We start from the raw sequence: 62,543 nt of genomic DNA, 5'->3' as shown, positions 1-62,543 counted from the left end.
TCTCTTGCCCCCAGGCTACTTCTGTTTCAGAGTTGGGCTTGTTCACCCAGGGTCGGAGTTGGAGAAGCCAAACTCCTGAAGGGGAACTGCCTAAAAAGTAGAGCTCTGTTTGCTCCAGGAATGTTGCCTCTATCAGGCTTACAAATGTAATTTTTATATTAGGTCGTGGTCTTTGACTGGGTTTATATGCCAATGAGGCATTTCTGGTTTACCAAATTTATACAAATCTTGCCTTAATTGATAATCACAGATGCTGTAATTTAAGACCTCCAGCTATAGAGCTTTCATATTAACTGCTGATCTATTACTGTAAATTGTCTGAAATAACCAACTCCTGGGAGCAGAGCAGAGAGGGAGGAAGTACCTCCGAGAGCGACTCTCTCCCGGCCCCAGAATCAGCCCAGCTTCCACATCATTTTCCATGAGAAATGATTTATCGAAGACATGGCCATAAACAACACAACTTGCTCACAAATACACACAGACGCACGCAAACACACACGCGCGCGCACACACACACACACACACACACACACACAAACGGCTGGCATGCCGGCTGAGAAGCTGACACCCATATTGCTATAAATCAAGAAAAAGGTTGGAGGAGAGGGAGAGAGGGAGCAAGGGAGAGAGAGAGAGAGAGAGAAAGAGAGAGAGAGAGATTCCTAAAATCTCTATGCAATGCCTCAATGGGTATAAACACACAGAGCACCGTGTGAAGAGAAATGGCAGGAAATGAAGATGGCTATTTGTCACATTTTACGACAATAACATTAATAACAAACAATAAATTTACATGGACATATAAGACGCGGTAGGTAGTGAGAAATCCCTTCTACTTACAATACCCCAGCCCGCGATGTGGCTCCGGCTGCGGGGCTGTTTTATTGCTGCCTCCCTTTCTCTCTCTCTCTCTTTCTTTCTCTCTCTCTCTCTCTCTCTCTCTCTCTCTCTCTCTCTCTCCCTCTCTCTCCCCCTCTCTTTTTTTTTCTCGGGGTACAGGCTTGTTTTTCAAAGGACAGTTGAATTGCACGTCAGAAACAGGGAGACCGATCCTGCGATTTTCCTGACGAATACATATCTATTCTGCAACCTCGGCATTAATTATTTAATGAATCACGTGACCAGGAGGGGGAAGGGGGTCTTTCGATTTCAGGCTCAAAGGACCACTATGACCTTCCCCTTCAGGAGGAGAAATTTTCCTGCAAAATAGGTTTCCCCCCAACCCACCAATGGAATAGGAGTGAGGTCTCTCTCCCACACGCACATCTATACCTACTCTATCTACAGCTCTCTACATCCCCCCTACACTTACCCACAGCCCACCTCTCCTCTCTCCCTTCTTCTCCTGCTACTGCTTAGTTCGTTGAGGTGCAGAAATAGTCTGCAGGGGCGCCAGGGGTGGGGGTGGGGTGGGCACAAAGCCCTTCTCCAAGCCCCTATTTTTTTCAGCTTCCAATTCTTCTCTCGGTATCCTTTAGGATTAAGATTCCCCTCTAACTTCAGTCTGCCCTTTCCAGAGCTATTTATAAGTGAAATGTGCTCCCCTCTTCCTAAATAATCAACAAGATTTCTAAATGGACCAGCTTAAAAAGAAACATTTCATAAGTCCTTGTTACATATGTATCAAGAGTGGGACTCCTGGCTTTAATTCTCTTTTTGATCTTTTGTGGTACCTTTGAAAGGGCAGGAAAGAGACTAGGTAAAGAGATGACTCTGGAGCTTCCAGAGTTGAGAATAACCGCAAGGGGGATGATTTTCCCTTGTGTTGTTGCTACCACAGTGCACCAAATTCTACTCACTATTTGAAAATAGGCTTTAGAGACAAAGACCCAGGACTTAGGTTTCTACACAAAAGAAGTGGACAAGAAGCCTCTCCATATATAATGTTGAACCCTGTCTCAGTACCCCCCAACACAACAGTGAAGACAGCTGGAGATCTGAACAAGACAGGAAAGAAGGGGAAGGAAGGCTTTGAAGTTTCCTGGCAGCCCCAGGTCCCTATTTCCCAGGTGTGAGTACCCTGTGTTTCCAATCAGCAGACAATGGAGACTGAAAAATGAAGGAAGGCCTGGTGGGGGTTTAGGTGAATGTTAAAGGGTTAAACATGGGGCTGGGAGAAATCCATCCCCTAGGACTAGGGAGAGAGGTATACAGACTCTTTTGCCTCAAATATAAACAAAATCAAAATTCTCCCAAACTTCACAAGTTACAACCAGAATCCGAGCACAGGGTGGGTGTGAGTGTGAAGAGAAGCAGAAAAGGCATTCCTAAGGAGCCCTGAACTGCACATTCCCAGCCTTATCTAGCTTCAGCAGCTCTGGGGTTGCAGCGCGGCAACCAGGGCGAGCAGGGTGGGCAGGGAATGGGAAGAACAAGCTCTAGGGTAGGGGAGCATGGGGCTGAGGGGCCTACACTGGATTGTTTGGAGGAGTCTGAACCAAAGGCAACTTGTTGTAGGAGAAAGTACAGGACCTTGTTGGTGTAATGAACCCCAAAGAAACTGCCACCCGGGTTCTGACATCGGAGGTTCCAGCTGTAGCGGCAGGGGGAGGGGGGGAGGGGGGCTCTGGAAAGACACTGGAATCCTGAGCAACCCCATGGGGTGGGGCGCCAGCAGGGCCCAGACTCTGTAGGGGGGGTGGTCAGCTTTGATTGTCCAGATACAAAACAGACTGGTATTGAATTCGCCAGTGGTCGGCCCTGCTCCTGGTTCCTGCAAGGGCAACTCCCTGAAAAGCCTGGACTACAAACCCAATAAAAGTGGTTCCCCAAATACAAACACTAAAGTCTAAAATTATATATATATATATATAGTGGGAGAGGGGGAAGAGAGAGAATACAAATGTGCCCGAGCATGGGAAGATAGCATTTTTTGACACTGAGAAATTATTTTTAAAGACAAGAAAAAGAACAGCAAAATAACACAGACACGAAGGCAGGCGGGGCAGGTTCTATTAAAATGCCCAAACTCTGTTCAGATCCTGGGAATGTCCACGTTCAAATAAACAAGCGCCCGAGCGCGAGCTGAGCGCTTTCTTGCTGCCGATAAAGCGAACGTTTAGACTGTGAGAAAGGCGAGATTGATTTACGAATCTGAACGCGCCGGTTTTATGGCTGATCACAAATCCGTCAGCGCTCAACTCACGCTGGGAAACTTCCCAACTCCGTTTTTTAACCAGACCCCCTCCCCAGCAGCTGCTTCTCAGGGAGACCCACCACTGGCGCTGTGGCCACCTCAGAGGGCTCTGGCAAGACCGGGCTGACCCTCTGCACAGGCTGGCAAGTAGGTAGGAGAATGAGTGGGGGCGTCCCAGGGAACTGGGAAAAGAGGTCAAAAGATTAGGAGACCTCACTCTGGGTGGCCTCTAAAATTGTAGAAAGTGAACCCAGGCTGCTCTCAGCTCTAAAAAGGCCGAATGAGGGAAAGGGGAAATTTTGCAGTTTGGACCTGGGGGCTGAAACCCTTTAGCAACGGTTTTCCCCTGCCTTTTCATTTTGGTGAACCCCTAACCCTCACAGAGCAGAGAACAGTTTGTAAAGTCCTAGTCCGAGGTTTCTTTGTCACTTAGGCCTATAGTGAGCCCACAATTGGTTATGTCCTCTTATGGGTAATAAGTACAAATCTCTGAGCCCCCAAATATTTTCAGTCCAGGAGTGACCCATCTTGCCTTTCTGCTCACCCTTTCCTTCCTGAGGCTTCCAGTCTCTCCATTTTTGCTGCCCAGGCACAACAAAGAGAATATCAACCACTCTAGTTATTTCTTGCCTGAGACAACAGTCCCTCAAGTTACAAGAAATAATTTACAAAATGGAAACCAACATCCCAAACACATCCCAGCAAGGTTCTCTCTCTCCTTTCTTAACCCAAAGAGCATTTCTTTTTCCCAGCCAGAATCAAGCTCAGTAAGTACCCCCTTCCACTCTCTCTCCTTTTCTTCCTCCCTCCCTCCCTGAGAGAATGACTTTAAAAGTAAAGCAAAGATACAGCAAATAGAATACAGATTTGGAAAGGCTCTATGTTCCAGGTTCACCTATTAACAAATCTTCCACCACCTTTTAAAATTAAGTTTCTGCAGACTCTGGTTAATATAGCAGGCTGGCCTTGGAAAGTGGTCAAAGTGGGTGGGAAAGGGATCCTGCATAGCTGCAGTGGGATTGACAATTAGGGGTAAAGGGTAAAAATGAGTAAAGATATAACTTCCTAAGCAAAAGAACCTCAACTTCAGAAAATGGGTTGAGAGGTTGTGGATTTGGATGTCAACCAGAAGGGGGGGGCAATGTGTGTGGTGGGAGCCTTCTCTTTCTCCTTATTACCCAAAGGCTTATTCCTCTGCACTTTGGAGCACCAGGGTTTGAGTCTGTCCAAACTCTCATACTGTATCCCTTTGTGTTTCTTCCCTCAGCTCCCTCCAAATGAAGTTGGAAAGGAGGAATGAACTGGACATGAGAAGGAGGTTGGATCCTAGTTTAGGGAAGGGGCTGTGTATAGACCAGTACCCTAATCCTCACCACTGCACTCTTGGAATGACATTTTTATTCCTTCTCTCTTTAATGGACAGCAATAGAAAAATAATCCAGGAATTCCAAGGTAGCAAAGAAGGTTTTGGGGCTAGAGGGGAATGGAGAAGATGGGTTATATGACAGCTCAAGTACCACTCTCTGTGGAGGTGTGACTTTCCCTCCTGGGCAGGAGGCAAGAGCCAACACAATGTCCAGTCTCAGAGAGGTCAAGGGGCTTCCGAGGTCATTTTGTGGTTCTAATACTGAGCTAATCGCCTAGAAAACGTGGCCTCTCCATGAACTCTCTCTCTCCTGCCAGCCTCCCGCCTCCAAACCCTAAGTGAGGCCTCAGGGAAAAAGGGCCAGAACATTCAGGTCTGATGCAAAGCCCACTGATTCTCTCAGCCTGAGAAGTAGAGTCCCAGAGGAGAGAACAGAGCCCCCAAACCGAAAGAGCAAAAGGAAATCAAATTGAACACTGAGCCTCCAAGGAAGAAGACCAGAGGAACAAAGCAGAAGAGGAATATTTCTGTCAGTGCATCTCACCTGTGAACTGAGCAATTTCTGACTCCAGAGAAAAGCACAGATTTGTCTAAAATCCCAAACTAGACACAAGAAGAAAACCAAGCACATCCACCTACACTAGCCCCAGGGCTGGGACATTCCACCCAAGAACTGGATTCCATTTTTCCAGGAGGCAGCAGTGACATCTTCGCTGGTAAACAGGCATGTAGAACAACAAGCCTCCAGTATAGACAGAATCCCAGGAATAGACTGCCACATGTGTACTTCGCTAGACACACAGGCACACATGCAGTCCTCCCCATGTCTGCCTGCATTTTCAGAAACCAGAAAAGCACTTCTGAGCCGCCTCAAACAATCTCCTTCCCTGTAGTTTTTCAGGGGCCCTGACATGTCTGCCAGCAAACACTCTCCAGGTGTCCAGCACACACCACACATCCACCCCTGCAAGCATCAGTCATCATAAAAGGCAGCAAACCTGCCCAAAGTGACCACCATAAAAATCCCCAGAAGATAGTTGAAAAAGAAAAAGGAGGCGAGAGAATATTTCTTCATTTGCTTGTGAAACGAGCTCATAAAACGATCAAAATACACCAGACCAGGCCGGGGCTTTGTTACCTTTGCGACTCTCGCCTCCTCTCGCATGAGCTTCGCTGGTCCCATTCATGCCGAACGGTTTCTTCCAAACAGAGAAAAAAGTTTTCAACTTTATGGTTCCAAATTTTTTCCCCCTTGCAGATCCGGGAGAGATGGCTAACACTTTTTTCCCCCAACAGCCGGTCTGCGGAGATTTGCTGTTGAATAATAACAAAGGAGAGAGGATACGTATTTAAAGAAAAGAAGTGATTAATGGTTTTCTGTATAATTCTCACATTTTTCTTAGCTCTTGTCTACACAGAATGGCTGTGAACTTTAAGCTCCATAGAAATCTTTTTTTAAAAAATTCTATTCATACCTTCCAAGGAGAAGCTTTGATTTGGTTCTTTAGAGACATTCCTGGGGGGGGCGTAGGCATTTTTAACAACTATTTTCCCCCTCAACTATGGGCCTCCCCATCCTCTTGTGGCTACAACATCACACCGCGGTGGACCGAAACAAAGCTGGCTCCCTCATACTCCTCCAGGTCCCGGGCGATTTTTTATAAATCTCCTGGCTGCATTTAAACCAGCAATTCACCGCCCTTTCCCTTTCCCAAACTGGGTACACTGGCCCTGTCCGTTCCCGGCCCTACCCATTCTCCAACTACCCGAGCTGCAAGGAATGCAAAATAAATAACAATAAAACATATGGGTGGGGTTGGCGTTTTTTATTATTATTATTATTTTCTGAAAGGAGATGGGACAAAAAAAAAAAACGACTTTTAACTGCATATACTCTTGGTGCGTAGCCCTGAGCCTTTGGGAGGCAGAGTGGCTGTACCCTGGACCATCTTCGAACCAGAGACTATAAGATTGGAGACCCAGACCTTAGAACTTATCGACGGTACTGCACAAAAGTGGCTCAAGACTGACAGAGCTTTCTGAGGATCACCTGCACCCCTTCCCCTTCCCCCACTCCATTCTAGGGGTGACTGGGACCTAAGAGACGGAAAGCTATTTGGTCCCCAGTCATACTTTCGATACTTTCTATGAGAAAGAAAATGAAAATTAATACAGGAGCAGGGCTTCACAAAAGAGGCCATTTGTCTTCTTGATTATCTATTTGCTTGTCAGAGTTTGAGCTATGGCACCAGCTAGCTCCTTTGTAATATAAAAATACTCTGAAAACCTGCAAACACCCAGAAACATCTGTGCAAAAAATTAGACTCATTAAAGCCTTAAACACCTCAGAGGAAAGTGATACCTTCTTATGTGGGGGAAAGAGGCCGGCCTCTTGGAATCCTCTCTCTCGGAACTTTAATAACCAAAGAGCTGTCTGTCTAGAAGGAGACAGCTTAACCGCATTTTATTTGCTTATGACAAATAAATCATGATATGAAAGGCTTTGCCATACTTAAGCCTCTTGTGTCCTACAATGAAACATTTTCCCCCATTAGGGACTGGAATCAGCCCTCTCAGTCCTTCCGATCCATTTTTGGACTGGAGGAAAAAACATTTAAAGCCCCAAACAAAACACACCCACCCCAAAAGGGTAACAAACCAACTACTGCAACTTGGGATCCTCTGAGACAAAAATTCCCATTGGACTCCTTGGAAAAAAGATTTCAACCACATACAACAGGAGGCCAAACCCACGAGGGTGCTTAACATATACACTGGGTGGCATTTGTCCATATCTTTACATTGAGGTTCCAACAAAAACACGATGTGATGGTCACAAGAAACCGAACATTTATTTCTATTGTCACTCTGTACAGGACACAAATTTTCACGCCAACGAAAGGTTCTAGACTCAGGCAGCCCCAAAGGTAGGAAGGTGCCTGCTTTGGAATGTCAGAAAGAGAACAGGAGAGAAGGACACACATGACATAAAATAATAATAATAATAATAATAATAATAATAATAATAATAAACAATGCAACAATGATAAACTATGGAAGAGGGCTCTGCAACATCATCCTTTCAGAGTGGGAGGGCCACAACATTTTATTTCCTAGTTTCACATTCATTTTCAGTCTAAGAGAGGGCCTCTGCTGTACAACTCAGGATTGGCCAGAGAGTCCTGCCCAGCTCCCAGAACTCAACTGGCCCCTCACCCTGCCAGGCATGGCAGGGTCTTCTAGTGGAAGGCCCTCCCAGGTGTCCGGGTCACTCTTTTTTTCCCCCCTTGGACTCAATTTCCCTGCCCGCTCCTGTGTTGTCAAGGCAGGTCCCTCCCCCACGTGTCCCCTTCCTTCTGTTCCCTTCATCCCATGGTGGAAGGGGATGAGCAGTCATTGTCCCCCAGAACCGGCACTGAGAGAGAGGGAGGTTGTGTATGTGTTTGTTACCGTAGCCAAAACACTGTGCTAACTGGCAGTCACAGGGTGCTTTCGCTGGGTGTCAGGAGTGGGGGACAAAGAAATAAAATCCAGGCTGTCTTCCAGCAGCGGCAGCAGCAGAGGCGGCGGCAGCCGAGCCGGGCCTCATTTGTTAGCCGAGTGTCGAGGTAATGGTCGCTACCGAGGCCCGTCCTCTCCTCGGCAGAGTAAACAAGACAGATGGGCCTGGGCCTGGCGTGATTAAAGATGAAACGTGGATCCATCTTCGCCAAAGCTGAAATGAGGAGCTTCAGCCTCCTCCTATTTCTCTGTCTGTCTTTTTCTTTTCTTACTTCTTCTTTCTCTTTTCTTTTTCTTTCTTTCTTTCTTTTTTAAGGAATAAAGCAAGAGACTTGAACCTTGCTTCTGGGGGGGGGGGCCTCTCACCAGGCTCCCTATTGTCATATTTATAAATAAAGCTCCCCTACCCCTCCTTCTTTGCTTTTATTCACATATAGCTAAAGTGGGGGGAGGGCAGGTGGGATTTTCCAGGCCCAGGCCCAAGGGAGGGGGGTCCTCACGCACCCCCCAGTCTCCCCCCCCCTTGCACTCTCTGCCCACCCTCGACCCCCACCCCAGGTTCGCAGCTCCAGTTTAGGGAGGCACTAGAGCGCAGGAGGGCCTCCGTTGGGTCGGCCAAGGGGCCCTCCGGCTGCTGCTGCTGCTGCGGTGCTACCCGAGCGGATCTTAGTATTGGGCAACTTGTGATCTTTTTTCCACTTCATGCGCCGGTTCTGGAACCAGATCTTGATCTGGCGTTCCGACAGGCAGAGAGCGTGGGCGATCTCCACCCTCCGGCGCCTTGTCAGGTAGCGGTTGTAGTGAAATTCTTTCTCTAACTCCAAGACCTGCTGGCGAGTGTAGGCGGTCCGAGAGCGTTTGGGCTCCCCACCGGCGTAATTGGGGTTTACTGGACACACACAGAGAGAGGGAAAAAGAGAAAGTTTTATTGCCCCCGAAAGGGAGGAGGGAGAGCCCTTTCTTCCTACTTACAGTGTCTCCTTCCCTCTCTCCTTCCCAGACACCTCCCTACCTCCTAGAGGGGAAAAGCCCCAGAGGGAAGAAGTGGAGCTCAGGAAGAGAAAGATCTTAAAATGTGGAAGGTTGTGCTGTCCCGGTTGTTGTTGTTTGGGTATCTAGTGGGGGGCAATGAGGAATCTTTGTAAGGTTTTAGTCGCTCCTCTCTCCCCCTAGGCCTGGGGCCCCGGTAGGAGAATAAGGGGTGAAAGAGGGAGGGGAGTTGCCCTAAAACTTTCTCTGTTTAGTTCCCACCCTCCCTGCTCAGATTCCAAGCAGTGCCTGCCCCCAGTAAAAACTTTTCCCTACTTCTCCAGCCAAGGAGGCCGACTGGAATAAAGGAAAAAATAAATACTGGGAGTTGACTCAACTCCGCTTAAATACGGATTACTACCTCCTCCTCCTTCTCCTCCCCCACATCCCACACCCCTCCCCAATTCCAACTTCACTGAGAATGCATCTCCCTGGCGAAAAAGTCGCTGGTGAGAATGGGGAAGAGGATGGGGAACCGACTTCAAAGGCGCAAGGCCCACCAGGCCATAAAAATTTATGGGGGATGTAATTATGTGGCTCTGAAAACAGGCGACCGTAAATCTCTGGCAATGGCGAGTTTATAGCGGGGACAATTGGCTTCCCCCAGCTCCCTCCCCCCATGCCGCCGAGGTCCCTTCGGTGTAAAGCGCCAGGGGTGGGAGGGGAAGGGGTGCCCACGCACTCACCCGTGCTCACGTGAACTTTGCGCATCCAGGGATAGACGACGGGCTCTTTGCACGCGGAGTGGGACGGGCTGGGATGCAGGGGGTTCTGGGCGCAGGGAGGCGGCGGGGGGCTGTTGCTGACCGCCTCACAGCGTTGGCCAGGCTCTGGGAGGAGGGCCCCGGCGGGTGGCTGCACAGGAGCCCGAGGGGACAGCCCCGGTGGTGGCGGGGGCGGCGGGGGTGGTGGCGGTGGCGGAGGCGGCGGGGGCCCGGGGTCCCGGCAGGCCGCGTAGCGCTGCACGGTGCACGCCGCGCGCCGCCCGAAGCCCGCCTCCGGCTGGAAGCTGCTCTCTCGCCTCTGGCCGCCGGCGTAGTACCCCGGCGAGTGGTCGCTGGGTAGGTAATCGCTCTGTGAATATTCCTCGCACGGAGGGAACTTGGGGTCGACATAGTTTGAGTTGATCAAAAAAGAACTCATAGCCATTAATTTCTGGGAATTGCCCACAAAATATACTAAAATTTATTCCGACCCCTGACTCGTTTTCCTGTTTCCGAAAGCCCTCCTACTTACTGTCAAGTGAACAAAGTTAGGGGCCCACGTGATCCTCCGAGCCAATGGCCACCCCGCCTGCGATTCCCGGATAAGGAAATCTGCTCACCCGGACCCTACTCCAGCCAAAGAGGTTTATTTCCCCTTCTTCTCTTTCCCCTCCCCACCTACCCACCCAACACTAGGATTTACATAGGGCTCCTGTGGGGCGACCCCCTCCTCTCCTTGCTCTCTCCGACATCAGAGGGACTGAGAGCCAAGGAGAGAGCGCGCGAGAGCTAGCAGGTTGCGACTGGAAGGCCTGTTGTTGCACTGGACAGAGAACAATCCCTGGATCCCCTCAGAAGTTGGGGTTCCTGATGTCGCCCCTCCTATTCTTCCTTACCTCTGTCCAGCATTCTCTGCTTTCCATAGGGCCCCATCTCCTCCCCAGGACGACCCCCTGCACCCTGCATCTGTGTGGGAATGGAGTAACGGGCGGACTGGGGGCTCCGCCTCCAAAGGGGAACCCACTGGGGGCGAGGGGCACTGAGCTTGGGGCATTTCTCTTCTGCCAGATGGGGAGGGGTATGGGGTGAGAGAGGAGGCGTGGGGAGTTGGAGGGCGGGTGCACAGAGTGACTTGTCAGAGATGAATGGAACCTAGGGCGGATCGATAGGAAATTCATGCACTAATTCGGGGAGACCTCGCCTTCCAAATCGCATTTAGCTGCGCTATTAGCCTGGCGGTGTCAGTCCGTCTGTCCGCATTCTCCCATCTACTCCTTTTGCCTCACAGGGCCCAACCTCAGAAAAACGACTTGGTTTCCTACACTAAAGATGAACGCTGGAGTAAAAAATCTGCAACTTTGGAAAGCAAATTGAATAGCAATTTGCCAATTCCAGAATCAACCGAGCAATACAAACCGTGGCGCCAGAGACGTTCTAATTGCCGCTAAAGCCGCAGCCTCCGCGGCGAATAGAAATCTCACACCCTAGTAGTACTGGGGATAGAAACCCTAGCGGTTGGATAACGCCCCCCCCTACACACACACATATACACAACACCACCCTTAGTAATCGCATATTTCCAGGGCATCTTGTTCTGAACCCTAACGGAAAGGCAACCTCAGCATCCGTTTGAAAAGCGAATTTCCTTTGCCTTGGCATTGTATGCAAGAATCTTTTTTTTTTTTTTTTTTAGAATTTCCAATAAAGCTTCTCTGAGCCTAGAATGGAAAATGGGTGGGCTTGACACCAGAGGATAAATTTTAAAACATCGCCAACATTCATTAACTTCTTTAGACTAGTGGAAAAGGACCACAGCTCCCAAGGTCAGGCATGATGTTCAGGTAGAAGATTCCTCCATTTATAACCAGTGGTGGAGGGGAAAGAAAGACGAAGAAACAAAAAGGAAGGAGTCTTCTTATGGTCAGTCAGTGGATTGTCCTCATTTAGAAAAATGTTTTATTTTTTTTTCTTCTGGAAAAAAATGAGCGGAGTGTTTATGTCAACTACATATTCCCCTAGATACGAATTTGTGACCACAAAATTCCTTACACAAATTCGGATCTACAGGGTATATACAGAAGACAGACAGATCTTCTTGGCCCAGAAATTTTCCGGTTCTCCTACTTTCCGCACGTTCTTCCTTTGAGGTGTGGTTTGAGTGCTTTCATTTTATTTCGTTTTGTTCTAGTTTTGAGCTCTGGGAGCAGAAAAAGGCATGGCAGTACCATTCTTGGGATTACAAGGTTTTCAACTCTCCTCTTCTATTAGAGAGAAATAGAAGCAGCCGGTCAGCAAGGGGACGCGAACCTCGCGGTCGACTCGCAACTCTCAGTGGCGGCGCATGAATTATGAGATGTAAACATTAGCTAAGCACAAAAGGAGAAAGGGTCATCCTGAGGCTGCCTGAAGTCAGAATCAGGCCCTTCTGGGTGCAGTCGCGCCCCTCTCCGCCCCTCCCCCTAGGACTTTTATTTTTTAAAGGAAAAAACAAAACCCCAATCGGCTCCTCCAGTGCCCCTCACGGTCTTTAGGATGTGATCAAACGAATATCTAGATATTTTCCAAAGCGCCTCTCAGTAAAGGGAGGAGGGAGAGGCGGCTGGGTGTGAAGAGGGTGTAATAAAAGTCCTTTTGGAAAAATTCAATGGTAAAGAGAGGGAAACAGCTGTAAAGAAAAATGCTGGGAGACCAAGCAGATGGGGTCCTGGATATTTAATGATGGGCAATTCTGTTTACAACCTGAGAAAAAGATCAAAGGCGTTTCATTTCCGAATGAAGGGCAATGAGGAACCATAAAAGATGCAGCCAGATGATGTGCCTGCCCCTCCTAGTCCCCACAAACCTCCTGGGGGCCAGAAAAAGAGGATAATCCCCTAGAGATATGGAGAAGAACCACAGTCCCTAACTCCCTAGCCCCAGGTGGATTTCCTATGTCTAAGCCAATGTACTTACTTGCCCAGCCACCTGCTTGGATAACTGGCTGTGAGGCCAAAATGTGGATCTGGGGTTTCTGAACCAACTTCCTGAGGCTTCTAATAACTGCTAAATTTACTAAACTGGGAGACTGGAGACTGTGCTGGAAGGAACGGGGCTTAGACTATGAAAGCTGTGGCCAGGTGAGGAATGCTGTGCCCAGAAGAAGCCTCCTCCCTTCAGAATCCTACCTATTTCCCTAGCTTTGAAAGATACTTGTAGCCCTCCTGAACAAGTCTAACACTATGAATTTCATTACCAACAAATCAATTCTCTAACCACCACACTCCAGAGGTGTCTGCCCACCCCCAGTCCTGGGATCCTAGCAGGTAGATGGAAATGGAACTCTCAACTTCAGACAACTAGGTCTAAAGACCCTCATTTTTTTTTTTATCCCAAATCTAGTCATTGACCCAGTTGGCCTTGGTTTTTAATTGCTAACACCAACATTCTCCTGGCTAGACCAGGCCCATACATAATTGAAGCAAAACAATTACATTGTACTTGCTATTTTTTTTGCCATGAGAAGGCCCAACATGGGTAATTTCAGACCCCATCTAGGCACCGGAGGAGACTGGAGACTTGCCCTGGGCCCATTGAGAGCCCCTGGTAGGATCCCCACCAGCTCTTTACCATCAAACAAGGACCTTTTTAAATAATCTCAAATGCCACTTAAGGGTTCCACGACCCATTCCAACCTGCCAGGACCCTCTCCCGTCCCGTACCTACTGTCCTTTTCTCGCTGGATCTCTTAGAACCCGTTAGCGTTTTGAAAGTTTTCGAAACCCGTTGGCTGGCCGCCGGGCCTCTCTGCTTCTCTATACTTCACAAGGAATGAGGCCCAGGTGCCCACAGCACCTCAAGAGAGTGGGATGGGAGGCAGAGTCACCTCGGGGCTGGGTATGGTTGGTCTTGGGGCCAGAGTTCAGAGATTTTCTTCTCTGCGCTCTGGGAGCCACCACCTGCGCATCCCAACAAGGCACCGCATACACACCCCTCCCCGCCCCCACCATCACTCCAGCCGGGTGCAGCCACCAGGGGTGGAGGACAGGGTTTATCGGCGAATCCCAGAATGGGTTTCACCAGAGCTGGAGACTGCCTTTCTCCTCTTCACCCGGAAGAATACCAACAGCAATGTGCATAGTAAAAATAAGAACAGCAAGGGACTCGCGCGCGTTCAGAGCAACCTCTCCTGCGCTCCGCGGTCGTTTGGAGGCTTCCCCGTCGCCTTCTCCTGGCAGCCACAGGTTGCTAGCGTGACCTCTCGCTGCCCAGCCCCCCTCCGCCGTGTCAGGCGTGCCCAGGCTGTGAGGAATCATCTACCTTTTGTTGACACGGAGAAAGGGACGCAGGAAGGAGGGAAACCGAAGGGCCAAGCAGAAGCGAGTCCCCAGGCAGTCTGCACCAGCTTCCACGCAGAGGAGAGGAAGGCCCAGAGGGTGAGCCGGCAAGAGTACTCACCAGGCCGCTCCCCGCGCCCTCCCTGCGGACCCGTGAATCCGCTGAGAAACAGCTGAGCTCTCTCTGGTCCACTATTGTGTGTCCGGAAAACCGAACCTCGGCTGCGGGCAGAGGAGCCACCAGCCCCCTCCGAGGCCGGAACAAGACTTTTTTTTTTTTTTTGGTGTGTTTTTGTTTTGAAGCTCAAGTTTTCGTATTAATCTCATACTTTGGCAGTCTTTGTTAAACAGTGAGGCGCGTCATGAGGCTCTCGAACATTTTAATAATTTTTAGACGCCGTGACCTGCGGTTCACCCCTCTACCGGCCTCCCCAACGAGCAGGCAGTTACTATAATATGCTCCGCAGTTCGCTCGGTCATATTGTATTTTGCTCAGGTCATTACTTGGGAGAAAAATGACAGAGCAGGAATTTGATTCAGCTCATCCTCTCCAGCTCGACTTTTCGCCAGAACCTCCTCTTCCCCTCACCCAACCCCCACCCCCAAAAAAGTCCCATTCGGGTAGGATTCAGGCGGGCCGCCCCTGCTTTGATTTTCCATCATTCCTATATTTTTGGCAGATCTGATTCCCTGGGCAAAGAGTGAAGGAATGAGATTCCGTGGGGATTCCTTTTGAGGTCTGAGTACAAGGTTGGTATGGAGAGAACTGAAAGTTCAGCATTGGGTATCTGGACCCCAAAGCAGGCCTGAGCTAGAAAGGCCCCTTTCCCTCAGCCTTTCCCCTAAATGCATGCACTGGCAGAGCCTGTATCCCCACCCCATTATACACTCCATTGGCTTCATTTACTCTCCCATGTGCCAAAGATACACCAATTATTGTAAAAACTTTGGAAGCTTATGTCCCCAGAAATGACTCTTCCACCTCTTTCAGTGGAGAGTTTGATCCACAGCCTAACACATTTGAAAAAAAAAAAAAAAAAAAGACAGAAAGAACTCAGAGATAGGGACTGGACTACACTAGTCAAAGCCCAGACTTGGGGACTTCGCTTTCAGAGGCTTAAGTTGTTCTTTAAGAACAAAACAACATCTTTCCACCCCAAAATATTTTTTGAATGAAACATTTCTCATCTATAAGCAACTCCTTTGCCTACCCCCACCATCACCACAAGGAGGTTCAGGAGCATATCAGCAAGGTTTTTAAATAGCCAGAAATTTTCGCGATTTGTTTCTCCATAGTTAAGATCTGGTGGAATGCCTACAACACATTTTTTACTTTCTCTAGGTAGGTCAGGTGACTCCTCTTCCACCCAGTTTAGGGTTCAGGCCTAGGGAGAGTCTGAAAAGGTAGTATTCCCCTAGTACAGAGGGAAGAAAGGAAAGTTGCTTCCCAAGGTGCCCAGCTTGGTCTGAAATGATAGAGGTCACTCTTTCCTCATCCTGAGGGCCCTCCAGCACAGGATCTTATCTTACTGGAGTCTATTCCAGAGATCCCTAAGTTCATTAGCATTCTATCTTGGAGGAAAAAGAGATTGAGGGGGAAAAGAAAGAGATGGATTCTTCAGTTCAGGCTTTGACTTCTTCCTCTTCAGGACCCAGGAATTCCTCCCTGGCCTGTCATTCCAGAGAAACTTGTTTGAGAACTAAGTATAAATAGGGACCTACAGGAGCTGGTTTAGTTTAAAAACAATGAGGTCAAATCAATTTAAATTTTGATAGTAAACTTTTTCTCCATTGGCCATATTTCAAAGGGCATCTTTACAAAAACTCTCAGGTTATCTACATTCTGGAAGGGCAGTGCACCTCTTATATTAAATACTTGGAAGAGACTATGATGACATCTCATAATACAACAGTCATTTAAAGACCGAAAATAAGCATATGCCCTGGTGTTATAATTACAGTCTCTCTAAGCATTTTACTTATGAGCTAAGCTTAATGCATGAATTCAAGGTTCATTTCAGGTCACCTGTCTCAACTCCAGTTAAAAAAGATCTCTGTGAGGCCATTCAGTATTTTTCCTTTGCATTTCACCTCCCTCCTCCTAATAGGAAGAGAGGGAGCCAGAATGAACATCCAAATGGAGATTTGGGAGAGTGAAAGAACTAACAAACTAACCACCTTTCAATATTCTAGTTCTTAAGCCTAGGAATTGTAGTTTAGAAAGCCTCTAGTGCTTGTCCGTGGTCTTGAACTCCAGCTGCCTGGACTCAGCCTGGGGGTTTGGTAGTTCTTTAAAACAAGCCAAGAGAAGGGAGGTGGGGTGGAAGAGCCAGCAATTTGGCCCATTTAGGGCAAGTGGGGTGGGGTCGATTTAGTGAGAATCACCTTCGAAGCTTTCTTTGGCCCTGCTGAACGTCCTGCAAGGACGTGTGGGTAATTGGATTTTTAAAATGTATGCGGCTGGGTAAGTTTTAATTACATTTTATATGGTGACTCAAAGGTTATCTTTGGGAGAGAAAACTGCACAGAGGATTCGCCACGCCCCTAGACGCTCTCTTTTGTGCAGCCCCCCACTACCACCGTGAAGTTTTTAACTGAACGGTTTTTTTTTTTCCTTCTCAGTTTCTCCTTCCCCAGATACCTGCCTCTCTTCTGCCCATGTCTGCTCCCGCCCCCAGTTCTCACAACCCATACGCCTGCCTTCCTTACCTCCAGCATCCCTTGCTCCCTCTTTTCTCTTCACACACACCGCCCCCTCCCCCCTTTCCCACCCCGCCCCCACCGCTAGACGCCTCAGCCTCCTGGCTCACGCATGCTGTAAACTTTTGACCCTCCAACTTTGCGACCCCTCGGGCAATAACACTGGCCTCACAGCCCAGAGTCTCGTTCTGCTACGCAGACTGCAGAAACCCAGGCGCAAAAAACGCTTTCCTTGCCCCTCCCGCTTCGCCACCTTGCCCCCACCCTCACCCCCGCCACCCGCCATCACCGCTTAAGGGCCTTACTAAGACCTGGGAATAGGAGTCTTTGATTATTAAATAATTACTTGGGGGAAAAAAAAAAACGCTGATCCTGCTGCCTGCAATCTCACTGGTCATTTCAGTTAGGACTCCTGGAAGAACTTTGACCATCCACCCTTCTTCATTCTTGTCCCCCAGAGTGGGACCAAGGTTGCTAGGCGAGGTGTCTATGAGGAGCCACAGAATGGGTGGGCTGACTCGGAGAAGGGTATTTCTGGGGTGAAGAATGAAAGGAGTCTGGGGTAGGGTTTCCTTGGGAGCGGAGAGGACCACTATGCTTTTAGGACTGATGGGAGACCTGTGTCCCAATAATATCAAGCCCGGGGAGGCCTGGGGCCACCTTGCACGGCCGCTCGCTGGCAGCTCGTAGGCCCCAGCCTGGCTGTGAACTTGGTCTAAGGCGGACTCTACTGGCAGCTCCGGGATGTTACAGCCTCTGCCTTTCGGCCAGTGTGAAAGACCCTGCGCGCTTTCGGTTTCCCTTCCGCCCAAATAGCACCTCCTAGGCCCCCAACTGTGGGGAGGAAGGATTTCATTTCTCCTTCCTTTGGGGGCTCTTGGGAGTCAGAAAACAAAAAAAGAGAACGAGCACAAATTAAAGAGCTAGAGAGAGAGAGAGAGAGAGAGAGAGAGAGAGAGAGAGGAGAAAGAACACAAGAAAAAGAGTAGACATCCGGACATAGGGATTAATCCCCTTAGTGCTTCCAAATCCCCAACAAGGAGACTCCCCCCTCCCACGCTGTCACTTTCTCTGCACCTGCCCTCTCCGTACCTCTTATAAGGTTAACTGCCCACCCCTCCATGGGGTTAGCTCATGGTTAGGCCATCGGGCCTGGGGCCTGCGGTACTTTCTCCCCCCTAGACGGATTCATCTCTACCCCACCGGTCCCGGAGGTCAAGGCTCCTGGCAACCAAAGCCAGCGCAGCCCAGGCAGCAGCAGCTTGGGCTCAGCCCAGTCCACAAGGAGAGCAAAGCCAGGGCGCGGCCCCGCGGCCTGGGAGCGATTCCAGGGAGAGGAAATTGCAGGATGCTGCACCTTCCTCTTCCAGAGGAAATTTAGGAAGAGAAGAGACAGGGCGGGAGATGCCTAAACCATAGAGAAAAGAAAAAAAGAGGGAAAGAGAGAACGATTAAAACTTGAAAAGGAGATACTCTAAGGTATCCTACAGGTTCCTGAATTGTTCGAAATCCTAACCTCTCCACTGCCCTAAATACCCCGACTCTTTGAAACCCGCAACTTGGATTTCAGTGAATTCGCCAACAGAACGGAGGAAAGATTCGCCAAAACCTGTCGGCATGCCCTGCCCGGCCTGCTGCTGTAGAGGTGGCGGAGGTGGCAGCGGTGTGGCCGGCAGTGCATAATGTATGTGGCAGCGACTCTGAGCCCCAAGTAGGCCAGCGCTGCGGCCCCCAGTCTGCTGACCTCTGCGTGATCCCGGACTCTATGAATTATTGATGAGATATGAGCGTTGATTTCCCCTTTCAGGATGCAAAATCCATTATATTGTTAAAATGGCGATTTAATCGTTGAGAATAGCTTTGGTGTGGGTTTTTCCCCCAACTCATTTGCGCCTCCTTCCTTTTCATTTAACTCTCTTAATTAAATCCTTTAACAGATTTTAATCACTTTTTGGAGGGAGGGGTAGGAGGAAGGGGAAGGCCATTACATTATTACTACCAAACAACAACAAACAGGACCCTAAAACAAGGCAAAATAAAACAAACCCGAAACCCATCAAAGGCTTCTACCTTTGAAAAGTTGAAAGGAAGGTGGGGAGGAGACGTTTAACTCCTCTTTAAAGGTTGCTTTGGGAACTTCCATCAGAGACAGCAAGAAGACGACCAAAACACAGACCTCTGGCAGGCAAGAGAGGGTGAGGGCCGGCCAGAACCGACCTGGGAGGTATCTAATTCCACCCCAGGAGTCCAGACTCAATTGTCATTCTTCCCCTTTCTGAGAAGTCCAGAGACCTCAATCTTGGGGATCTTGGGAAGGACCACAGGATTCTTGTGAGGGTGACTCTCCAATCTGAGTCTTAGAGGCACTTAGGGAGAAATGTCTATTCTCCTTAAGGGGCCCCCATTTCTCCCCTCCCCCTCCCCAAACAGCTCAGTTTCCAGGCCGTGTCTGGGCTAATTAATATGGATGTATAACAGCGCTGCAGTAATCAATAAATCCCCGCTCTGAGCAGATCCCATCCTCAAAATTCGATTACCCTGAGAAACTCCAAAATAGGGTGAGGGACCAATGAGCTCCCTTCTAAAAGAGGGAGCTTGTTCTTGTTAGCCCTGTCTTCCAAGGTCAGCCAGGGAAGCCCATATAGAGAAAAAGGTACTGAGGAAAAGTCCTGGAAAGGGACTAAGTGTGGGGGATTGTGCTGAGTAGTCTATCTTCCCCTTTGCTCTGAATCCTTGGCTTCCGCCCTAACATCCAGATTCCAAGGATAAAGGAACCAGGCAGAGAAAAGAGCTTCCTCTTTGGTCTCCTGCGTCCTGCCCTTCCAGCCCTCAGTAAATAACTTCTCACAGCCAGGGAAGGGTTAAGTGTCCCTACCACAGTTATGGAGAGGAAGCCAATGAAATATGGGCACTTGGAACTCCAGGCCCGGCTGGCTTTCCTGTTTACACTTCTTTATACTTCCTCCCACCCTGTGGCCTCAGAGAAACATAACAAAATAAAACAAACAACCAAATAAAACAAAAAATCAAATTGTCCACTGAGTGGTGGCCAGGCTAGACGCAGAGCAAAAGGGAAACTGCAGCCTTAGTCTCTGGCTGCCACCTCCTGGGGCTTTCTCCAGGGTAAGGATTTGGTCAGAGGGTGCCAGCTTATAGCCCAGAAGGTTAAGGCCTGGACTGGCAGGGGAGAAAAAAAGTAGTGGGAGAGGAAGGAAAAGAGAGATATGGAGAGAGAGGAGCAGTGTTTCCTAATAGGGACTCTTGGGGAAAAGTGGGAAGAGAGGACTCAGGTCTGGGGCAGGGAGAGTTCTTTGCCCCCACCCACCTCCCCAACTCTCATTCCCTCTCTCAGTTTGTCCCTGTTGGGGTTCAGGGAGAATTGTTGCCCAGGCAGCCCACAGTGGGGAAGAGGAAAGGCCAGTCAGGGCTTCTTCTCCAGGATTCACTTAAATCCAGAGGAGACCCTCCAATGGTTTGGCTTCTGAGGCCTAAGTGGGCTCCCCCTTTTAGGGCTGCTCTTTGCTATTCAGAAAATCTGCCCAGCTATGTCCCTGGGCTGCTAGCATCATTCATTCTTTATCAGAGTTTACAGAACTGATATGTGATGGGGGGGGAATATTTAGGGGCTTGTCTGGGGCTTCAGGTTACTAACGAAGTATCCAGGACAGAGAAGCCAGAGTAAGGCCAGGGGCTCAGTAAGAATGGGGCTCCCCTGGATGCCCCATATTGGACTCGGCCGCCGTTACACTCTTCCCCTGCACCTCTATTTATCTCTTGCCTTGTATAGAGTGAAAACCTGTGGAGGCCATACCTCCAAAATATTTTCATATTTTAAATGGTGCTGACCAATATCACCAAGGGACACACATTATTCTTGGGGAAATGTTTCTTTAAATCAGGGTGAGGACCCCAAGCCCTCTATACTCTAACTCTGCTCTAAAAGCCTGTTAAGGGTCTCTTGTAAGTGAGGCATGGGTAGAGAATGGCAGGTCAGAAAACAGAACGGCTTCAGAAAAGAGAAGACAGGACAGTCCCACTGCCCCTTAATGAAAAACAGAAAATCTTGTAACCCTTTTTTATCCCAAATGTCAGGAGCCCCTCAAGATGCCACATTTCCAATCCCAGGCACTATCTACCAGGGAGTTGGTGAGCTGAATCAAGAGATGGTGGGACAGAGAAAGCAAGAGGGAGAGTGGTTGGCCCCAGTGATCTTAAATTGTGGGGAGGTGTCAATTTGGTACAGAAGAGGTCTCTGGATTTTAGAATAAGAGTAACTTTTCTTTAGAAAAGGGTCAGATCTTGAAGTTCCTTTGGTTTATGGGGCCACAAAACAAAGAGGCCTTTGAGGGTATAATAGAGAGAGAGGAGGAAAAAGAGGAGAGAGAAAAGAGCACCTTCCCAATCTCCTTTCCCAGCTCCTGGGTCTTTTTGCTGCTTCCCCACAGTTGGGGGTCTGTGTTCCTGAGGTGTTATTTGTGGAGGGCTTGCCAGGGATCTACTTAAACACCTAATTCCTCCAGGCTAGGGCAGAAGCTCCTTTGCTCTCCACCTCCTGGTCAGGAATTAGGTTTGGTATTGAGGAGATTACCCTCTCTGTCCGCTCCCCATTCTGACCTCAAGATCCTTCTTAGAACCTAGAAGAAGAGATCAGTTGGAGCCAATGGGCTCAATTTTGGTGCAATAGCTATGTATTTCCCATTCCGCATAAGCCTGATGAGGTCATAGAGAAAGAGAAGTTCTCTTTTGTGGGACTTACAGATCCAAAAGCCAGAGAGTACTCCAGGGCAAAGCAGCCCACAGCAGCTTCCTTCCTTAGTGCTTTTTCTCAGCTCAGATGTATTCAGATAAAAGTGACCAGCAGTGAGCCCCCCACATACCTCTGACAAATGAAACTCACAGTTTTTTTCCCCTGGGGGTATGAAGATAATCTGAAGATAGCCAGTAGTGAAATGCCCCCCAAAACAGGCCCTTCTTCCAGCAATGCACACCCTCCCTTCTTGCTCCCCAAATTTCCAAGGGAACAGAAGGAACATGGGTCTCCTGCAACCCTCTTTGCCCCAAAGAATCCGACACTTCAGCAAACATAAACCAGGCAGCACTGAAAGCTTTTGGAACTGAGTGCCCCCACCTCAGGCACCCAATATCTCAGATCTGGGTGTATAAAAACAAGCTAAATTTTCCCTATATCACTCCACAGCCCTGCTGGAAGCAAGATTTCCTTCCCCTAGTCCCAGATCCCAAAATTGCAAGGGAAGAAAGCGAAAGCTGGAAGCGACTTACTGCGGGAATGCTGGGCCTGGGCTGCCGCCACCGCCTCCTGGGCTGGTCAGGCTGCTCTAGGCTGAGAGAGCGCTCACCTACCTCTGCCCCCTTCCCCACCACAGCGAGCAGTTAAAGTGTCACTTAACATTCTGGAGAATGTGAAATATACCGCGCGGTGTCAACTCCCCAAAACCATAAAACTAACTTTATGGACCTCACGTGACTTTCTCGAGCCAGTGAGGGGTATCTGTCTGACTTCTCGGCGATTTTTACGATCTAACTTCGAGATAAAACCCCTATCCATTTGACATCTAAATGTCATAGCGACTTTTGGGATAGTTTGCCATCGGCAAAGGGGGACAAATTCAAGGGGTGAAGGGGAACAAGGGCCCAGTACAGCCTCCAGGACCCTCTGCTGCCTCCTCACCAGCCCCCCTCCCCCCAGGTCCTGTAAGAAGTTGGGCCCAGCTGGAAGGGAATTGACCGGGTAAGTGTCCAGACTTGACTGTTGGGCTCAGGGTGGAAGCTGACTTGGATGGAAGAAGACTGGGCCCTGGCTGGAGGGAGAACCAGAGGTTCTTTCAGGAAGGACCCCAACTCCTAACCTGACCAAAGGGGGAAGATCATCTGGGCCTCTGGAGAAAAGTAGCCCCTGAAAAGTGTAGAAAAGGCTGAGGGTAAAAGGACATCTTTGAAACTGAGCTGATGATTTTTTTTTCTTTAGTGGGTGGCAAAACTGAATTGGGATTTGGAACAGGGGACATGGCAGCTGGGCAGGCCTCTATAATTTCCAAAAGGCCAGGAGCCTCCTGCTCAGCACTTAGGCCTACATTACTTTCCCTGGAGAGTTTTTCAGAGGTTTTTCTGGCCAGCTGGTGGAAGGCCAAGATGGAGCCCATCTCGGCCCCACCTGAGGTTTCTGGCCCTCTTAGTCCTCCAGTACTGAAGGCCTGCTTGGCCCAACCAGCATTGACCAAGCCAGGAACTTAGGTGATTAAGAAAGCCTGCTGGTAAGCATCCTATTTGCCCTTCCCTAAACCCTAGATTTATTGAGAATGATCCTAAGGTATGCCAGGTGATGGGAGAGGCAGACCCCCTGGAGAAAAGACAAGTGGAAGGGCAATGGAGTAGGGGAAACATTTATTTGACTTCAAGGAAAGCTACAAACAAATACCAAAAGCAAACCACTGAGACAGGCCTGGCAAAGACAGATTTCACACATAGCACAGCATCCACTCACTCACTACAAATGGCCTTGGAAGCGAAATGGATAGGGAGGAAGAGATGGGTCTGACCCAGACTATCCCCATATTTACAAGCTTTGGGTCCTCTAGCTAGACCCACAGAGAAATACACAAGACATTTTACACTGAGTATTATTTGTTTCCGCACACTCCCAGACCAGGCCTTGTGGGGCCTACCAGGCAGAAGGAACTTAAAATCTCACTATTTTCCTTCCCTCTTCTCAACATCATCCTGTGGTACTCCCTGGCCCCTTCTCAGCCCAGGACCAAGTCACTGGGAGACATGGGCCCTGGGAGTGAGGAAGGAGGAGAAGGAGGAGGGGGGTGAAAATAGACACAGTCATGGACTCCATCTCAGAGGCCAGCTCAGCTGGGCCTGGGGATGTGGCACCCCACCTCAATTGCTGCCTCTTAGCAAAGTTTCCAGCTGAAACTAAAAAATACAGCTATCATTCTTTTATAAATAAGTTAGAACACAGGTGGGAAGGGGAAAGTTCACATTAAACATGCGAATTTCTTTTTTTTTTCCCCCTGGGGGAAGGAGCGCAACCACAGACACGAACATTCAGAAACACTGGCGGATTTGGGGCGAGCAGAGGGGAGTGGGGAGCATGGAGGGAAAATAATAAGGATTATTATTATTATTATTAACAATAATAACAAGATAACAAGTCCAGGAGAGAGGGAGCCACGGGAAGACATAAGACCGAACGAAAAATTGTAACACAAGGCCAGGGTGAGGCAGGCTCATGGGAACCGGTCCCCAGCGGTCAGCGGCAGCGCAGGGAGGATCAGAGGGGTCGGGGCTGGGGGTGGCCCGGGCTGTGGGGCTGCCCAGAGCTCCTCCGTGCGGGTTCAGGGCTGGAAGGCGCTGCCGGCTGTAGCCAGGCTCATACTTTTCAGTTTGTTGTCTTTCTTCCACTTCATGCGCCGGTTCTGGAACCAGATCTTGATCTGGCGCTCAGACAGGCAGAGCGCGTGGGCGATCTCGATACGCCGCCGCCGGGTCAGGTAGCGGTTGAAGTGGAACTCCTTCTCCAGCTCCAGGGTCTGGTAGCGGGTATATGCGGTCCGGGCCCTTTTCCCGTCCGGCCCGGTCATATCTGGAGTAGAGAGAGTAGAGCCACAAGGCAACAGTTATTCTGGTTACAGGAGGGGGCACTGGGTGGGAGGGGGCGGGGAGCAGGACCCGGGCATCCCCAGCACCCAGCTCACGCAGCTCCAATCCTCCCCACTCCAGATGCCCGCGTCCAGGCTCGATTTCTGCGCCTGTTTCTCCTTCAGCTCCTACTTTTGCTGGCAGCGAATGCGCCCGGCTTTGTCTCTTGTCCCTCCCAGTGACTCACCCTTCGCTGGGCTCAGGCGGCCGTTTGCCCCGGGAGGGAGGAGAGCGGCTGCACTTTTGCCCTAGAAAGCTCCTTTTACTGCTCACCCCTCCTTTGCCAGCGATAGTCTCGAATTTTCGGGGGGTAAGCAGGACCCTTCCCCACATATTACATAAACCCCAACCTTCAGAGTAAAGCTGGCTACTGGCTGGATGAATAAAACCTAACACAAACCTGGGAACAAATTATTTAAAATACCCCCCCCTCCCAGCAAAAGACCCTGTTTGGCTCTGTCCACGGAGCTGTGAGAATCCTCTTAGGGACTTCTTCCCCTTTAGAAAAATAAATCTATATTTGAGGAAAAGCCTTCCTCAAGCTCTCCTCCTCCCCCCTCCCAAACGCAGAGAAGGAAAGCCGAGAAGACAAAAAAAGAGAGACAGAATTACCATGGCTGATGTGAAGCTTCCTCATCCAGGGGAATATCTGAGGAGTCTGCCCCTCGGGCGCGGCTGTGGAGGTGGCCATGGGTTCTGGCTGCGCCCGAGCTAGGCTCGGGCTGCTTAGCTGGCTCGCGGCTTCCTCAGGCTCCGAGGACGCGCTGGCCTCGTCTATTTCGGTGAAATTGGCGCTGGAGCTGGCGGGGGTCGCTTGGTCGGAGGGGGACGAAGCAGAGGGCTTGGCGCCGTGGCTATCACCGTTGGTGCAAGGAAGGGACTCGGGCGAGGACAGGGAGCAGCTCGACGCCGCTTGCCTGAAGCGGGGCTCCTGAGAGGGCGCAGGGAAGGCGCGGGAGCTCTCGCCCACCGCCCCAAAGTGGCTGGAGGAGGCCGAGGAGCGGTTGACGCTGAGGTCCATCCCATTGTAATTGTAGCCGTAAGAGCCGGTGTGCATGGCAGCGGGATCCCTGTAAGAGCCGCTCAGAGAGCTGCCACTGCCATAATTTAGCAACTGATAGTCCGGGCCATTTGGATAACGCCCCGAGAAGGAGTTTACAAAGTACGAGCTCATTTGGGTGATTTTGGAGGGCTTGATTTGTGGATCGTGGTCGTTATAACCCTGTGCTTCACGATTTATGATGTATTAATGAATTATAGCGATGCACTGTACTTCGTTTTGCTATGTATGCGGCCAAATATGGGGGGGTGCTGAAAGGGGGATGGGGGGGCGTTAGGGAATCACGTGCTTTTGTTGACCAGTCGTAAATTCTCGCTGATGACCTCAAGAGGTAATTCATGCTCTATGGTTACAAATAATGACGATCCGAGAATCGTTAGGGCCGATTCAATGCGAGCCTCCGAGAGGGGGAAAAAGGAGAAGGGGGAGAAACCGAGAAGGTTGGCGTTGGCCTCTGAGCAGAGCGCGCCACCTCCCGGCGATCAGCGGGAGCGCGGGCCGCAGGCCGCCATGGCGTCGGCGGCTGCCTCCCTGCTGGCTCCCTGCAACCGCCAAGCGAGAAAGAAATCCGGTCGGCCGTGGCTCACTCGCGGGGTTGAGCCTTCTAGAAGAGGGGTTTGAGCCTTTTACCCACTTTCTTGGGTGGCGTTAGTTTCTCTATTTGTGCCTTGTCTATCAAATTACCGTCATTATTATTTTGGCTGTGTATGAAATGATCAAAGATTGAGTTGCCTGTCCCTTAATGGGTCATTGCTAGTTGGGGGCATAAGTTGGGATAAAGGGTTGGAAGTTGTGTGTGAGAAACAATTATTATAAGGAGTCTCCCCCACCATTTTCAGTCCAGCCTGCTTCCTAGTGGGGCGCAGTGGCCGATCCACAGCCCCCAGGCTGAGCAGCGAAGCTGGGCTGGAAGCTCCAAGACACAGAAAAGCTTACTTCTCCTAGGTCCCTTGGAAATTTGGAATCATCTTCCTGACCTCATCGTCCTTATCCCAGGCCTGAGAATGGCAGATCAGGACAGGAATCCTAGAAGGCTAACACAGCTGAAATTAAGTGGCCTAGTTGCCGAAAAGACTGCTGCAGCAGCCACCCGGGGTTGCTGTAGTTTGGTTATTAATATGTGCCTGAGAGTTTGGGGTTAAAGCAGACCCTTCACCTTGTCTCCATATGCCAACTTGCACCACTCCAGGCCCCTTTCTGACAGCTGGGCAGTTTGAATTTGCCCATGGACCTACAGCCTTCCCTGGGAAGGGGTTCCCTGGACTGGTGGTGTCTTGCTGAGCAAGCTGGGCGGCCAGAAACCGCTGCAGCTGGGCTCCTTCTGCCAGGAGCTGTTTTCTTTAAAAATAAAAAAAAAAAAAAGGAGAGAGGGAGGAGGAAGAAGGAAAGGAAAACAATGTCTGCAGCTAGCTGCATGGGTAAGGATGGAGGTGGAGAGAGAAGGGCCGTTTTGGGATAAGAGAATGAGATCAAGTGCCTCATCACCTGCCCTCCTGCCCTTGAGTCTCCAAGGAGCAGGGGAAAGTTGTGCCCTTGGCCTCACACCTACCCCAGACTTCACATTCTCTTCCTAATCACTGAGCTCCTATTTGAGACTGAAAGAGGTACCTGGAGCCTTCAGCTGCATAGTGGAGAGATGCCCAGTGGCCCCATTTTTTCAGTTTCCAGAGCCACAGGCCAGGAGCAAGAGCCATGGCCAGAGACCAGGGGCCTCACCTCACCAAGGACACAAAAGCTCTGCTGAGGCACTCAGACCTGCCCAACTGCAGGGGCTTTGGGCAAGGGGCCCTCAGTGGTGTCCTTCCTGTCCTGAACAAATGAAGAAAGTCTAGAGACTAAGAGGGAAAGGGCCCCTCTCCGTTCTGGATATGCACCAGGAGAGGCAGTTGTGAGGCTTAGCATCAGGCAGGCAGAGTTCTGGGGCCTGAGCAGACGGAAGGTTCTAGCCTTTATCTCAACAGTACTTCCATGGAGTCCAGGTGGCTGGCAAGGCCCTGGGGCAGCCTAGAGCTCCTGAGTTCAGGCTCAGGAAGGATGGGGTAGCTGGGATGTGGGATGGGGAGGGAAAAAAAATACGGGGGAAGATTGGAGGTGACTGAGCGGCGAGTTTTCATGTCTTTATTATTATTATCATTATTAATAATATTAATATAATTACCGAAGTATTTCACGTCCAGAACTAAGACAAGACTACAAACACAACACATAGAAAATTAATAAAATAGAACTTTGTTTTCTTCTGAGGCTTCTCTTCTTATGTCTAGGTAGTATGTGCTCCTTCCAGTGGCTTTGGGGAGAGGGGAGGAGGGATGACAAGTCTGGGGTTAGGGATTCTTCAAGGCCCCTGCTGAGGGGACAGCAAATCTACCATTGAACCGTGCACAGGGGACATGGACGAAATGAGACGCAACACGGACAAGAGCATTTTGCTCTGCTTCCAGGAAACATCAAGTGAGTCCGATCCTCATTTCTCACAGGGAGCCTGATCGGGCCAAGGCTGGTTCCTCTGGGAGGGAGGAGGCGCTGGGGTGCCGGGTGGGCTCAGGCAGCTGGGCCTCGGAGCACTAGGCTAGAGCTCTGCGGACCGGGGGCGAGCAGGAGAACACTGGGCCCCGCCTGTCGCACGCAGGAGAGCAGGTCCCTGGGCTCCCCCGCCCGCAGAGCCTTCTCCGGGCTCTCCGACGCCCTCAGCTCCCCACCGGCCTCTCCCTTCGCGTCCCCCCTCCTTTTCCAGCACCTTCACTCGGCTGGTTTTTCTTCCTCCTCCTCCGCACTGAGCTGAGACGCACTGAGCAGTTTGCTCTCCTTTTTCCACTTCATGCGCCGGTTCTGGAACCAGATCTTGATCTGCCGCTCGGTCAGGCACAGGGCGTGCGCGATTTCAATGCGCCGCCGCCGGGTCAGGTACCGATTGTAGTGAAATTCCTTCTCCAACTCCAGCGTCTGGTAGCGCGTGTAGGTCTGGCGGCCTCGCCGGCCGCTGGGCCCAAAAGAGGAACCTGTTACGCAGAGTGAAGACGCTGAGGCCTGGGGTCACCGGGCCCAAAGTCCCCTCCCCCACTCGACCCTTAAACGTGGACTACAGCCTGTCCCGGAATGCCCTCACTCCCCCCATTTCCTTCCCCACTCCTCCAGCGCCCCCTCCAGATTCCCTCCCGGACTCCTAGGCCTTTGCCTTCTGTCTAGACTTCTGGTGGGGGAGGGGAGGAGCACTTTGAACTCCCACCTGAGTTTAGGGGAGGGGCTGGCCAGGTGTGTCCCTTCCTAGCTGAATCCCCCCACCTCTTTTCATTTCCATCCATCTAGCTCCCCCCAACTCAGTCCACCCAATGATAATTTTTGGCCTTTAATCCGTAATGACGTGGATCGATCCATAGTCCGCATCAAGGGCTCCTCACTTTCGTGTCCCTCTAATGGATATCTACTGGGACTTAAGGCCTACAAATAATCTAACCTGAGACCCAGGAGCCTACTTCAACGTCTCTCCCTGCTCCATCTGCTCCTATTCTTTTCTATTCTTATTCTTCCTCCTTCCCCGGACTGCCACCCTTTTCCTGGTACCCCATCATTTCCCAGCCCTACCCGTCCCCCACCCCACCCCGGGAAACAGCCCGGGACAGACTCAACTCTCCGCGTCACGACGCCCCCACCCCTTGCATGACGCACTCAGTTTTTAATGGAGTGGTCTTTGGATAGGGGACCCGATCAAGACTGGGGGTTGGGGGATGAGTGAGGGGCGCAAAGAAAAACAAATCCATTGACTGTGGCCCCTGTTCCCTTCAGGAACCCTGGCTCTGGCCTGGCTCTCCAGGAGAGCCCATTCACTCCCCCTGGCTCCCAGTACAGCTGGGACTTTGCAAACTTTGCAACTCCTGCGGAGAAGAGGACAGTGAGCAAGACCCCGTGCAACGCCCGATCTGGCTCTATCTTCTGAGATGCCCACCCAGGAGTCCTGGGGAGGTTGGGGGTGGCGCTCGCTAGTTCATCTTCCCGGGTTGTGGCCCGCGAGGGAAAAGGCTGAAAGTCTCACTCACTGTTGCACGAATTCATCCGCTGCATCCACGGGTAGACCGGAGTGGAGCACTTCTGCTCTTCTGTCTCGCCAAACACGCTCTTGTCCTGCGCGCAGTCCGACTTCCGAGTCTCAGGGTGGAACGGGGGCGGCTCATCAGCGCCCGAGAGCGCGCAGGCCGACTCTTTCTCGCGGTAGAAGGCCGGGGCGGGCCCGTAGTCGCAGGGCGCCGCTCGGCCGTAGCCGCCGCTGGCTGGTGGGTAATAGGAGGAAGTCGCAAAGCTCTTGTCCTGGCCAGGCCCGGGCCCATAGGGTGCCGGGTAGTGCCTCAGCGGGTCCGCATAGCCCGATGAGTAGAGCGGTAGCTGGCCCAGGAAGGACTCCTGCCCGCTGGCCAGAGTGACGGGGAAGGTGGAGTTCACGAAATAGGAACTCATTGGGAGGGGAGGCGCGCCAGGCCGCTGCTGCTCCGCCGGGTTTATGATTTGTTGTGTTTTATAGTCCGAGCGCCGCGCCTATTAGTAGTATATCCGAGATTGGGTTTTAGCTGAGGGGGGATGGCGAGGTGCCAGTGAGGGCCAGAAGGAAATACAACCATCTGATCCAACACTGACCAATGGCAGAGGCAGGAATTGTCAAATAGCACCCAGGAGGAGCGCAGCCCGCACGAGGGACCCGCGCACAAACCTATCAACCTTTTTTTTTTTCCTCCTTCTTCTCTTTCTCTTTTCTCTCTCTCTCTCTCCCCTACAACACAACACGTCCTGTTCCACCTACGTAAGATCTGCGAAAGAGGCGTCTGTGCCTTTGAGGGAGGAGGGAGCATTTGGTTTGAGACCACCCCATTCCTCAGTGATTAAATAAATACATCCCTCCCCCACTCCACGCAGGATAGGAAAAAGTTAATTGTGTTTTCAGAAAAGTTAACCCCTGCGTTGCTTGGACCTGTTCCCTCAAGGGAGGGCTGGGCAAATGTCCCTGAACCTCCTCAAGAGAAAATTAAGGGAGGTTGGTTTCTAGGGTTTTGTGTTGGCAGAAAGAAAGGAGAGTTATCCACTAATTTGCATCGTTTCAGAATTCGAAAGGGAAGACAAAAACACCCTCCAACCGAGGTTTTGAAAATCGTTTTTCCTGTTTATCAGGTCTGCTCTCTCTTCTCCAAGTCTGGGTTTGTTATCCCTGCTTCCCCCACAACTCTCATGGTCTGAGAGAGCAGGCCAGATCCTCTGCCTAGAAGACACAGAAGAGGGGGAAATGGCAGCAGGGCATGAGCCCAGGCTTCTTCCTCTGCTCTGCAGCTAGGCTAGTAGCTATTTCAAAGCGTGAGGCTCCTTCCCAAGACATCCCACCTAGTTAAGGAGAAACCCCCAGCTTAGATAGCTTTATTTGTCTGATCCCTATCCTACCTATAATCCTCACTCTGACCCTTCCTCCCACCCAAAATGATACAAGAATATCCTGGGCTATGGGTCTTTAAGAATCAAGGATGTTCCAGTGAATCTGGGGACAAGGAAGAGATTGTACTGATACTGACAGCAATCAGAGGCCACCGGGAAGAGCCCTGGTTTCTTTTTAAGATCTCTCTAGAAGCTGACACTTCTTAAAATTATTTCCCAAGACTTGGTTTGGGTTTAGTTTTATAAGGAGGGAGGGATGTTCAGGTCCTCCTGGGGACTTAGCAGCCCATCTTCCAGTCATCAGCCCATATCTTCTCTCCAGGCACTCAACCCTTCTATTTCTAAGCGTCTCTACAATCCCCTCTCTTGCTTCATGTTTGTATCATTAGCTTTGCTTCTGTACAAGCTTGGGTGTGAGAGAGTATATACATCTCTGTGCCTTCTCTATTACTCAAAGAAAATGAGCATTGAACCCAGACTAGGAGAGAGGGCCCCAGTGTGTTTCCAACATTCTAATAAGCACTCAGAGACCAGGCAGTGAAGGGTGACAACCTTCCCACCTGGACAAGAAGGGGTCAGGGTGTGAGACAAATCTGATATCAGGCCAGACTGATGCACTTTTGCCTCATTCTTTGGACTCCTTTTTGTCAGCCTGCTCTGCCCACTAATGATGGAAGGTGGTAGAAGGCTGAATTTGACTGAGGGTGGGGACTTATTTCATTGCAAAATGTTATTTGAGGCTCTCTGAACTCAGGTAAACTTCTAGGCTGCACCTTCATGGCAAAGTGGCCATCCCTGGATGTCCCTCCAATCATTTCCTAGCCTGACTATCTGAGGGTTATGATGAGCATTTTAAGACTGAATCTCAATTCCCCAAACATGCCCTAATCTCCCTCTGGTTGGGCACATAGGTAGGGGCTGTTTGAGCAGGGGTGAAAGGTAGAGAAGAGTGCTTATTTGCACTGACCTCTCCACTGAACTGAGGCTAGGCCCTGAGCCTCAACCCTCCTCCCTGGTCACAGTGTCCCCACCTTAGGACTATACAGTATGGTCTTCCCTATAGAGTAAGGGCAGAGAAAGAGGCAGTGAAAGAGGGGGACCCTTTCCCTGTGATAGAAGCAGGAAAATATTTGCCTTATCCTTAGAGTCACAGTTCCCAAATTAACCTCACCTCTGCAGGTTGCCTGTTGGGAGATGGAGCCACTACAGGCAGGGCCGGCGCCTGGAGTCGGGCATGAAAGGAAATAGCGCCTCATCGCTCTTATCTAAGCCCAGAGGTATTTATGAGCGTTTATTCGTCTGATCCGTTTGTTTGGGAAAAAGAGCAGGCAGGCATGGCCTGGCCAGAGACTGCCTGGTTTCTGGAGCCAGATCTCCATGAATCTGTCTGTGGTTCGGTCCATGTTCCTCTGTCTCCATGGGGGAATATGTAAATACACAGCAGTCTGCCATTCTGTGGTCTCCCCCCTCCCTCTCTCGCTCTGCCTCAATTAAGAAGTGTATAGAGAGATGTGGGTATAAATGTGTACCAAGTCTCGAGTACACAACAGAGGGGTGGTATGGATCCCTACAGGCAGAATTTATAATTGTGATTTTCTGTGCTTTGAGTGAGTCTGCAGTCCTGTGGGTAAGCATGTACATTCCAGTTCCCAGGAAAATGTTTCCTAAGTTGTGTTCAGCTCAGGAGTAAAATTCCCCTCCTGGGTAACCTCTAGGACAGGCATCTGCCTGTAAGGAAGGGGGAATTGAGACATTGTCCAGGCTTCTCATTTTCTAGACTCTATTCAAAGCCCCTTTTCCAGCTCTTTAGATTATGGGCACCATCCTCCACCCAACCCCCAACTTTGCCTGGGTGGGGCAGATAAAAACACCTCAATTCTCTCCATAGATTCTGATTGCCTGGGGTTGGGAAACAAATGTTCGCAGAGGTTCGGTGTGGTTGCTCCCATAGGTAGAGAGAGGCCCTTTACATTGGACATTTTGCCTTAAAATCGGCTGGTCCAAATCCAGGTACAAAGACCTCATTTCCATTATGCAAATGAGCGACATCCTCTTTGATCTCTAAGGGGAGTGGGCGGTGACCATCAGCGGCTCTCCTTGTTTCTTTCCCCTGTGTCCACAGGCACCCTTAAATCCCCTGGTGTTTCAAGCCTCTGTACCAGCCTGAGTTCCCTCCCTATTTGTTCTTCCCATTGCCCGAAAGAAAAAGAAAAAAAAAAATCTCTAAGGGGCCCAACACTTTCCCGCCGGCTCCCTCTGGGCCTCCCGCAGAGCGACTCACTGAGCCAGGCCATCCAGCCGCCAGAAAGTCACTCTCGCTGCCGAAAAGCTGAAAGAGCTGCCCCAGAGGCCCAGACTCAAGAGGCGCCGAGGGGGCCGCAGAGGTGGTGTTTGCCCCAGCACTGCCGTGCGCCTAGACCTCCCCAGCTCCTCCAGCTCTTGGCCAGACTCTAGTAACACCTCGGCTTGCCTGGCACCACAGGCAATTTCCTGAAGCCCCCGCCCAGGAATTGGAGCCGCGCACCTTGAAAGGAGCGGCCGGCCAGAGCTTCCTCCTGCGGCTTGAAAGCCCGAGCTAATCAGTAACCCGTGAGACAGGGGCCAATACTCAAACACGGCAGCAGCAGAGGAACGCACCCCGGCCTCCTACCCCCTTCTGGGAAAGCCATCGCATGAAGCGGGTGTGTGTGGGTCCCGCAGAAACGGAAATTCCTTCATGATTTATCCCCACTCCCACTCTCAATTCCCCCCCCAAAGCATACTTGCGTCGATTTCTCTTGAAGGGATCAACACTCACTTGCAGACACCAACAATTTCCAGAAAACTCGGTTCAATTCCTTCACCACGGACCCATCAGCTAAGGAACTGGCAAGACCTACCAGCCAACTGTAAGAACACAGACTCGGTTTGTCTTTTGACAACCAAGTGGAACTGCCGGGCCCCTCCCTTGGCTGAGAAGAAAACCAAATAAACCTCCAACAGCCTTGACTTCAGATCTCTTCCACGGCCCAGATCCTCTCTGGTGCCTTAGGTATAGGGTGGGGGCCACGGCTCTGATCCCCCGACCCTTTGGTTCAATACCCGGGTCCCAGGATTGCAGTATCAGTCCTCTCTAATATGCCTTCAGAGAAGCCGCTTCCTCTGCCAGCCTCCAGGTTTGGGATTGGGATGGGTGAGGGTTGGAAGAGATTGGAGAGGGATTGAGGATAGTATATGGGGAGGAGGAGATTTATTCTGTTTTCAAATCACATCTCTGAACCAAGATCCAGCCGACAGCGTCCGTATGGGCCCGAAATCCCCTGAATCCTGCGGAACCCCGCTGTGAGAAATTCCAACGGGCACTGCAGGGGCAGCATCGCCTGGCTTGCAGCACCTAAGCCGCGCGCTTGTCTCTGAACGGACGGTAGATGGCAGCAAACTGCATAATTTGGCTCAGAGCAAACTGTCTAAGGGACGATTTATAACCCGCCAAGACTACAGGAGAAAAAGACCTTTAGTCTGGGTGGGTTTGGGGAATTTTCCTGTTAATAATAGGCCCTGAGTACCATGGGCGCTAACGAAGAACTTCTTTTGCCCCAAAGCCAAGAGGTCTCTCTGGGATCCCAGCCCAGGCTTGTGCCTAGGGCATCTACTTGGGCCCCCAGGGACACCCCCTCCCGTGCCACAAGTGGCTGTGTCTCCCTCTCCTTCCAGTTCAGGACTGAGAAGGCCAATACACACATACACATATGCACACAACTAGACCCCCCAAACAGGCCTGAGTCTGAACGCCCTGCATCTAGTCATAAGAAAGAAAAAAACAATAACCTATGGGTGCAAACCAAACTAAATCAGTGTCTCCCCAACCTCTGTGCCCAACAGCTTGCAGCTTCTCCAGAAGCCTTCTCACCCCATTTTCTTAGTTCTTATCTCCATGCCTGTTCCTTCTTCCACCTCACCAGCTACTTTAGGAACCTGTCTCCCACCCAGCAGTTCTTCTCTGCCATCCCCCAACCCAGAAGGCCTGACCAAGGGATGAAACCATGCACCAGAGCAACAAGGCTAGCTGTCTGGGCTCAGCACCAGCCAGCTTTCCAGTCCTGACACCACTCTTTTAATTTTCTCCTTTCTTTGTTTTCTTTTTGTGTACAAGACTAAAACAACATGCTAAACAGCTCTTCACAGTCATCACGTTTGGATCCAGGAAAGTTTGAAATATTTTTATATCAGACATATATGACAATTTTCTTCTCCACTGAAAACCATACGCCGCCCCATACCAATAAAACACAAGTATTAGAATCAATATTGCCCAGAAACCAACATGCTAGAAACCACATTAAAACCACAAAACTCACTCCCTGCAGAACGAGGTTCCCTCTTGCAGAGTGGCGAGAGACCTGAGCATTCTCAAGCAGACTTCTTGGGGAGTCTCCCTCCTTTGGGGTGCCTCCACCCACAGCCCTTTAATTCCGGAAATGTCTCCGAAGGGAGATAGTGAACATTTCTCTGTGAATTGTTCTTTCTGTGTCTCTCTAGCCGCCTCCTCGCCCTCTCTGGCCTCTGCGGAGATTCCAGGCCCTACGGAGACCAGGACGTCCCTCAGCGCCACCGCCCCTCGTGCCAATGCTGCCGGGAAATCGCCGATACCCGCACTGGGCCAGAGAACGCCGGGGCAATTGGGGGAGGCCCGGATCAGGGAGAGATGGTGAAAGGGGGAGGGAGCACAAACCCACAGGGGTTGTAGCGACTGGCTTCTTCCGGCCAGAGCCGCTGAAGCCCAGACACCCCCATCCTCTCTTTCGCAGCCCCCATGCTTGTTCTCCTCCCAGCTTAAAAAGGCGACCAGAAGCTGGGCTTCAGTGGCCCCTTTCGGTTTCCCCTCCCATAATCTCTGATTTGGATCCCCTTCAGAGAGCGGCCACCCCTCTCTCCACCACCGAATTCCCTAGGAAACCTCTCCCTGCAGCCCCAGAGGTGGGGTTCAGCCCCTTCTTGGAGTGTGGGGGGGAGAAAAACCCAAGCCCCACCCCCCTACAAAATCGATGCAGAAGAATATGAAGAGTATTGTAGAATCTCCCTTACCTTTGAAGACCTTGGCAGATTGTTCCTCCGGATTGAAAAGAGTGGGAAAGGAGGGGGGAAAAGCGTTCGGTTTCTTCTTTCAGCTTCCAGATAATATTGTCCCAACCTGAGAGCCGTTGCTTCCCCTTCTCTGACTTGGGAGAGAGGGTGTTTCTTTTTTTCTGACATTTGCTTAGAAAATGGAGTAAGTTCTGGCTTTGAAAAATGGTATCAGGCTGCAGTCCTGAGTAGATTGTCCATTTACCCTTCATGATGACTAAAATCCCAGATCAGCAAGCAAATTAACTTAAGAATCAAAATTATTTTTGTTTCTCTCTTTTGTGTGTAATTCCCACCCCTCCTTCCCTCTCTCACTCTCTTCTCTCCTCTCCCCCCTCTCTCCCTCTCTCTTTTGCTCTATTGAGCTGATATTGAAGTATAAAAATATCAAGAGGCTGGAGCCCTGAAGGACGACAGTGCTCCGACCTAGGTGTGGTGTCCAAAAGAATGCTGCATTATAACCACCAGGGAAATGATAAAAAGTTCATGTTCACGATCGCCCGGCCACATGACCGGCCCCGGCCAATCGCTGGATTCAACCACTCATAAACTTCTATCACAAAGTTGTAAATTTTCATAAAACAACAAGGAATTTATTGCATTTCTTCATGGCTGCTCCACCAGCAACCCTTTTCTCAGTCGCCATCTTCTTTTCTTCTCCTTCTCTCTTTTTGGGAAACCCCAATCTGAGAAAAGGTGAGATTTGGGGTTCAGGAATTCAGGATGGAGAAGTCACAAGGGTCCAGCTAGGAAGGGGGTTCTTTTTGGAACCTCCCTATTTTCCTAAGGAGCTCTGCCTCTCTTTTCTAGTAAAGAATAACCCCAAATCCTCCTCATGGGACTATTCTAAGGCAATTTGGAGGTGAGACAGGAGTTGCCATCAGCATCAAGGCAAAATGAAAGCTTCAGTAGTTCCTTTCCCCCTCTGACCTGACCCCCTCAATCTTAGTCCTAAAGATAGTAGGAATCCCCCACCTGTGAGGCTTGCAGGGTTTCGGGTGTGGGACCCTAAATTCCCTAGGGCCTAGTGTTTGCCCAGAGGGGAAGGTGGCCTGCAAGGGAGCCAAGACCCAGTAGTTCTTCAACTGGATTCTCCCATTCCGCACCCCAGAAATTGGGGGAGGGTAAAGCCGGATCCCAGCCTTTCCCGCCCAAACGCCTGCTGGTCCAAGTTTCCAAGCGCCGGTCCAGGCGCTCTCCAGGGGGTTCTCTGGTCTTTAATGAAGGAAACTACAGGTTTAGGGACCTTTTACTTTCAATTCAATTTAAACAGATTTTCTGAAAACCAGTCCTCCAATCCTCTTTCTGTTCGCCATGTCTATTCTTTAAATTTAAACAATGCAGGGTTTGCAATCAAATAAATGCTTTTTACATTTATTCAGCTCTGAGAATCTAGCTGTAGAGAGGTACCATCCTTCAGAGTTTTGCCCTATTATTGAGGCTCTGCTGAGCAAAATAATAACAACAACAATAATTCATCCCGTGTTTTCCAGGTTCCCTAAAATATTCCTGAATTTTGAATTGAGCTATCAGAACTCAAATACAAGAAACGAAATAACCTTCCCCCAAATGTTTCTCTCTTTCTCTCTTTCTTTGTGCTCTTGAGAAGATTCCAGGTTGCCTGCGGCGCCGAACAGGCAGAAAAGCGAAGAGGAAGCACCCGGCGGTCGGCGCGGCCAGGCTCACGGCGGCCGGGATACACTCACACCAGCCTGGTAAATTCGCACCGCTCTCGCAATCGGGAGTCCTTTTGCCCCATTTTTAAGGTTTATACGGGTCGCCTGTGTCAATTTAGAGTGAGACAAATTAAATCAAATGAAAGTAAAATAAACGGAAATAAAAATAAAGGAATAGCTCTTGACAAAAAAAAAAAAAAAAAGTTTGCCAAATGAGCAGAAAGCTGGGTGCGGGTAGTTCCTCTGGGCCGGGCGGGAGGCCTCTGCACGCGGGCCTGGCCTCTTCCCAACACGGCCCAAGAGGCAGGACTGGATTTGGGTGTTCACCTTCCATTACCATCCGCCCTTCTTTCTCATAAGGCCTAGCATTTTGCATTTCACCTCTGTATTTGTAGCCAGGGGGGCTGCTCAGACCCCTCAGCCTTTTTCCAAGGCCTGCATAAGAAAGAAAGTTTGTGGGATTGCAAGATTTTTCAATTTTGTTTTGTTATATTTTATGAGTGTGTGACTGAGCATATGGGATCATGGATATATTTACTTGGGGACAAATGTGAATCTCTGTTTATAAGCCAATGTGTGAATGTGCATTGGTATCTATCAGTGTGTCTGAGTGACTGTGAATGTGTGTTTACTTGTGAGTGTGTGTGAACTTGAATGCATTTGTTCTGGGCATGGAGCCCTGATTGTATGAATGCCCGTATGTTCATTTGTGAACACATGAATATGGTTGTGTTTATTTGTGACTGTATGTGACAGTGTATATATGTGTGATGTCAGCCTGTGTGTGTGTGTGTGTGTGTGTGTTCGTGCACACTGGTATATATCAATATATGTAAAAGAGTGTAAAGGGAATATATGTGCATATGTAATATTGGGGTTCACAAGTTGGCAGTCCCTAGAGCAAGGGGCCTGGGGGGCAGAGAGCAAGCCCATACAGAAAAGACCTGCTACAGAAGGATGAAGGGAAGGATTCTGGGTCACCCACCCATTACTAACCCTAATCCCCTCCCAACCCCTGGGAGACACAGAAAACAGGGCACCTGCTTATTTTTAATTGTGTTTTATTTTTTCATTCTTCAGATACACATAGAATGTAAAGAGGAGCACCCGTGGGGCGCAGGGAAGTGTTGGTGGGAGCAAGGAGCAGTAATCAGGCAAAGGTGGGACACTCCAGCTACTACTGAGCTACTGGAAGGGTCCTTAGGGCTCCCTAATGCCCTTTTGGTGTTGCTACTAGGAAGGCCAAGGCTCAGGTGCACGGGTGGGAAATAGGCTGCACTCCTCCAGACCCACAGTCCACAAAGACAGCATCCAAGGGGGTTTACAAAACAGCAAAAATTTGCAAAGACCTTACAATAGCCACATAGAAAAGGGGAGGCAAATTTTGAAAAGCTACAGAACAGTAGATATTGTACAAAAAACGAACCCAACAGTTTCCTATAGGTAGTATATTTTTTACAGTGTTGAGAAACCAAAATTTCACCTTTTTCTCTCCATTTTTTTAAATGCTTTCATTTAAATAGTTTTTTTTTCACCCTATTCACTTGAGTTTCCTAGTTCAGTTCCCAGAACTGGAATTCTTCTTTTCCTTGCTCTTCTCTACCTTCTTCTGTCCTTTACTCTTCCTCATCCTCCTCTGCTTCAGCCTTGTCCTGGCCGGTGATTCCCGGGCCTGCGGTCTTATTTTCCTTTTTCCACTTCATGCGCCGGTTCTGGAACCAAATCTTTATCTGTCTTTCGGTGAGGCAGAGCGCGTGCGCGATCTCGATGCGCCGCCGCCGGGTCAGGTAGCGATTATAGTGAAATTCCTTCTCCAGCTCCAAGGTCTGGTAGCGGGTGTAGGTCTGGCGGCCTCGCTTACGGTCGGTTCCTGTGCACGGTATTTAGAGAAATATCAGTGAGTGCGGAAAACCTTGTGAGTAACCATCTCGCTCAAACCTAGCAGGGTATTTGAAATCTATAGATGGAAAAAGTCCATTTCCCCACTAAAGCAAATACTTGCTTTCCATATCCTAATCCATACTTCATGCTGTCCCTCAATGTGAAGAACTTTCCTTAGCCCTCCAAAGGTAAACACTTCCATTCTTTTTTCAGCCTGGAGCTTCTGAAACTAGGAAGACCTCACCTGCTGGCTCTCTGAGGCGCTGTTCCTAAGGGGTTTTTATACGGAATGAGGGGAGTTAATCCTCGGTCTTCTCTGGGTCCAGGGGCTCCAAGCATTCCCTTTTGAATGTTGACACTAATGGTCTTTGGGGTAAGGTTGGAAACTATACAAGTGACCTTGGAGTAGGGTTCCAGGCCTTGCCTATTTCCCAGGAAGTTAGGAGACAAAGAGGCCTCACAGGCTGAGGGAGGTGAGAGGGTGTTGCACAGTCTGTTGTGGAATGAGGAGGAGGTGAAAATTTGCAGATATCTTGGAGCATGGAGTTGGTCTGGAAATAGCTGCCCTCTGATGATTTTTTTTTCCCAGTACGTGGCCAGGGTTCAGCTAAGGCCTGGCTGCAGTCCCTGCCTGCCTGTCTGCCTTCCTGCCCACCCACCTGCCCAGACAACCTGTTCTCCAAAGCAATCTTTGGGCCTCCAGGACAGCAAAGGGGGTGAAAATAGACAGCAGCCTGGGATAGAATGAAACATGGTGTATATATGTGGTGGGGACTGAAGGGTAGATGGGAATCTCCTAACTTAGGCCCAGAATCCTGAGGATACTTGGGGGAGGTGCTGGCATCAGCCCTTCTGGAAAAGAGACAAGGGGGGGAAAGTAACTAAGGGCCCTAATTCCAACTCAAATAAAAGCCAAGTTGAAATGTTTATGAGCAGAAAAATTAGGGCTTTGATAAATCAAGTAGAAAGACAGTTGAATGAGGGAGCAGGTAATGGGGACCATGACCACCAATCCTGATGATGTAAGAACTGGGCTCCTCTTGGCCCCCAACCATGGCTAGGTTAGGAGCTTCTGACTACAGGCTTGTAGGGTCTTCTGGATTGTAGGGTTGGTGTTCAAGTCCATCTGTCCTGGGGTAGTGTGATATATATATATATATATATATATATATATATATATATATATATATATATAAATAAATAACCAGGCTTGGCAGGAAACGTAATAGAAGTCCTGGTCTCTTAGGGCTCCTGAAGTAGCTATTAGGTGGCTCTGCACTGAGGCTTGATTTGGCTCCTTGGAGTCCAAGCCCCTCCCCCAAGAGGAGACTCACCCTTCTAATGACACCTCCAAACTTGTTGGCCAATTCTCTAGGTGCCTAGGAGCCCCAGGAAGGAACCTGGGACAGCTAGCTATATTTCCATGAAGGCTCTGTCTTTTCTTTAGTTTTCCTGCCCCCCCCCAAATTCATTGGAGGATTAGGAGCCTCATCTCTCTTGATTTCTGCCCCCCCCCCCCCGCATCTCTGGCTCTGTGTCCCTGGCTGGGTCCTCAAGTCTCCTACCCACTCCTCCCACCAGGCCTCTAGAGCCCACCTCTAATTGTTCTAATGGGAATAATAGGGGAACGGGGTTGGCTGGGAAGGAAGGGGGAGGGGAGAACTGCTTAACGCTATGGCCCCCTCCCCCATACCTTATCCAAGCTGGGATGGAGATGGGGGACACACCCAGAGCTGAGATCCCAGGCGGAGAAGGGGGGGGGGAGAGGGGGAAGACCCTAATGGCTATTCTCTGCAAACCCCAGCCTTCCTTCTCAAGACAAACGGCCTCGTCTCCAACCCGTGCCGGCGCTGCTGATAAATATTTAAAGCTAAAAGGCCTGAAGGAAGGGTAGGGGGCGGGCTGGGGGCTCTGCGCGCCGCGGCGTCGGCGAAGAGAGATCCGCGGGGAAGCAGAGCAAGCCTGAAAGCACCGAGGAAAAATGAGGGTGGGGGCAGCGCGCCAGGTCGCAGCCAAGCGGGGTGCCGCTTTTCCAGGGCCGATCCCGGGCGCGCGGAGCACTCTGGACGCGGAAAGGGGCGCCTGGCCCGGAATGGGGCACCTTCAGGGGAATGTGCCCGGGCCGCTGCCACTAGGGATGGCTCGGTGCGCTGTGTTACCTGAGCTTCGCATCCAGGGGTAGATCCGGAAGTTACTCTCGGCCGCCAAGTCCGAGTCCCTCTGCTCCTTGGCGCCTGCCGCTTTGGCGGAGTCGCCGGGACACACCCCGGAGAGGTTCTGCTCAAAAGGCGCGCAGTGCATGTTGAAGGAACTCGGCTCGAGCCCGTAGCCGGCCGCGTAGACGCCGGCCGCGCTCTGGCCCGCCATGCCCCCCCCGCCGGGGTACAAGCCCTGCATCGACGAGGCGAAGGAAGTGCCCGAACCCGCTCCATAGCCCGGGCGCTGGGGGTTGGAAGCAAACGCACAAGAAGTTTGTTCGGGGAAGGCTCCGGCAGCGAAAACCGAACTTGCCGCTGGATATTTAGAAAATAAAGCATTCGCATAATACAATGAACTCATAATTTGGCCGGATGATTTGTAGGCAGGGACGTTTTAGTGTCGGTTTTACGAGATTCCTTGATATATTACAGAATTAGAGTCCAGATTTACACCAAAAAGGACCCCCTTTTTCCTCTCCAGACCACGTGACTCACACCCACGTGACATCCCCTCTGCCAATGGCCTGACGGTCTCCCCACGGCTCCCGGTAATGTGGAAAAAATTGTGTGGCGTTAGATTTATAAAATATGATCAATAATGAATGGGAAAGCCGAACTCTGTGGATTGGCGTTGGGGGCTCAAGGGCCGCTGTCGACCCCCGCGGGCTGGAGGCAGCTTGCAGGCGAGATTTGGGGAGGAAGGAATTGAGTTCAAGGGAAAATAAATAACCTCTGAGCAATCCGTGTTGTCACCCCCCACCCGTTTCCCCCAGTCCGTTACCGAGCGAAAGACAAACGCAGAGATTGAATGCGCGCAACTTGGTGGGTGGGTAAGGGCACATCAGGTCTTTATTAATTCGAGCTAATTCATCTCCGCTAAGCCTTTAGGAGAAGTTGGTCCGATTCTCCCAAGGTGAAGAACGAGGTGAGCATGGCCTCACGGCTCTCTCTCTCTCTCGGTGGCCCACATATACTGTCGGAGATGGAACAAGGCTTCGTAGGTGCTCTAAGGCAAGGGATCCAGCCCACGGGCGGACACTGTGCTTTCTGATGGCTAAATAAAACGGATTGGAAAGTTTGAAGGAAAAAAAAAAGGAATGGGGTGGGGGTGGGGTGAGGAGAGAAAGGAAGGGAGGAAGCAGGTCTGGGGCTCGGGCTCTCTGCTTTCTCGGTTCCGGGAGGCGGATGCTTCAGCCGAGCGTGGCTGCCAGAGAAGCAGAGGCAGAGAAGGAAGGAAGGCGGCGAGCCACCGCCTCGGAACTGGGCAAAGAAGGTCACATCTCAGAGAGCCAGAGGTGGGGAGGAGGATCTCACCTCCCCTCCGGCTCCCGCCCTCCACCAAAGTCTGAGAAAAATAAAAATATAAGCGTGCTCAGCAGCCCTGCACTTTCATCTTTATCCGCCCCCCTCCCACGGGAGGACACACACTGAAACAAAGAGAGAAGTGGCAGGGGATACAGTCACCAACTGGGCGCATCTCTTCTTCAGCGCGGCCTGGGCGCTGGGGTCTCTGGGGCCGGCAACCTCGGAACGCGAGGGGAGGGGGTTTCTCTGGGCTCCCTCCCTCGTCCCTCTCTCCTCCAATCACATGCAGCCGCCTCCCTCACCCCCTGCGCCCCTGGGCCGAGGGACTCGCACCACCTGCCTCCAGCCCCCGCCCCTCCTCTCTGCGCCTAGCCTCAGCGGGCCCAGAAGCCTGCTGACCCGCACTGCGAGGCGCCTGGGAGCAAATGAGGAGCGCGGGCCGGGCGGGTCTCAGATTCTCGCTTGTAAACTTTATTGTAACTCTTCCGCCCTTTTCAGGCGCAGACAACAGAACAAAGTATAGAGGAACAACAAAATATATAATTAGCCCTCCCTCCCCCCCATAAAGCAATTCACGGATACAGGATACATTCTCTTCACAGTAAACCTAAGAACACTTTTAACAATTGCCCACAGCGCGCATGCTAACTAAAGTAATCTCTTTTGAGAAACACTTAAGACAAAATTGTCAAACCAAAGGGGGTGGGGAGGAAAAGAGAGAAGCAAGAGAGAAAGCCAGCGAGCTAGGCAGAGCAGCAGGGAGAGAGGGGTTGGGAGGGGAAATGAGGACGCGGCGAGAGAGGGAGAGGGAGAGAGAGAGAGAGAGAGAGAGAGAGAGAGAGAGAGAGAGAGAGAGGGAGACAGAAAGAATTACGGCGTGAATAGGCAGTTTCATGTTGTTGGGAGAACTTAGCAGAAATCAGTACCTTCGGTCATTACAAAGAAGCACGTTCAAAGGAAATAAAGACCATTGCACAAGGAGGCTTTTTACACGGGGCGGGGGTGTGGGGGTTCAGTCGGGCCACGGCCGCTCACCCTCGAAGGGCGAGGGAGTCCTTGCTTAAAATCCTTGTCTTCCCCCCACCCCGCCCCGGCCCTCAAGAGAAGGGAAGGAGATCCACGGTAGCTCACACACAGAAGCTATTACGAGATACTACCACTAGCGGGGACTGGCGCGGCAGGGGACGCTGCGGTGGGAGGCCTGGCTCCTGGCCCCGCTCGCAGGGCCAGAGCTCTCTGAGGCGGGGGCGGGCGGGCGGCGGCGGCTACGGCGGCGGCGGCGGCGGCGGCGGCGTGGGGGGACCCGCGGACTTGCGGGCGGCCGCGGCCCTGGTAGTCCCAGCTGGAGCCTACTTCTTGTCACCCTTCTGCGCTTCGCCCTCGTCCGCCGCCTCTGGGGCCCTCTCCAGCTTCTGTTTCTCCAGCTCCTCCTGCTCGCATTTGCTGCTGGGGAACTTGTCTTTGTTATTCTCTTTTTTCCACTTCATCCTCCTGTTCTGGAACCAGATTTTGACCTGTCTCTCTGTCAGTCCCAGCGCATGCGATACCTCGATCCGCCTCTTGCGAGTCAGATAGGGATTAAATAGGAACTCCTTCTCCAGCTCCAGGGTCTGGTAGCGGCTGTAGGTCTGTCGGCCTCGCCTGCGTCCGGCGGCTGCTGGGAATGGGGGAAAGGGCGAGACGGAGGGGAGGGGAGGGGAGAGTGGGGGAGGGGGCAGAGACAGAGAAGGTTGGAAGATTCGTGAATCAGCCTAGTAGACCAGTATAATAAGAGCAGGGGACCTTCTACCCCGGGCGGGGTGGGGGGGTGAGCATGGAGGCATCGGTCAGCAGGGGGGGGGGGCGAGGAGAATTAGACACCACTGAATCTAAGGGAGTCAGAAAAGGGGAGCCCCCTCCTCTAATAGCCAGCACCAGAGTTGGGTGGGGGGTGGTTGAAATCTATTAAAAGTACCATAAAGTTTAGAAGGAAGGATGTGAAGGGGGGATAAGAATAAAAAAGCTGTGGTGGGGACGAATGGACCCACCTTGAAAAGCCCCCAGAGCCTCTGCCCCCAGAAGAAAAGTTTCTTCAGGGTAATTAAACTATAAAGCAATTGAGAAGTGCAAAAGTTGAGAGCGCCCCCACTCCCACCACCCTTTTCTGCACTACCCCCCATAAAACAGTAAAAGGGGAAAAAAAGGAGGGGAAGAAGAAGAAAAGTAAAGTAGGGTGAGGGGTTTATGGCTTCAGGAAATGTCGCTTAGCGACCCCCCTTCAAAGGAAACAAAAAGGGAAGAAAGGAAGGAAGAAAGAGAGAGAGAGAGAAAGAAAGAGGCGTAGGAAATTGGAATAGAGCCGACAAGTCTTGCAAGAGCTGGAGGAAATGCTCCCCTGGCCTGCCCAGCCCCCTGACCGGCCCTGGGCCCTCCCGGCCCCTTCCTGCCCTGGCCAGCCCCTAAGGGAGCTCACCTTGCGGGCGCATCCAGGGGAAGAGCTGTGTGGGCGACGGGCTCTGCTCTGAGCCCTCGGCCTCCTCTCCCAGGCCGCTGGCGGCGGCGAGCTTGCAGTCTGCGTACTGCACCAGGTCTGGATCTTGCGCACCGAATAGGCTCTGGCGCTGCAGCGGGTCGTAGCCGTAGAAGTTGCCCGGGTCCCCGTGGCATGCCACGGCGCACGGGTTCTGCTGGTAGGGAGCCGTGGACAGCGACGATGGCCCGTGGTAGAACTCCTGGATTTGCGACGGGTGCTGGAAGCTGCCGCCGCTGCTGGGACCGTACACCACGGTGGGTCGGCCGCCCAGGTCCTGGGCGAAGCCGCAGTCATAATAATTGGGGCGCAGGGACTCCCCGGTTTTGTATTTGGAGAACAGTGAGTTGACGAAATAAGAGCTCATTTTATTGAATTTTGAGGCGGCGGCGGCGGCGGCGGCGGAGGCTGTAGTTGGGGGCTGTTGGGGAGGGGGTGGGGAGGGGGAAAGGGAGGGAGAGAGAGAAAAAAAAACGCGGATTCGCCGGCTCCTAGTCACCCTCGCCAGGAAAGGAGAGGGAAAGGGAGGAGGAAAAAAAAAAGAAAAGAAAGAAAAGGCGAAGAAGATCTCGAAGCCGCCACACTTTTTGTGATTTCCAGGAATAGAAAAGGACAGAGAAGCCTCCAAAAGTCTAAGCTTGCATGGCAGCCGCGGCTCACTCGCCCTCCCCCCACCCCCCACCCCCCAAACAAAAATATACCGCCACTTAAAGAGGTCCTCGCTTTACATTTCGAAGAAGGGATGCCAGTTCATAAACAGTTTTCGGTGATTTACTTCCCTGCAAATGAGTTGTTTCATATTTTGCACTGTCTTTTCATGATCATTTGCATCCATTAGAGACCCCGCATCCTATTGGCTTCTCCGTACTCCTCCCGGACAGAACGCAGAGCGAGGGTGAGAGCGAGAGAGAGCGAGCGAGAGAGAGAGCTAGAGCGAGAGAGCGCCAGGGAGTGAGGAGAGAGCGAAAAAAAAAAGGAGGGGAAGAAAAAAAACACCCAGGGAGAGAGAGGGGAGAGGGGGAGAGAGAGGGGGAGAGGGAGAGGGGGTGAGAGAATGAATACGGATTAAATCTGTTTAACTACCTACATTAATGAGATATCTCTCGCCTCACAACAAATCAAATACCTTCGCAGACCACCCCCAAAGACTGATATGGGGGAGTCACGGAAAAAACCACACACACACACACACACACACACACAACGCGCCAGGCGTAGGCACGCTGTTAATTTCGAGATTTTAACGAGGCAATTGGAGTCTTTCTAAATGTCAGGGTCGCTTCGGAAAAATGTAAAAGAACACGGTTTAATTGCGCCGAGTTTTAAAAGGTCCTATAAATGTAATTGGTATTTTAATACAAGTTATCAAATCATACAGCTTCCTCTCCTAAACATATTTTCAAACAAACGAGGTAGTCATATTTAAAGCTTTAATGATCAATTTCCTTATTATTGATAAAGGTTTAACTATCGTGTGGAGGGAATTGGCTGGGTAACCGGCCCCCCAAAAACGGCTGTAAACTCTTTAACAAACTATAAAACGCAATAAAGCCGGAGTCTGTTGTTGTTTATGCCGCAGCGCATAAAAGCTGTTAGCATTTTACGAGTTCTTTCCTCTACAGCTATAAAACTGCAGCTTCGATCGCCCCCGCCGCCCGACTGCAGCACGGTGGGGGTGACGAAGCCGAAATGAGAACGATTATGGTTTTTTTTTCTTTTTTTTCGGTGCAAACGGTTGACTTTTCCTAGACTTTCACCTCCTTCAGCCGTGATAGGCACCTGCCCCCACCCGCTCTCTGGAGACCCCAAACTTGTCCCCCTCTCTGCCACACCCAGGCCACTCGCAGAACTTTCCCTCATTAAACAAACAAGAAAGGATTTTCTGTGGAGGAGTCTGGAAGGTCTTGGAAAGGGACTGATAGTAGAAACTTTCTGGTTAATGGGCAGTGGTGAAGCCCAGAGCAAAGTTCACCCTGCAACTGCTAATTCTGCAGCTTTGCACAATCTCTACTTATTGGGGGAATGCTAGGGCAGAAAGGGGTCCCCTGAAGGCACTTTTGCCCAGTCAACTCTTTGCATGGAAGACAAAATGAGGGGAAAGGGTCCTGATACCACCAAAGGGGTGGCACCTCACAGGGCTGCCCCACACCTGCGACTAGGCCTTGGAACCTAGTAACCAATCCCAATGGGCATCCAACCTTCCTGGGCCAATCCCTCACACCTTCTATGTGACCTTCCCTTGAGAGGACATTGCCAATCCCATCAACCACCAAAAGAGGGAAAGGCAATGGAGGCTGATGCTAGCCACCCAAACCCTGGTGACTGGTCTTGGTTACTATTGTTCTATGCCCTCCACTGCCCCAGGCAGTGGCTGTAAGATATTTGCTCTGGAGAAGCACTTATTATTCCTCAGGCTCCTCATGGCCCTTTGAGTTACTATCACTACCCCCACTGACCTTGGAGTGGAGGGAAGTGGGATAGAGCAAGACCACTGAGGTTTCCATCTTCTCTCTTTGTCCCTTGGGCAGCCTGTAGTTAAACCTGTCCTCCCTGCAGATCTGGGCACCTGAGCCCTGAAACCCAGAATGCAGAACCAAGCTGATGGTGTGCCACACTCTCAGACCCACCGCCTCTCTACATACCTGGCCTAGCTGTGGTGGTACCCAGACTTTAGAAGGCCCCTATCTGTCAGAACCAATGGTTTCCTGAGGTGTCTGATAGGTGAAGGGAAAAAAAAAAAAGGAAGGAAAGACAAGGAGAAAAAAATCTGGAAGCAAAGGCAGAAGTGGCCTGACAAATACATACAATCCATTGTTATTCAGGAAAAGAGTGATTTGCTTTTAGAGACCTTTTGAGGAATCCCAATCTTTATAAAAATGAAACTAGCACCTTTTCTGAAGGAAAGTTACCACTGGGGTCACCCAGTTTTTCAAAAGTGAATCCAGAGAATGGGAGAAGAGCAAAAGGGGAGAAGGGAGAGAGAAGAAAAAGAGGAGAGAAGGGACAGGAAGAGGATCTGGAATTTTCGGGAGGCTGAGGGGGCGGTAAGGCAGCAGAAGGCAGAGTCAAGTTGTTGAGGGAGCGAACATTTTTATCAAGTGCGGGGGATTTTATGGTCATGATTTGAGGACTTACCAGGGAGGTAGAAATTCAATGGCTTGTTCTAAATCATCCCTACACCGTGCCAGAAATTTCTGACGGAAGGAAAATGTTTCTATTATAAGAAGAAAAAAAAAAACAAGAAAAAGAGAGAAGATAATTTATAAACACCTAATGGAGCATAGATTTATTTGTGAAGCTCAAGTTAAGAAGAAACTCCACTTTTCTCTTTGCACCCGGTTCTGGGGAGAAAAAAAAAAGAGGTTGGGGTAATTTTGCGGGGTTGGTTATCTATTTCTCCTGCAGGTTTATCAGAGGGGAGGCAGGGATCTGGCGGCTTCGGGAGGAATTTGGAAATTTGGATTTGAAGGTGCTGTGGGCAGATACAGCGCCGATGCCAGAACGAAAAGTGCTTGAGTCAGGCCTTCATCTGCTAAATTACATAAAGACCGGCGCCCCTAAGGTTTGCCTGGGCAGGGGGGCAGCAGAGCTGGTCCCCCCCCCCCCCCGCGCGCGGGAGCCACAGCTCTCACCTGGAAGCCGAGGAACGCGGGAGGGAACCGAGCTCCTGCCCCCTGCCGCAGTGTCTGCGCCCACAGCTATCCGAAAACGCGCTTTTCCCGACCCCCGACCCCGACCAACTCAGGGAGTGTGGAGCATCCAGAGGAGATATCCGAACCTTCCCGCACCCGCCGCCCTGAGGAACTCATACCCTGCGCCTGGGTCGCCAGGCGCGCGCCCAGCCCAGACCCGGACTGGTACAAAGGCTCTGGAGCCTGAGCTCCAGCGGAGCGACCCCGGGGGCCCAACCGCTTGGGGAACCTCTGAATCCCCATAAAAGCCAAGACTGCATTCCTCCCCAAACTGCCCCATTTCCGGACTGGCTCACCAGGTTCCCTCTCCAGCCAGTGTGGGCAGCCCTCCTCCTGGCAGCTTCCTTTCCATCCGACCCTCTTCTGCGGGTTTGTCCCTCTCACCTGACCTGATCACCCGCATCCGTCGACATTCCGCTTGCTCCCCTGGACGGAAAATGTCATTTTCCCAAGTTAATTCTCTTTGATTCGGACCCATTATTCCTATTATTACTCTTATTCCCCGTTTTTACGCATTTGTTGCCCATCCGAACAGAGCCACTGGGCGAGAAACACTGAGCCCCCATGAGGGAAATTCAGAAAATTGACCATTTGAGGGGAGGGGAACACTACTATATCTGAAATCTATAAAATGGGGTGGAAATACCATAATGAACCCTATATTTTTATTACGTGCAAATTATTCATGACTTTTGGTAGCGCTCAGTTCATAGATTGAGACCCGAACAAGGTGCGGTGTTGGAATAAACCAGAGTCGGTAGGCGCCGCACCAGAAATTTTCACGTGGAGCAAGGGTGCCATCTAGCGGCATTTTTGCAAAAAGGTTCCCACCACCGGTTCTGCCAGGTTCTCTGAGAGCCAGCCACCACCGTGAGAAGCGAGAGAAACTTTCATTATTAATAGAAAAGGGGGAGGGAAAGAGCGGGCTAGAGAAAAGTCATCGGAATCACGAAACGGTTCATGAAATTGTGCAGATAAAGTAAAAGAAAAAAAACACGGGAGGAAGAAAAAATGAAGTTATAAGCTTTTTTCTTTCTACTTTCAGCCCCCCGCCTGCAACCAGCCCCTTCTACAGAAGACCGCCAAGCAGTGCGCCTTTATGTCCCTAAAAGGGGGAGTCAAGCATTTCTCAACCCCCACACTATTGTTTCAAATTCAGACGAGTAACAATTGGGCTATTTGTGGGGGGAGAAGAGGCCTGAGAGGAGGGGATAGGACTGTAAAAGGATCAAGAGGCTGCCCTCTCGCCCAGACGTCTGGCCTTGCCAGACTTGTGTGGGGTGTGTGTGGGTGGGTGTGTGTGTGCGCGCGCGCGCGTGCGTGAGCACGAGGGCGAGTGTGTGCAGGGCCTTCTTGCTTAAGACGCCTGATTCTGTGTGTGGGGGGTGAAGAACAAAGACAAGAGTCCAAATTGCAACCTATGAAGCATTTTCAACAACAAAATGTTACTCTCCTTCTCTTTTCTCTCCTCTTTGTCTCCTGGGGTGGGCTTCCCAAACCTGGAGTCCTGGGCGACTGAGGGTGGGAGCTGCTGGAGAGGGGGCCCACCCATTCCCCTTCTCCGCCAGGCAGGGAGTCCAGGCCCAGCTGCGGCTTTCTCAGCTCCGGAAAGTTTCCCCTCACTGTTTGCTTTGCTGCTGTTTAGTTTCTTAACCTTCAGAAATTTATACGCTATAAACTTTTATAGCGGTCATATTCTTTTATTGCTGCGCACACGGCATTGAATTCCTCTCCCGGCTTTTCTCTGCCTCGCACTCTCCCGGTCTCCCTCTCTGAATTTCTCTTTTATGACAACTGATTTCCCCATCTCCGGCTTACTACCATGCGCATCTTCGCCTTTGTTTGTCTTGAAAGAAGCCACCGGGCTGGGGACCCAGGAACTGCCGCCCGAGGCCACTCCAGGCTCCCTCGCCCCCTTTTCCTGCAGCACTCCGATCGGCTCCAGCCTCGCCTTTTGCATTTCCTTTGAAGAAACAAGCTGACTCCTTGGCTCAATCTCAGCGCCGGCTGAGCCAACGGAGCCTGGGATGGCCAGGCAACCTAGTCTACACCAGCTATAAAGCCAGATTCATTTCCATCCCTAACGGAACCCTCCTCGGAAGGCGTAAGGGAACCTCGCTATCTCTGCCTCTCTAAGAGGATCACTTCATCCTTTCGTTAGAGAGGGGTAGGCCTGGCATTTTGCAGGCTCTCTTCACTGGGGCCAGTCTTTGTCTCCACCTCTACCCCAATCCACAGGGTCTCCGCGGGTTGCAGTGTGGCAGGGGTGGGCCCATGAAAAGCTCCAGCAGGAGGCAGCCCCGGGAGCGCCGGCCCCATAGCAGTGGAATCCTAAGGCTTGGAGAAGAAAGGCAGGGATCCCCCAAAATGGGATGTTTGTAAAAAGCCCTGACTGGGACACTGCAGTCTGAGAGGCCCAAAAAGGGCCTCTTGAAATCAAGCTTAATTCTGGGGACTATTTGGGAAGATAATTCTTTTTTTTCCAATGGAGACATTTGTGTTCCACATTCAGCCCCTACCCAACCAGCATGCCTCAGAACAAGGCTGCTATTCCATGGCTCTAAAAACCGGGGTGGGGGTGGGGGCAAAGAACCCTATGTGGCTGCTCAAATAGGTTCTCAAGCCTGGAACCTGTCTAGACCAGTCTACTCTGCTGCAGGGAATAGCAGAGAGGGTATTGCCTTCCTCCCTTGCATGGTATTTTAAAGTGCCCAAGCCAAAGTGGTGATCTCAGTTGCCTGAGAGAAGAGCCACTTCCAGGAGTTATAGAGCAGGCCTTGCCTTCCCTCTGGCTCTCCAGACAGTGGGGAGGTCTCCAGAGCAACTGTCTGGTGGAAGACCCCCTGCTCTAGGAAGACCCAGTCCCCTCTCCAAACCGCAGATATTTCTTTTCTTCCTCTTCCAGTCTCCTAGTGCTCTTGTTGAATGGCTCTTACTCAATTTAAACACCTTGGGTCATAATCAGCTAGCTGTCAGCTCCACCAGTGAGTGCCCAGAGGTCTGTAGGGTCTAAGAAGAAACTTAGGGAACACAGCAATCTTTTTTCCCAAGCTATGCTTTTAGCAACTGAGATCTCTACCTATGGTAGACGACAGCCAACACAGAATGAGACTCAGGAGAGATTTATTTTCTAGAGTGATATATATTTTTTGTTCTTTTTCTTTTTTCTTCCAAAACAAACAATTAGAGCTCTAGGCCCCCTGCCCTCCCCACTCCCACCCACAACCCTCCCATATAAGCAACAACTTAAAACAGTCGAGACAATCTCCCCCAAAGAAATCACAAAACACAAGCACAATTTCACAACAGCCACAACAATGCAAAAAAAAAAAAATCTACTGGAATGCCCCCTTGCAGGGTTAGGAGAAGCAGAAGCAAGAGTCCTGGAATTGAGGGGATTGAGTAGTGGGCAAGCAGGGTAGGGGAGAGGAAGCAGAGAGTGAGCTTCGCCTGATGCTTAGTTGAGATTTTGCCTCTTTCCTTTGCACGCGGGAACTGTTCCCCAGAAGGATGCACAGAACCAGCCACACAGAGCAAATCACCACCCAGGCTGGTGCAGTGGGAAGTGAAGCCCAGTGCTGGAGTGGGCAGTCTAACGGTTCTTCCTTGTGTGTCAGGAAACCCAGTGGGATGAAGAGAGATGCGACAGCTCAGTGCCCTGGGGCCATAGCTCCTCCCTGTCCCCTATAGCTTACTCCAGAAGAAAGCTGGGAAGTCGATTCACAATAAATTCTCAATCCGAGTCTCCAAACCTGGCTTTCCTGTCTACAATGGGGTTGACATGGGAAGGGTGGGTGAAGGGTTGAGGGAGTGTTCTAGAAGGGGCAGCTTGACTCCCTGGTGCAAGGTGGATTTAGCTGAACAGAGTTGATTTCAGAGCTGAAGGGGATGCAGAAGAATGCAGGGCTGTGCAGAGCAAGAAAAGCTACAGTCTCTGTCAAGTGGGGCACAGATGAACAGGGGAGGACATTATCAAGGCTCTACAACCCACAGTTTGACCTTCTTTTGTTGGAAGGTGAGGAAAACATCATGCAGAATTAACATTTCCTGCAACAAAATGTATATGGAAGGGGCTCCATCTAAGATAACTTCATAAAACCACTTACTGCCTTTTCTTGCCCTTTCTACCCTACCACCTTGGGGACTAGGTTGTCCCCATCTGCCACAGGCGGTGTCCTGGGGTATAGTTGGCAATTCCATGTGGGATGGTATTGGGATGCTGAGACTTTAGGCTGCAGCACCTCGCTCAGGCTTCTGTCTCTAGACATCTTCCTGGTATATATTTGTATCTAGGGTAGAAACCCAAGCTTGCCTGATGATTTGAGAGCTGTTCTGCCAGACTTGGTGTGTGATGTTTGCACTTAGAGTGTCATTTCATTTGACTTAATTTCACCAATTTACTGTGAACTCCAAACTTTATGCCTGCAGGCGTTTACTAGGCTGTGTGAAGTTGGCGTGTCCCTGGGTGACTTCTGCTTAGGTGCAGAGAAGGAAAAGGCGGACTGGAAGTGAGGGGTTAGGACTTCTCAGGAAAATTACAGGGGATTCTAGGAGTTTGACTAGCATCTTTCTTTCCTGGTGGCCCATCCCTTTCTTAGGAACCAACTACTTCTATCTTCTAACTTAACAAAACTTTCTTCTGACATCCAGGAAGAAGGGAGGGACAGGTATGGGCAAAGGAAAGGAGGCAGGCTCTAGGTGCAGTTGAGGGATTGTGGAAGGAAGCCCTTCCCCATTCACTTGAATACATCTCAGACAGCACTGGCTTTCCAGCCATCACATAAATAAGAGCGAGATGGGGAAGGGCTGGGAAAGGCTGGGACGGGCAGGGGTGATCTTTACTCCTTGCCCTGCTCCTTATTCATTTTCTTCATTTTCATCCGCCGGTTCTGAAACCAGATTTTGACTTGTCTCTCACTCAGATTGAGGAGTCTGGCCACTTCGTGCCTGCGGTCCCTGGTGAGGTACATATTGAACAGAAACTCCTTCTCTAGCTCCAGCGTCTGGTATTTGGTGTAGGGACAGCGCTTTTTCCGGGAAGAGCGGGCGTGCAGCCAGTTGGCAGAGGGATTGGCTGAAAGAGAAGCAGGGATAGAATCAAAGGAAGGAAGGGGGTGAAGGGCCCCAGACCAAGAAGTGCACCCTTGGTCTCCTCTCTCCATCTGACATTGGAGAAGAGCACCTGGGCCTTCAAGCTTCCAGACAAGGTCCCACAAATGGGCCAGCAGCCACTATAGACACTTTAGAAAGGATGAAGCCAAACTTGTGCCTAGGCTTCCTCACATACTTTCAGAGCTTCAAGAATGCCTCAAGTTCTCTCAATCTATTTCCACTTGGATCCAAACTGGTAGGACTCAGGTCAGAGCCCAGCATGTCTGGAGCCCCACCATCAGCACACTAGAATGGCTAGGTGAGGTCAGCCTGAAGGATCCCTGGCTCTAGGTCTGAGAGGAGAGATGAGGAATTGGGAGAGGGAGAATGGCTTCTCTTCAGTCATATCCAAGAGATCCCCTAGTACACCCTGCCTTGATCATGAGAGAGCTTGCATCTCTAGGCCACATGGCAGCAGGCATGTGTAGCTACATAGATATTCCCCCTCCCTGCCACCACACACCACAAATATTGGTCCACACTTAGAGCCGCAAACATTCAGCACACTCCAATTCATGAGCAACCCAATTGCAACCATTTATCAACTCCAGCCTCTGGACAGGGAAGCACTAGGGCTCACAGATTACTTATGGCTGCAATAGCCTCTTCTTTTCTGCTGCTCAGCTTGCAGTTTGGTTAACACAAGTTCAGGGAAACTGGGGAGCAAAATTGCTCCAGTCCCAAGGTGGAGAGCCAGAGATAAGGTAGGGGTAACAGAGAGCCCTTCACAGCACATCTAGCCTTTTAATTGGTCCTGTATATGTGGAAGGGGACAGATAAAGGGGGCAGATACTGAGTTAAAGAAGGGCAAAAAGAGGAAACAAAAATATATACAGGGTTCTCTTTTTCTCTTTACAATCTTTCCCCAGACCCTAGAACTCAGAAAAGTTGCCAAATAAAGCTGAGCTAATTAAAAATAATATCCACCCTCTCCCAGCTTCCTTCTCCCCAAATGAAAAGCATTGAATTAAAAAAAAATATTCAGTTCATCCTACACTAAGTACCATGTCTTACCAATTTGCAGCACTATTTTCTTAATGTGATTGTCTGGGATGGGACCCACAGCCGCATTAAATATGAAAGAGGGGGAAAAAAACTGTTAATAATTGATCCTAGCCAAATGGCCGCCTTGCAATAATGGGCTTTCCAGGCAGTTTGGGGGTATGGGGTGGTGGTGTCTGGGTATGTGAGGGAGGGTTTGGGAAGAGCTGTTTCCCCAAATGCCAGTTCTTATGGTTTGACCTGGCTGGTTGGAGGTGTGGGACCCACAGGAGCCTGGGGAGAGTGGGGCAGCTTTTTACTTTTTGCAGGCGAGGAGCTCCAAAGGTTCAGTGGACCACTCTATTGGTGGGATCTGGTGCGGCGCACAGAAACTAAAAATCTGACTCCTTACTCCCCCAAAAGATTAAGAAGTGAGGACTCAACCCACCGGCATGCATGTAGGTTATTGTTTGGGGCTAAGAGCCCCCCAATTGACTTGCCCTTCTCTGCTTAAAAAATTCGAGAACCCTCTCCTCCCAGCCAGCAGCACCTTCTGGAAATTAGCCAGACTTGGGGTTCTGACAGGGGTGCTATTGAGAAGGAGGCGAGGAGAAATTCCCCAGGAAGGGTAAAGTTCTCCGCCTCTCCTCACCCGTCTTTGCCCCCACCACTCTTCTCCCTGGGGTCTCTTCGGGATGTCACCTTCTCTGCTCTGGCGGTGGGCCCCGAAATTCGGAAGTGATTCCCCGACTCCCCGAGAGGCGGACAGCCTTGGCTGGGGCTAAGGAGCCCCGCGGAGAGCAGCGGGAGCCACAGAAAAGGAAGCGGCAACCCGAGCGAGGATGCCTGATAAGGGGAGGGGGCCACCGGAGGGAAGGCTCCCGGGGAGGGGCCGGCGCATCCGGGGAGGGGGCTCAGTCACCGCATCCTGGGCTTCCCCCGCCCCTCCCGGCGCCGGCTGCGGACCCTGCGCGGCTACTGCGCCGCGAGATCTGCTAGGAACAATCCTCCGCCAAGCTGTTGCATCGCAAATAAAATCCTAATGAGCCCCCTCCCCCTTCCCCTTGGCCGGCTTTTACGGTCTGCGCGTGGCTCGGGGAGCTCTGCTAGCCGCGCGGTCCGGGGCAGCCCCGTACGCTCCGGTCGGTGCCGGCGCAGGGTCTTGGCCTCACTGGCCATCAGCCCCGAGCTCCTCCAGCTCCTCTCCCGGCTGTTGCGGGTCTTATCCGGCTTTCAACCGGGGCCTCGGGGAAAGAGGGGGAAGGGAGGGTGAGAGACCAGCGAGTTGGTCCCTGAGCCCCAGTTCCCCACAGGACTTGGGAGCAGTGGGGGCGGCGTTGCTCAGCGGTTTCAGTCTCCCCTTCTAGGGCATTCGGCATTTTCCTCTCCCTTCTTCCTTCCTGCTTCCCTTCCTTCATCTTTCCTCGACCCCGAGCTCTCTCCGGCCATCGCCGCGTTTTCCCTTCACATTGTCCCAGTTTATTGCTTCTCCCCTCCCCTCCCCCTCGCCTGGCCTTCGGCCTGGGTATTTCCTCACTTTTTATAACTTACTTTGATCCGGCCTCTCTTTGTCCTCGCTTCCTTCGCAAATTTTATTGTCCCCGTAGCCGGGTCTTTGATTAGACAGGACGGCCTCCCTGCCCGCCGAAGTTTCCAAACTGTACTCGGGCGTGCCCTGTTTGAGCAGCTCCCCAGGCGCGCCCAGCAGCGGCTCCGCCTTCACCGCCGCCTGGCCCTGCCCCGGGGCAGCTTCGCCGCGAGGCGCGGGCTCCAGCCAGGTGCGGAGGTACCTGCTCTCGGCCGGCGGGACGCCCTGGGGCTGGATGTAGGGGTGGTAGACAGACGGCAGGCTTCCGGACGCGTGCGGGCTCAGCGGCGCCCAGGAGGCGCCGAAGACCGGCGCTTTGGGCTGGAAGCTGCACGAGGGGAACTCCAGGTGCTCCGCGTGGCCCGGCTGCCGCGGGCTCGCGTACTGGCCGGAAGGAAACTTGGCTGGAGGCGCGTCCTCACTCTCGTGACTTATGATCGAGTCGACATAATAGCTGCTAAGCGTCCCAGAAATGGACATTCTCAGACATTATCCGGGCGCTCGCAGGGGGAAGGGAAGCGCTCGCGCGGCGGCGCCCAAGCAGGGAGAGGTGGCACCCGGACCGGTGTGAGGGCTTTCGGACGCGACCCCCCCAACCCCCCACCCTCCCACCCCCACCCCCTGCTCAACTTCTCAGCCAACAAAGTACAGTGGAGCAGCCCGGCTCAGCGCTCCTTGCAAAATGATTGGTCAAAGTTTTTCCGACTGCCTGATAAAGCGTCAGCTCCGACATAAATCAATCGGGCGAGGGGGCTGCGCTCTCGCTGTCATCCGTCCGCACTGCATTCCATATCGAGGATGGATTGTTTTATGCTGATGCAATGTGCTATCACGTCAGGGCTCCGGCGGCCACGTAACCCCAGCCTGAGCTGCTGGCCGCCCGGCCTCCTCCCGCCTTTGCAGGAAGGGGGGGGTATTCTCGACATGGGGCGGCGGGGGCGGAGGAGAGGCGGAGGCAAGCAGCGGGCTGCCGTGCAAGGGGGACGGCAGCAGTGGAGCCCTCTCCCTAGGCGGGTCGGAGAGGGAGGGAGGGAGAGCACGCAGAGGGAGAGAGAGAGAGCGCCCCAGCCCCGGGAGCAGCCAGAGAGGTCCCACAGGATAATTAAAGAGGAGGTAGTTCTGCCCCCCCCAACACCTCCACCTCCACCCCGCAGGCCCTCATTTCCTCTTCTCTGTCCCCTTGACAGAAGATGTTTATTAAACAACAGCAGCAGCAGCAATCCACAGGAGATGAAGTGCAAGGGATGGGGGAGAATTTGGGGATTTTATAGGGCGTTATCATCTTTGGAGGGGGTTCAGGTGCACTATTTGGGGGAGATTTATATGACTGGGAGCTTCCCCTTCTTCCACAGTGGCACAGGGAGGAGAGAGGGGAATAAAATGGGATGAATGTTCAAGGACCCATTCACTATGTGTACTGAAATTAGAACCTGCCAGAGGTCAAAGGGATTCATTAGGCCCTGGAAACTGGAGCCTCCAAAAGAGTTTAATACAACTAACCAAAGTCTTTAACTCCTTTAAATTTCTCGGGTCTTTTTGGATGTGTGGGGGCCTGATATTTCTACTTTCCTTCAATGAGAAACTTCCCAGGCCCCTAAAATTGGGCAGATGAGGGAGCTAAATAAAAGAGGTTAAGTTAGTTCCCTTGAGGTGTCACGGAGTGGAGGCTTGGGAAAGGGTCCCCAGCCAGAATGGGAAGAGGTCCCATTCCACCCAGAAAAGGAGGAGCAGAGGCCAAATATTCCACCCTCCTGTCCAGCTCTTCTAATTCGGATTGTCCTTCTGGACGACTTACAAACACTGGTATAGGGCACCAACGTGAGCAGCAAGCCCCCAGGGTTAGTCTCTCCCCCACCCGTTGCTTTCCCTCCCGCTGATCCCCTCGCTGGAGCTTCCAAATAGTCCGTTTTATTAGAATCTACTCCGAGGCCCAGAGAAGGAACTCCCCCGGGGCTGCTGGCCGGCTTCCTGGCTCTTCTCCCGGCCACTGCTCCTTCAGTTTCTGCCCTGGGTACAATCGCCTCTCCTGGCGTGTGTCTCCGGTATTCGCAGACCCTAGACAGACCCAAATCCCTCGGGTTGGGTTTAGGGGCAGATTTCCTGGCAATTTTCTGACCCTGGACCATTATAAGGCAGGCTGCCCTCAGAGCCATGGCCTCAGCCCCCGCCCAGTCCTTTTAACAAAAGCGGGCCGTTCTAACTTGGGGTTTTATCTTTTTGGCCACTACCCCTCTGCCCTGCGGAAGGCTGCGGATAACCTCCGCACACGCACAGACACACTCCCGCCCGCTTTTCTTTCCAAATGAAGCCATCTCGTGTCATTACGTGTGAAATACGAGGGTGAAGCGCCATATTTCTTCACATTATGGCGATTTCAAAATGATTTTTTAAAGATCAATGCTGGCGCCCAGCCGGCCCCCTCCTACGCTACCCCCCGCTCTCTGAGGGCGACAGCCGGGCAGATCCGGAACCAAACAGCGTGAAGATCTGCTTTTTCCATAGGACCCAAGTGGGGAAACAAAAATCCGATGCAAATTCTTTTAAGTAGCAGTTGGACGCTTGGGAAAGTCAGGAGCTCCCTGGACTTGCCAGCTAGAAACCAGGGCGCAGTCAAGGCAAAGCACCTGTTCTCGATTTCCCAGACTTTTGGAGTCTGCTGTTGGCTTTACCTGTAATAAATATATTCTGCAGGAAAAAAAAAACTCCCTGCCATAAATAACAGCGTTATGAAGCATGGCGGGCTGAGTATATGATTTCTGTAATATATAAATTAGGGCCCAAAAGGACATGTGAACTGTGGGCTGGGGCTTTTTTTTATTTATGGAAAAGTCACAGCCCTGGGCTGTTCTTAAGATCCAAGCTGTGCAGACACTGGGCTCTGACTGCTGCCCTCCTGGTTCCTATTCTCTGGCCCTGGCTTTGCCGGAATGCCTCTCTTCAACAAGAGAGGAACCCAGAGGGCCGCTTAGTTTAGGGGGAAAGTTAGAAGAAGAAGAACATTTGGGCTCATAGCTCGCGTCCTGCAGCAAGAGTGAGATGTTCCAGCAGACAAAGTTTCAGGTTTGTCGGTTGCTAACTGTCTGGAGAGTTTTCTCTAATCTCTGGTGACTCCTAGATGCTGGGTAAGGAGGGGACTCAGGGCTCTTTTCTGAGGCTTAAGCTTCGTTTTTGCTCACAAAGAAGCTGGAAAGTGGGAACAATTTCAGAATGACATGTTTTGGAGGTCTTAGTCTTCTTGAGAGAGGAAATTCTTGGGGGAAGAGAGTGAACTTGCCCTCAATTCCTGGAGTCTGCATCCCAGCTCATCTTCCTCCAGTTGGAGATATGGATGCACCAAGCAATGTGTCTCACCCCAGCCAAGCTTTCTAGAAAGTATTGTTGCCCCAAATTGGAGTCCAACTCCAGCTCAAGTATATGATTAAAGGGTTATTGCAAAGGGCATCCCTTGCTTATGTGCTCTGAGAATATATGAATTCTCCAAACTTTGTTTTCTCCCCAGACAATGGTACCCACCATGACAGGAGAGCAAACAGGATTGTGGCCCCTGGAACCCAGCTTCTAAAGACACCTAATAGAGGGACCACTCTGTTGGGGGGGTCACTTTGTCCTGAGAAAGCAAAACTGCTCCAACACCCCACCCCCAATCCTAAAAAGAAAAAAATAAAACCCTGCCTTCCCTCACAGCCTCTTGCCATTCCTTGCACTGAAGCCTCCCCTGAACACAGCTGGGGCTGGGACTGGGGCTGGAGTTGGTTGCTGGTAGCTTGGGAAGAGCAGGCAGGAAAAAGCAGGCAGCCCCAGTCTACAGGGGAGCCAGAGCAGCCAAGAGCAAAGAGGCCGAGGTTTGAAGAGCAGAGACCGATGGTGTCTTGAATCAGCTGGTGAGTGCCTGTGCTTTGGGGGCAACTTTTGGAAGGGTACTTGCCCAAAAAAGAGAGAAAATCTGGAGGGAGGAAAGTAAATGGTAGACATATTAGAAAGTAAAAATAAAAACAATGAGAAAAGGGAAATTGTTTTTAATTAATAAGCTAAGCTGAAACTGATGCATATTGTATTTGAATAGATATGTGCACCCTGTATGCTTATTTCAAATAAATATTTATGTATGGGAAACTAGTACTCAAATGTTATGTGCTCTATACTGTGTAAATATATAATAAATAAGTATACCCAGCCTCAATACTGGATGTGCCTGGGCGTTCATGTATAAGATCTAATTACGCATATGTGGATACCTGCATAACCTTTGTGAAAGATGTGGGCTAATGATTCTGCTCATATAAGATGATCAGTGAACCAAAAGCTTGTGTGTACCTTTTCTATAAACATCAACACTCTTATGGAGAGAGCAAAAACCTGGGGATTTGTGTATTTGAAATGTGGCTATAAAATATTAGCTGATTTAGAAGTCTCACTTGAAAATCTGCCCTTAATTGATATTCAAGAAAAATATATGCCATAACTTCAAACAAATGCTTGTACCTTAAAGCTGGATTCTATTACAATTTTCTTCCAGAATATTTATCTAAAAGATGAAGGAAATGCCTCAAATTGACCCAGGAAAGGTCATGAAATTTGGTGACTTTTTATCTGACCATGAAATCCTTTACTGCGTATCTTACCCCAAATTGCAAGAACAGTGTGCATTGTGTGATGCATATTTCATGGTAGTGATGGGCATAGGAGTAAAGGCACCGTTACTCCTATGTAACATGGATACATATGCATACATATAACCTCCACAAGTGTGAAGCAAAGGTGGACAGAAATGAGCTGAGTGGGAAAGTCCTCAGGTAACTGTAGAGGTCATGCAGAAGCATTACTGTGTACAACAAAATTAGAAAAATCCCCAATCCATGTTCTCAAGCACTGGAGGTATTTCTTCTGATCCAGGATCAGAGACCCACTCTGGGAAAGAGTGAAGTGTGAGGACACTTAGATCTCCAGTGGAAACAGGATCCCCAAACCTGTCCCTTTATCCAAAACAGCCTCCAAAATAGATATCACATCGAAACTGCACACTCTGGGTCAAACCTCAATGCTTCCATATCCCCCAAGTGGGAATCTTAATTGTAAAGTAACGAAATCTTCTGCCAAACCTCCCTCCTAAGATGTTAGAGGTGAAAGGAAGGATGGAGAGGTCAGTGGCCCCATCCGACCTCCGGAATCTTCTTAGGAACTCTCAGCCATCAAGGATATCCAAGGCAGTGGGGGTGGTTGACTTCTTGGGGAGGGGGTATCCAGAAGGCCAAACGGGGTGGGTGGTAGGCAGGGCGGAAAGGAGGCAAGCAGGTAGAAGGTTATTACGGAATTGCTTCCATAAAACCTGTGGCTGTTGTAAAACTCTGCTTTCCAAAGACTTTATTTCCCCTTTCTCTCTAACATCCCCCCCACCTTTTTTTCTTTTTACAGCACTTTTCCTGGGAGGGGGTGGCCAAGGGAAGCTAGAGATGGAAGACAGTCAGGCTCCATCCTGGGAGTTGACTGGACAGGTTTGTGAGAGGCCGAGAGAGAAGCAAGGTAAGGCTGCAGGGGTATTCCAGACCTTCCTCACTCAGACGCTCTTCACTCAG

General features: G+C 50.9%; 6 protein-coding genes across 10 annotated transcripts; all 6 read right to left on the bottom strand.

Annotated features, from left to right (window-relative positions):
- Window positions 1-5,709: 5,709 nt before the first annotated feature.
- On the bottom strand, window positions 5,710-10,349 carry HOXB4 (homeobox B4). Of its 2 annotated transcripts, XR_014019282.1 has the most exons (3): window positions 9,722-10,349; window positions 7,956-8,895; window positions 5,710-5,819 (listed from the first exon to the last, which is right to left on the bottom strand). XR_014019282.1 is itself a non-coding variant. In XM_081270644.1 (2 exons), the coding sequence occupies exons 1-2, from the start codon at window positions 10,182-10,184 to the stop codon at window positions 8,591-8,593; spliced, it is 768 nt and encodes a 255-aa protein (XP_081126770.1). In that variant the 5' UTR covers window positions 10,185-10,349; the 3' UTR covers window positions 7,240-8,590. The 2 variants fall into 2 exon arrangements, 1 of the variants encoding a protein (XP_081126770.1); XM_081270644.1 differs by lacking the exon at window positions 5,710-5,819 and having other exon boundaries at window positions 7,240-8,895.
- Window positions 10,350-23,163: 12,814 nt separating this feature from the next.
- Window positions 23,164-27,182, bottom strand: HOXB5 (homeobox B5). The gene is made up of 2 exons (XM_081270642.1): window positions 25,030-27,182; window positions 23,164-24,361 (listed from the first exon to the last, which is right to left on the bottom strand). The coding sequence occupies exons 1-2, from the start codon at window positions 25,589-25,591 to the stop codon at window positions 24,114-24,116; spliced, it is 810 nt and encodes a 269-aa protein (XP_081126768.1). The 5' UTR covers window positions 25,592-27,182; the 3' UTR covers window positions 23,164-24,113.
- A 1,027-nt stretch (window positions 27,183-28,209) lies between these two features.
- HOXB6 (homeobox B6) lies at window positions 28,210-36,083 on the bottom strand. The gene is made up of 3 exons (XM_081270645.1): window positions 35,951-36,083; window positions 29,512-30,036; window positions 28,210-28,476 (listed from the first exon to the last, which is right to left on the bottom strand). Exons 2-3 carry the CDS (start codon window positions 29,924-29,926, stop codon window positions 28,217-28,219), a joined length of 675 nt encoding a protein of 224 aa, XP_081126771.1. The 5' UTR covers window positions 29,927-30,036; window positions 35,951-36,083; the 3' UTR covers window positions 28,210-28,216.
- A 3,090-nt stretch (window positions 36,084-39,173) lies between these two features.
- On the bottom strand, window positions 39,174-42,188 carry HOXB7 (homeobox B7). Its single transcript, XM_081272796.1, has 2 exons — window positions 41,706-42,188; window positions 39,174-39,535 (listed from the first exon to the last, which is right to left on the bottom strand). The coding sequence occupies exons 1-2, from the start codon at window positions 42,103-42,105 to the stop codon at window positions 39,282-39,284; spliced, it is 654 nt and encodes a 217-aa protein (XP_081128922.1). The 5' UTR covers window positions 42,106-42,188; the 3' UTR covers window positions 39,174-39,281.
- A 1,347-nt stretch (window positions 42,189-43,535) lies between these two features.
- HOXB8 (homeobox B8) lies at window positions 43,536-45,925 on the bottom strand (the record flags this gene model as incomplete). 2 transcript variants are annotated; one of them, XM_081271703.1, is made up of 2 exons in its annotated part: window positions 43,536-44,706; window positions 45,502-45,925. In XM_081271703.1, the coding sequence occupies 2 exons, from the start codon at window positions 45,923-45,925 to the stop codon at window positions 44,399-44,401; spliced, it is 732 nt and encodes a 243-aa protein (XP_081127829.1). In that variant the 3' UTR covers window positions 43,536-44,398. The 2 variants fall into 2 exon arrangements, with proteins under 2 accessions (XP_081127829.1, XP_081127830.1); XM_081271704.1 differs by having other exon boundaries at window positions 43,536-44,703.
- Window positions 45,926-48,693: 2,768 nt separating this feature from the next.
- HOXB9 (homeobox B9) lies at window positions 48,694-57,544 on the bottom strand. 3 transcript variants are annotated; one of them, XM_081271702.1, is made up of 3 exons: window positions 56,934-57,544; window positions 49,547-49,676; window positions 48,694-48,772 (listed from the first exon to the last, which is right to left on the bottom strand). In XM_081271702.1, coding segments are annotated over exons 1-3 (648 nt in total). In that variant the 5' UTR covers window positions 57,451-57,544; the 3' UTR covers window positions 48,694-48,771. The 3 variants fall into 3 exon arrangements, with proteins under 3 accessions (XP_081127828.1, XP_081127827.1, XP_081127826.1); XM_081271701.1 differs by lacking the exon at window positions 48,694-48,772 and having other exon boundaries at window positions 49,480-49,676; XM_081271700.1 differs by lacking the exons at window positions 48,694-48,772; window positions 49,547-49,676 and adding an exon at window positions 52,492-54,324.
- Window positions 57,545-62,543: the final 4,999 nt, after the last annotated feature.

The sequence above is a fragment of the Spermophilus citellus genome (genome assembly GCF_964194105.1).
Source record: "Spermophilus citellus genome assembly, chromosome: 17".
NCBI classification, from domain to species: domain Eukaryota; kingdom Metazoa; phylum Chordata; class Mammalia; order Rodentia; family Sciuridae; genus Spermophilus; species Spermophilus citellus.
Note: the sequence above shows the minus strand (reverse complement) of the source record. Positions and strands in the feature narration are given on the sequence as shown.

Excerpts from the sequence above, each read along its gene's own strand:
- HOXB7 (XM_081272796.1), bottom strand. The coding sequence starts at position 42,105 with ATGAGTTCATTGTATTATGCGAATGCTTTATTTTCTAAATATCCAGCG. Across the intron at positions 39,536-41,705 it reads CCCCTGGATGCGAAGCTCAG|GAACCGACCGTAAGCGAGGC; the intron begins GTAACACAGCGC and ends TACCGTGCACAG.
- HOXB6 (XM_081270645.1), bottom strand. The coding sequence starts at position 29,926 with ATGAGTTCCTATTTCGTGAACTCCACCTTCCCCGTCACTCTGGCCAGC. Across the intron at positions 28,477-29,511 it reads GCGGATGAATTCGTGCAACA|GTTCCTCTTTTGGGCCCAGC; the intron begins GTGAGTGAGACT and ends TCTGCGTAACAG.
- HOXB9 (XM_081271700.1), bottom strand. The coding sequence starts at position 57,450 with ATGTCCATTTCTGGGACGCTTAGCAGCTATTATGTCGACTCGATCATA. Across the intron at positions 54,325-56,933 it reads CAAAGAGAGGCCGGATCAAA|CCAATCCCTCTGCCAACTGG; the intron begins GTAAGTTATAAA and ends CTTCTCTTTCAG.
- HOXB4 (XM_081270644.1), bottom strand. The coding sequence starts at position 10,184 with ATGGCTATGAGTTCTTTTTTGATCAACTCAAACTATGTCGACCCCAAG. Across the intron at positions 8,896-9,721 it reads CAAAGTTCACGTGAGCACGG|TAAACCCCAATTACGCCGGT; the intron begins GTGAGTGCGTGG and ends GTGTGTGTCCAG.
- HOXB5 (XM_081270642.1), bottom strand. The coding sequence starts at position 25,591 with ATGAGCTCGTACTTTGTAAACTCCTTCTCGGGGCGTTATCCAAATGGC. Across the intron at positions 24,362-25,029 it reads GAAGCTTCACATCAGCCATG|ATATGACCGGGCCGGACGGG; the intron begins GTAATTCTGTCT and ends TCTCTACTCCAG.